The sequence below is a fragment of the Gekko japonicus genome, unplaced genomic scaffold (assembly GCF_001447785.1).
Source record: "Gekko japonicus isolate JY-2015 unplaced genomic scaffold, Gekko_japonicus_V1.1 scaffold1695, whole genome shotgun sequence".
NCBI lineage: Eukaryota > Metazoa > Chordata > Lepidosauria > Squamata > Gekkonidae > Gekko > Gekko japonicus.
In genome coordinates, this window is record NW_015160263.1 from 337,307 (window position 1) to 403,660 (window position 66,354).

Here is a 66,354-nt window from a genome sequence, read left to right on the forward strand (position 1 = left end):
TTGTCTGGAGTGTGGGCAGTATGGCATTGTATCTGTCTGAGGTCCCCCTCTTCCTCCTCCTCCTCAGATTCCACCCTCAGCAGGCTTCATCCCTAAAATATCCTGGAAGCTTCCAACCTGGAGTTGGCAACCCTATCTGCCTGTCTGTCTTAAGTTTTACAACCACACACCCCCCCCCACAGCCTCTGCCTAGGGAGCAGCTGACATCATTCTCCTCTCCCAACTGAAAATTCCAACTGCCTTGCGGGGGGGGGTGAGTTTGAGGTGTGGAATGTAGTCCAATCAGCTTCCATATGTAAATGACCTTGGAACGCTGGGCGGGACTGCACAAAGCAGCCAATGAACCCAGCCAGTGTCTTCCGAGTGGCAGTTTTTTCGGCCTAACACTAAAGGAGTGCATTTTAGAATTCTGGCACCCAAAACCCTTTTATAATATAGGAGAGATGCAACTGTCTTTTGTATCAATGTGATTCCTGGAGATTTGGGGTTGGAACCTAGGAAGGGCAGGGTTTGGCGAGGGAAGGGACCTCAGCAGAGTCCACCCTTCAAAGCAGCCATTTTCTCCAGAGGAACTGACCTCTATCATCTGAAGATCAGTTGCAATTACAGGAGATCTCCAGACACAACCTGGAGGGCACCAACTAGGCTGGAGATCTCCTGCTATTACAATTGATCTCCAGGTGACAGAGACCAGTTCACCTGGAGAAAATGGCCAGTTTGGAAGGTGGACTGTATGGCTTTATAACCCACTGAAGTCCCTCCCCTCCCCAAACCCAGCCCTCAAGTTCCACCTCCAAAATTTCCAGGTATTTCCCAGCGCTGAGCTGGCAACCTTAGCAGCAACCGTAGCTAAATCTCAGGACATGAACTATAGTTTCAGGATATTCTGAATCTTTTAGTAAAAATGTGAACCACATGTGATCCATTTTAAAGGTGAGAGACCTAATATGGCCAAAGATGCATCTGACTTGGTGAATCTGGCTCTGATTCCCCTGGCCAGCTATATTTTTTCTGCACTGGTTCTACTATCACAAACAATTGACAAAGTAGAACAAAGTTTGGGTCCAGTGGCACCTTTAAGTTTTATTCAAGGAATAAGCTTTTGTGTGCAAGCACACTTCTTCAGAGATGAGTAGTTTGATTATAAAAATTATTTTCAGGTCTGTCAATTCTAGATGTGATCACTAGATGTCACTAGAGGTTGAGGAACAATTTTTTTGTGTTGGTTTTAACTATTCAGAAACTATATGAGAAGCAAGCAGATGAAGGACATATGTATAGGACGAAGGGACCTGGGAAAGATCTGTTCACCTGTTTTTTATTATTTATTTGTATCCCGCCTTTCTCCCCAACAGGGACCCAAAGTGGCCTACAACATTCTCTCCTCCTCCATTTTATCCTCATGACAACCTTGTGCGGTAGGTTAGGCCGAGAGTGTGTGACTGGCCCAAGGTCATCCAGCAAGCTTCTGTGAAACAAGTGAGGATATGAATTGTGTCTCCCAAACCCTAGTCCAACACTTTAACCATGCTGGCTCTCACCTGTTGAATTCACACACAAATCCTCTTTCAGTTTAGACTTGAAAACCTCCAGTGTTCTGTTTCCTTCGCCTCCAGTGTGACCATATTGATGTCCATTGATGTGCTCTGAGGACGATATGGATGCCCCAACCAGTTCTTTGTTTTTATTTCTACCTATAAGTTGGGAGGGGGGGAAACCATAGTACAGGCTACATAAAAATTACTCAGAACTTTTGTTACAAACTAAATTTCACACACAAAAAAAGAGACAGACTTCTAGAGGAGGTTTGCCAGCCTCCAGGTGGTACCTGGAGATCTCCCACGGTTACAATTGATCTCAAGATGTTCAAGATCAGTTCCCCGGGAGAAAACTGCCACTTTGCAGGGCAGACTCTATGGCATTAGACCCTGATGAGATCCTTCCCTTCCCCAAACTCTGACCTCCCAGGGCTCCAGCCGCAAAATCTCCATGTATTTCTCGATCCAGAGCTGGCAACCCTATTCTAGAGGGACTTCCATAGGGCCTTGCTTCACATGCCCCTGTCACTGAGAGAAAGTGGGCACTTGCAAGGAACAGGGCCTCTTCTGTGTTGACACCATTCATGGATCTCTGTCCAACCAACTGTTCAACTGGTACTTTCCTCATCAAACTTTCGGCTCCACTTTAAGACGTTTTTAATTTAACCAGGCAGGCAGTGTGTCATTGAGGTCTGAATGGAATGGCCAGTGTTTTATTTTTCTCTGGTGATTTGGTCAGTTTCTTTTGCTTCAACATGTTACACTGTCTGTTTTTGTTTTTGTTCCAGCTGCAAAAATGTTGAAGTTTTTATACGCTGCGGCTATAAGTTTGTATTTATCTTATTTCTTATTTATATATTTAGAAAATATATACGCTGGCTGCTTGAGGCAGCTTACAACAACAACAACAACAACAACAACAACAATAACAAAGCCAATGAACAAGAAACCATTAAAAGCAAGCCAAGGCCTTTATCTGTTGCTAAGACATTCATATTGCATTTTTAAAATCTTATTGCAGATACGTTTATCGCTTAATTGTTAGAATTTTTATATTTTAATATGTGTTAAATATCCTGCTATGACATTATAAATAATGATAGTGATGATGATGATACATTTAAATAATAAATAATGTTATGGTGCATTTTTCTTGAAAACTGGAGTGAGGGCGGCTAATTTGGATCAGGACTGTGGGATATAATATGATAAAGTTTATTGTTTTGGGGCAAAGGCCATGACAATCTGACACATGTAACATAATTACAAATATCAAAGGATCTTGAAGCACGACTAAATAAAAACTTAATGTGGATTCAATATTTACAATTAAACAGCATGTTCATCCATGTAGCAAATAAGAGCTCTACTTTAAGGCAATTAACTGAGTTTGAAAAGTTAGTAAAAGAATATGGTAAAACACGAAAAGGGCTAATCTTGAAAATATATCAAATATTATTAAATTTAGATAATTCAAAAATGCTGATGTACAAAAATACATGGCAATTAGATTGCTCCACAGTCATTACTGATATGCAATGGGATGCTATATGGACTTCATCCTTTATGGTGTTAAAAGCTAACGCTCCCAGATTAACAACATTCAAACTAATCACCCATTGATATTTAACCCCCATACAATTACATCATATGAATCCCTCTAAAACTCCGAGTTGCTGGAAATTGTGTGGTGAGAAGGGGACATACTATCACTGTTGGTGCTCATGTTATTACATTGCTGAATTTTGGCAAAAGGTATTGAAATTGATCCTATTAATAACAGGGTATTCACTCCCTTTATGACCTGAGCTAATACTGCTTAATCTATGGGAAAATATTCCAATTCCACAAATATGAAATACTTTGATTGTCACATTATTAACTGCCGCAAAGACAGTGATAGCTTCAAAGTGGAAGAACAAATCGGTGCCTTCAGTTTCGTTATGGATGTCTAAGATATGGGACTGCTATATTTCAGAAAAAATTACGAATAGACTGTTACAATTAGTTGCTGTAGATTTTCCAGGATGTGTGGCCGTGGTCTTAGCAGACTGTTACAACTTGAACATAAAAACTATCAATCAACTTTTGTTGAAAAATGGTTTACGGTCATAAATTACATGGCACAGAATGAAATTATTCCTGATTATTTAGTTTCATCTGAAGTGTTTGTTCTATAAAACCCCATATTTAGAGTATGCTTTAATTTTGATCAATAAATATTAGCTAGTTGAACTCAAATTCTTACATGTATACAAGATGGTTGTTAACCCAACTGTATTATCAGAAAACATGTTAAGAGTTTTAATTAGTTAAGTTTTAGATAGATATAATGAATAGAATAGAATAGAAAGAATATTATTAATGTTAAATAGTTTGTATTGTTTGGGATTCTCTGTATCAATTGTTTTATATTTATTTAATAAAAATTCAAAAAACATCAGCATTAAAGCAGTCTAACCAAAAATGCTAATCAGGACTGTGAGAGTTAGGCACATCCCTTTCTCATGTGTGTCATCTTCTGCTTCCATAATACTTACTTTATCATGGCCAAGGATGGGTCCCATTATATCACTATACCATGTTGAGAGTCAGTGTCATTAATACATCATTTCCTCTTTTTAAAGAAAACTGTCAATAAAATACTAAGAATTCTGGTGGGCAATGTGGCAGGGCTGGGTCAATGGGTACATACAGGAACTGAGGCATGTGGATCCTTTTTTTTGTGCGAGTCTTGGGCAAATTGTCCCAGCTTCCCCCACCTTTGAGCAGCTTTGCCAACAGTATTTCCATCCTACCTGGACTATGCTTGAGTTTAGCAGCCCTCACACAGCCCACTACTGCCTCTAGGTAACAGCAGAGAACATCCATGCTTCACCTGACTGAGATGGAAAAGGGAAATAGTCTGTGTGTTGCTGAAACAGGACCCCTGAATCACTTCCCATAGTGGCTTCGTGGAGATGTTAAAAAGCACAGGAGATAAGATTGAACCACGCACGATTCCATAGCACAGATGTCGTGCTTATCCCTGCCCCCAGCACCACCTTCTGGTATCACTCTGGTATCAATCAGTCCCAAACAGCTGCAGAAGCACCACAGGGTAGTTCCCCCAATCCGAATCCCTGCCATGAGATCCAGAAGGACACCATGCATGGTGGTATCAAAGGCAGAATCAGGGGAGTATGCTCCTTCTGTCTCTTTCCCAAAGTAGGTCCTCCATTCGGCCAACTAAGGCTGTGATCACACACACTAAATAATCTACTTTAAAATTGGCTTTTGCCAGTTCACACAGTAAAATCCAGGCAGAAAGTGCATTGAAAGTGGACTTAAAGTCCGTTCCGCATCTGGCATTTACTCCACATATTCTCAGCGCTGAGGAAAAGGTGCCGCTCAAAGTCACATTCAGATACCCCGGGGCAATGTCGTACTGACTGCGAAGTCACCCTTGAATGGCCATAAATCTATGCAGAAGGTACCATAAAACCCGATGAATAAAGGAAGTTAAAGCAGCATGCAGTGTAGAGGGGAGATTTACAACCTGACATGGCTGTGGAAAAACTGCGGGAAATAGATGGGTGCAGAATCAGCCTCAGTTCCAAAAAACAGACCTGATGCTGGATCAAAATGGGTCTCAAGTGATCCCTTTGCTTGGAAAGTATCCAGTCACTGCTCACTCAAGCACCTGACCCCCCCCAAAGGAATTTTTTCAGCAAGGCTCTAATTATTTAGATATTATATGATTGTTCAGCTGCATCTCTGTATCTGGTGATGTCAAAGAAGCCTGCAGATTGACAGGGCATCCTTTCCTTTCAACTTTTCATTAACTGATACAGCACGAATTTTTAACAAATTTTACTTTCCAGTGCTGAACAGCGAGAGACGGCTATTCATGCATTACTATGCTGATGGATATGGCCCATCTATCTCATTCATTGGTGAGGCTCCAAAGTTAGCATCTTCCAGTGGTTTTTCTGCCACAATAACTCCTGTAGCATAGACTTTGGCCATAAAGACCTTCACAAATAGTGTATCAGCAATCAACCCACTGAACAAATTAAAACCTGTTGTAATTTGTAACCTTCAGCTTTGGGGCCTGGCAGCCTCACGTAAATTCTTTAAAATTAAAAGCTAAATGAAATTTGAGAGTGGAAATTTGCAAATGCTGCTGGGGCAGAAACTGTTAAATGTAAAATTAGTCCTGCAATTACTCTTCTAGTCTTAGATTTGGAGTTCTGTTCTTCATCACATGAGCTATTGTCAGTTATTAGACTGCTATCAAATGCACCAACAGCATTTGTCTGAGGAAAAACAGGAGTCGCACCTCTCAAACTGAAAGTACATACTGATAGATAATGAGTCAAAAGACAGAACAAAACAAAAATTATCTCCTTTGGCAATTCAAGATGGTTTCCTCAATTCAAATGCTTGCCCACAAAAAACGATACAAGAATATAATAAAATCTGTTTCCTGACCTGGATGGCCCACATTAACCTGATCTCGTCAAATCTCAGAAACTACGCAGGGTCAGCCCTAGATAGTACTTGGAGGGGAGACTATCAGAACAGAACATAAAACCTTTATTGGCATAACACAGATAACCAGAACAAAGGCAAAATTTAAGGGATAGTACTAAAACAACGTCAACACTGTCAAGAAAGCTTGGGTTGCTATGCAGAAGCATGCAATAGCAAAACACCTCAGTTCATTTCTTTCCTTGAAAACCCATGAAGGGTCACAAAAAGATGGCCGTGACTTGATGACATTTTCCACCATATGATCTGTAGCTATGTTGTTCCCCATTAGAATGTTTTTCTAATAAGGACCCAAATGTTTAATCCCTATTTTGTTAATTTATGTATTATCAGAAGTCATTTCCGGGGGGATCGCAGTTCCCCCGGGTGAGGTACGGGGGGCGGGGCACATGACGAAGCCCCGCCCCCTGCTTCCGGCCGCCCCGCTTCCGGCCCTCATTCAGCCAGGAGGAGGCAGGAGAAGAGGGAGGGTAAGTTGCTTCCTCCCTGCCTCTCCCCACCCCTGCCTGCCAGGGGCCAGGGAGGGCCTTCGCGGGGCTTCCTTGCACTCCCGCCGGCCTTGCAGGTCCACCGCCGGACCCCTCATGGGGCTCGGCAGTGGAGCTGCAAGGCCGGCAGCGGCAGGGACCGTTGGGGGCGGGGTGTATGGCCTTATGACACACTTCCGGTGATGTCAGGGGGTGTGGCCTTATGACACACTTCCGGTGATGTCAGGGGGGGCATATGCTAATGAGTTATGCTAATGAGTTCCCCTAGGTCTTTTTATATGAAACGACCCCTGTGTATTATACTGTTCTGACTGAATTGTTTTTAATTGTGTAATCTACCTTAACTCTTCGTGAGAAAGGTGGACCATAAATGAAGAAAGCAAGTAAATAAACAGGGACAGAGTTTATGACATTCTTATGCAAAATTTTTGTTTCTAACTTGCTATGATATGTTGAGCTTGAATTAGATCTAGAGGATCTAATTTCACTGCTAGGAAGGCTTTCATGTTGTTCAAGTAATTTGGTATTTTTTGACTGACCATGGAAAGTTATTCCTTTTGTTTGTTTTGCTTTTAAAAAATGCTCCATTATTTATTGAAATGCTCAGTTTCTGAGGAAATATCCTGTTATGTTCTCCATCAGTTTTCAGGAGGGACATTATCATTATCATTGGTCAGACTTTCAAATAACTGATTATCTACTGAAAAATCCAGATCGACAAATCAGCAGATCAGCAGCTGCTCGACAGTAGCTCCAACCAAATGGCACCAGTTGGATGCGTGCAATTGTTGATTATCTATTACAATCACCTCCATTTTATCGTCACAGCAAGCCAGTGAGATATTATGCTGCGGGTGTGTAACTGAACCAAGGTCACCCAGGAAGCTTCCTTGGCAAAGTAAACCAGGGTCTCCCAGATCCTCATCTGAAACTCTAACCACTACACACACCGACTTTTGTGTGGTGGTTTCTTTTGAACAGTAGTGGGCAACTGGCCTAGATACCATGGGATTTACATGGTATTAGGGTTGCCAGGCCTGGGTGGGAAAATACCTGGGGACTTTGGGGGTGGATCTGGGAGAGGGTGGGGTTTGGGGAAGGGAGGGGCCTCAGCATGGTACAGTGCCATAGAGTCCACCCTTCAAGGCAGTCACTTTCTCCAGGGGAGCTGATCCCTGTCAGCTGGAGAGCAGTTGCAAAAGCGGGAGATCTCCAGGCCCCACCTGGAGGCTGGGAACCCTACATGGTATCCATTCGACTGGCAGTTGCTTGTGGCCCTGGCCTAGATGAGTCCTCCCTCCAAGGCCAAAACAGGTCTGGAAATGGCCCTGTTTTCTCCTCGTGCCTTTTATTTGCAGAAACCAAGCCTTCAACTGGAAATGCTGTCGTGTTTGCCTAGCATTGGTCACTGAGGGCATCCATTTCTAAAAGCTACAGGTGCTCATTTTATCAAGTGGGAAAGTTTTAAATCCCCCAAAGTATGTTTTTTTAGATTTCAGATTTTTCTGCAAACCTGCTTTCCCCCCTCAGGTTCGTAGAGAGATCTGTTTTAACTGTCCGTGGCCCCAATTTCTGGAGTTAAATACCCACAGATTGGGCCACGTTGAGAATTAGATATGTGGATGAAAAATTAAGAAAGAGAAAGAAAGAAAGCTTTTAAAATGGACTGAACATGCTCCAGGTCAGGGCTCCCATCCAATGTCCCCCCTAAACTGTGGAGTCCTGTGAGCATTAATTCTACTTTGTGAGCTTCTGGCATTAAAGTTGTGAGTGAGCGATTTGGCTACTGCATAAATTAGTTTGCTCTGGAGCCACTCTTCCTGGGCTAAGGCAAAAATGTGTGAGCCGGAGGCTAAAAAACTGTGAGCTAGCTCACACTAACTCAGCTTAGGGCCTGGAAATCTCCTGGAATTATAGCTGATTACAGAGATTACAGAGAGCAGTTCCGAAGAAGAAGAAGAAGAAGAAGAAGAAGAAGAAGAAGAAGAAGAAGAAGAAGAAGAAGAAGAAGAAGAAGAAGAAGAAGAAGAAGAAGAAGAAGAAGAAGAACAAACCCGGTTCTCCCAGATTAGAGTCCACACTCCTAACCGCTACACCAAACTGGCTCTCTTTAGAGGATGGACTCTATAGCATTTATACCCTGCTGAGGTTCCTCCCCCACCCCCAAATCTCCAAGAGTTTCCCAACCTGGAGTTATCAGTCTGTCTGTTCCTGGATTTATATGATTTCATCTAGACAACAGTTAAGAGTCAAAGAAAATAAAGAAAAGCGGGGGGGGAGGAAGAGAAAACCCCTCATGCTTACACAATCCTGTCAGATGAGATTGTGAGGTGAGGGGTGGGTTTTCAACTTGCCCCCTCCCTCCTGCAATTGCCCTTCCCTCAGCTTGTGAAATTACTCACCCCAAACTCCCATTGCTATCACTGCAGCCACCAGTATGATGTTTCCAGCTAATCCGACCCACAGCACAATCCAATGCCAGCGTTTGCAAGGTCGGTGATCTACAAGAAATCATTGCGAAAATGGAGGTTGAAACACGGAGCTGCAGAGCAATTAGCCAAGAGGCACTGGGTTCCCCACCTCCCATTTGCTTCTTCAGGACAGGTAGCTCCCCTGCAAAACAAAGAGCCCATCCTGGCTGTCCCTCACTTCCTTGGAGCAGGAGATATTCTAGAAGAACCTGGCAGGCACCATCTTTGTGTCTGCAGGAAGCCCCCAATCGGAAATGGCTGCCCTCACCATGCAAGGATGCTCGGTATCTTTGTGTTCCCACAATGTGATACATGCATACAGCAGCATAACTGTGTGAAATGTAATGAGAGTGACTTTTCCAATCCTCTAAATATCTGGTACCCTATCTTAGATAAAATAGACATTGACACCTTTGATTGGGAAACTATATCTAAAGCCAAATACTGGTATTTGGTTAGTCTAGATTTCCCCAGCGAGACTTTTTAAAATATATATATACTTTTAATGCTAATATTCTTTGTGTAATCGTTGACAGAGAGTCGTCATTTTTTATTGTAGTTTTTTATATTACATTAATTTTTAAAAAATGAAAGAAAAAAAACTGTGTGAAATGTACACAGCGAAACAGTGAGCACGCACCTTGATTAAAATTTGGCAGGGCTTGAGCCACACCCTCAAAACATGGTGCTGATGTAAAATTCAGAGAAACGCTTGTTTAGGGGGACTGTGTGCACTCTAAAGTTTTTCGTTTGTTTTCAGGCCAGGGGGATACATTGTGCTAGAAAGTGATATAGTGGACTAGGCCTGTGGAGACCTAAATTCAAATCCATGGAGAGCCAGTTTGGTGTTGTGGTTAAGAGCAGTGGAAGGAGAAAGGGGTCTGATTCCCCAGTCCTCCACATAAAGCCAGCTGAGTGACCTTGGGTCAGTCACAGTTCTCTCAGCGCCCTCTCAGCGCCCCCTACCTCAGAGGGTGTCTGTTGTGGGGAGAGAAAGGGGAAGGAGATTGTAAACTGCTCCAAGACTCCTTTGGGTAGTGAAGGACGGGTATAAAACCAACTCTTATTCTTCCTCTTCCTCACCCTGATATTTGCTGGGTGACCTTGGGCTAACCATTCCCTCTCAGCCTGTCCTACCTCACAGGATTGTTGTGAGGACAGAAGGGAGAACCTTGTATGCTGCCGAGAGCTTCTAGGATGAAGTGTGTGTGTGTGTGTGTCAAATTAACTGAGTAAATCGGTGTGGAGTTGTACCCATCTTTTCCTCAATATGTATAAAGCATGGCTGGGATAGATGAAAGTTGCTGGGAAAGCAGAATTATTGAAAACTGAAAGATAGAAGAAAATAGATAATGTATAAGAATAACAATTGAAGGATAAGTTACCTGTGGATGTAAATAAGGAAAAAGGGAGGTATGAAGAAAATTTAAGAATTGGGCTGGAGGTTGGAGCACTGTGGGAAGCCGAGAAGGGGGGAGAAAGGGAGGAGGGAAGGATATATAACTGTATAAGATTTGATATATGTTTGGACTTTTTGTTTTTTATTATATCCTAATAAATTGGGTTTTTTAAAAAAAGAAAAGAAAGAAAGTTGCTGGGAAAGGTACTCTCTCTTTTATCCGTTGCTCCCCCGTTCACACATTTTTTAAAGAAACTCTGATATAAATGTAACTTACCTGAATGTTGCACTGAAGGCAAGTGTTTTGGCGGGGAGGCCTCCGCAGATACACTGATGTCTGCGTAGACTATTGCTTCGTCCATGGCAAATGCTACTTGAAGGAGTGTGACTCCGTGCAAGTGAGAATCTCCCTCTTACACCCACAGCTGACTCACGAAAATGTGGCTGGTCTGGTGATTTATCACCTCAACTTCATGCACACGGCTAAAGGCCATCCCTCCTGCCCTGCACACAGTTGTGGTTGCGTTTATCTGTTCAAAGAAAGAGAAAGCAGCAAGAAGCGGAGCCTTTGTGGGTGTAGTGAAGACTGCCGCGCAGCTGGGGCAGGGTGCTGGGTCTGAAGCCAGAAGAGAAGACAAAGGCATGGCCTAATATCGCCCTCATCTTCATCCCACTTTCTTGCACAGCACTCAGGATGGGACATATATGGTTATTTCATACCCTGGTTTGTCCTGTCAGCAACCCTGGTCAATTTGAATGAGGGTGACTGGTCCAAGGTGAACATCATGGCAGAGCAGAAATGTCACCCAGCATCTTCCCAGCAGGGCCTCTGAGGGGGGGGGGGGGCAGCAGGGCGCATCTTCCCAGCAGGGCCTTGGGGGGGGGGGGGGGCAGCAGGGGCATTTGGCCCAGGTCTCACATTCTCGCCCCCCCTCAAATTTACACTTTTGTCATTAAATCACATGTTAAATAAAAATGGGAACATTTATTACAAAGTCTTACAATATTCTTTTTTCTTATTGTATTAAATGTAAACAGTTAGAATATAATACTAATAATTTTATATCATTGTTTTCGCACTTTTTCATTTTTTAATTTATGGTTGGGGGCCCCCTCAAAAATGGAAGTGGCCTGGGCCTCTCTTGACCTCTGTGAGGGCCTGCTTCCCAGTCCCGGGTGGCTCTCTTCTTTTACTTTATATACTTGTGGGTCATGGCCAGTAAGGTCGATAGAATTATGTGACTCAATATTTGTGGGGGGTTTTGGGGGGGGTTGGAGTCAGCAGGCGGTCAAAGAGAACATTGCTTTTGAGGGTCACGACCAAAATGAAATATCCTTTTCTAGACTACAAACCTCAACCCAGAGGCCTTAATAGCAGACTCTAGATGTACAGTGAAGCTTCTGAAATTGAGGGGCTTTCCTGGGGGGGGAGAAGCTTTGTCATCTCTTTATTGATCACATTATGTTATACATTTTCTGAACCAACCCACACGAAACAGTAGCCCTGTATTCCCCCTGGTAAGCCCCTTCCGAAGTTCAGCAACGTTTCGAAAAGTTTCCATTTTCAAGGCAGCACAGACAGTTGCTGTGGTGGGCCGGGAGAAGGGGGCGCAAATGTCAAGCATGATGCAGGCTTCAGGGAGTGAGGAGTAAACATCAAGTATGACGTAGTCTTCAAGTTGAATTTCTTTAGCAGTATTTTATGATTTCTCTCCCAGTATTTCAATACTCTTGTTGATTGGTTTTGTACACCTGACTTTATTTGTGAGCCACTCGGTCTTAAGTATTCAGTCTTTGTGCTTGTTTATTTTTGTTTTACCTGCCAAACCTCCACTAAAATTATTATTTAGAAATTATTAGAAGCTAGGGTTGCCAGCTCTGGGTTGGAAAATACCTGGAGACATTGGGGGTGGATCTAGGAGAAGGCGGGGTTTGGGGGGAGGGGCCTCAGCAGGGTACAGTGCCATAGAGTCCACCCTTCAAAGCGGCCATTTTCTCCAGGGGAGCTGATCCCTGTCAGCTGGGAATCAGTTGTAAAAGCGGGAGATCTCCAGGCCCCACCTGGAGGCTGGTAACCCTATTAGAAGCTGTTGTAGTGTTACCTGCTGTCTTGCAAGAACTAAGGTTTTGTTATTCAGAAAGATTTTTTTTAAAGGCTTTCTCCCACATCAAGTTTCCAAGAATCACTGGCTGGCTCTTTCAAAACTCCTTTCTGGCCGTTGATTGCTCTGACAACATCCTCAGTCACCAGGGTTGTGTGTTTTGCAGCCTAGAGTGCAGGCCATCGTGTCAGAGGGCACATTGAGAAGTAGATAATTGTGTATGGTTTCTTTTAGAAAGTTGCGGTGGTTCAGGAAAAGGGAAGTCAAGAGAAGGAAGTGACACACTCATTCATTCTCATGATGAACTCCAAGAAAAGCAGATGTGCACAACACACCAGGTTTATTCCTGCTGTAATTTCTGTACTACATGTCATGAGAATAATGCTAGTGTAGCTGTGAGAAAGGAACTCATTAAATTATTCAAGGCTCCAGTGAGCCCACTTACAGAGGAAGTTGCCAGCTGTGTCTCTGCAGAGCCAGTTTGGCGTAGTGGTTAGGAGTGTGGACTCTGATCTGAGAGAACCGGGTTTGTTTCTCCTCTCCTCCACATGCAGCCAGCTGGGTGACCTTGGGTCAGTCACAAGTTCTTTCAGAGCTGTTCTCACAAGAGCAGTTCTTGAGAGAGCTCTCTCACCCCCACCTACCTCACAGGGTGTCTGTTGTGGGGAGGGCAAGGGAAGGAGATTGTAAACCGCTCTGAGACTCCAAGTGAAGGGCAGGGTATAAATCCAATCTCCTCCTCCTCCTCCTCCTCCTCCTCCTCCTCCTCCTGCTGTTCTGAACATACCGCTTTCTAAAGAGACTCCACTTGGGAATGCTGTGTTTCTCTGCATAGGCCGTGACTGAGAGCATTTATAGTACAATCCTAAGGAGAGTTACATTCTTCTATTGCAGAAGGATGCCTTTTCACAGCCAAAAATGAAACAGGAAGTATTTATTCATGTAATTATGTCTTTATTCTTTAATTCTTTTAAACATTTTTCACCTGTCCTAATAAATCCAAGTCATGTCATTACCGTAATTAACAGAGCTGCCTTTGAAAAAGAACTGCATTGGAGGCTTTTCTGAAGCCCAGGAAGGAAGGTGCCCTGCTCACTTTCTTGGGTGTACCACTGGCAAAATAACTGAAACAGCCCATCATCAGCTGGCAGCAGAGTGAAGAAATCGGTGAAAGGGGACAAGATCATGAAGGAAACACCAGTACCCTTAACTGAGCCCAGAAACAAATAGGCTTTCCAGATGTAGGGTTGCCAAGTCCTACCTCGTGAATAGTGGGGGGACTCCTGGCATGCACGCTTTGGGCGCGCGCTGCAATCACGTCACCCAGAAGTGACGTAATCACGTTGGGCATGTTGGGGGCGGGGCCACAATCATCCGAGGGAAAACCATAGAGTTTTCCCTCGGATGATAGAGCATCCCCCCACAACGTGCCCGACGCGGTTATGTCACCTCCAGGTGACGTGTTCACGCCAGGCACGTCACACACTTTGGGGGTGGGTTCCCCCCGGCGGCCCAATCCCTGCTGGCGGGGAACGGGCCTCTCGGGCGGGGGTTTCCCCACCTCCTGGGGGGACTTGGCAACCCTATCCAGATGCCTCCTACCCTACCTACACTTACCAGCCTTAAACTGGGGCTTGGAATTCTCCCAGAATTACAACTGACCTCCAGTCCAGACTACAGAGATCAGTCCCCGTGGAAAAAATGGCAGCTTCTTGGGGCAGACCCTATGCTATATCACAGAGTCTAGGAGAAGCAGAAATCCTAGAGTCACATCACATCCCCACGGAGCTCCCTCCCTCACCAAACTCCACCCTCCCTAGTCATCACTCCTTAAAATCTCCAAGAATTTCCAAAGCCAGAGTTGCAATTCTTCACAGTCAGCAAAGACAGGACCTTCTTGGGTGATATGTTCACATGTGCCAACTATGGTCTTCAGGCTGCCACCTGTTGGCTGTTCCCCCACTTAGGGTGACCCACTCGACATCAACCAGAGCCCAGACATTTTTCCATCATGGCTCTCACACTGTAGAATGGGCTTCCTGATGAAGGGAAAGGGGCCCCCTTTGGAGAGGCACTGCAAGGCTTGCTTGTTCGCCAGGACTTTTGATGGGGTCCTGTCTTGATGGCCCAGGCTAGCCAGATCTCATTAGATCTCGGAAGTGAAGCAAGGTCATCCCTGGTTAGGGTTGCCAGGTCTGGGTTGGAAAATACCTGGAGACTTTGGGAATGAATCCAGGAGAGGGCGGGGTTTGGGGAGGGTCCTCAGCATGGCACAATACCGTAGAGTCCACCCTTCAAAGCAGCCATTTTCTCCAGGGGAGCTGATCTCTGTCAGCTGGAGACCAGTTGTAAAAGCGGGAGGTCCCCAGGCCCCACCTGGAGGCTGGCAACCCTAGCCCTGGTTGGTATTGGGATGTGAGACTGCTGTGGAAACCTAGGGTCACTACGCAGAGGTAGGAAGTGACAAGCTACCTCTGAATGTCTCTTGCCTTTAAAACCCTATGGGATCACCACAAGTCAGCTGCAACTTGATGACATTTTCCATCACCATGAACAGCAGGCATCTTTGGGGGGGGGGAGGTATGTGGGTTTGTTTATTTTATTTGGTTGTATTTGGTAATGTAAATCATTACTTGTAAGCCACCCTGGCCTAGGGTTGCAAGCCCCAGCCTGGCAACTAGTGGAAGAATGGAGGGCTGGAACATGGGGTGGGGTGGCCATCAGCGATAGTGTGACATCATTTCCAGGAAGAAATGATCCCTGAAGTCAGTGGATTATGGTTAACCATAGAACGTACAGCAATTCGTAGAAAGGCATGATGTCACTTATGGATTTCCCCCGGACTCACCAGCGGGGGAGCATCTCCGTGGTCCGTGAGCTGCTTCCGGATGCCACCAGAACGTCACAGGAAGTGACGCACAACGTAGAGCACATTGGGGGCGTGGCCCCAATCATTGGAGGGAAAACCATAGAGGTTTCCCTCCGACGATTGGGGCCACGCCCCCAACCTGATCTACGTGGTTGCGTCCCTTCCTGTGACACAGCCACACTGCGCTTCGGGGGCAGGGTTCCCCCTGGGGCCCGATTCCGCGGCAGCGGAAATCGGGCCTCCAAAGCGGGGTTTTCCCCGCCCCCCGCCCCCACTTGGCAGCCCTATTCCATAGGCCTGCCTGCCATTTTAAAATTATTTTTCTCCCACCTCTGCTGGGGTGGGGGATTCCCTGCCCCCACCAGAGGACTGACAACTCTACTTTGAGCTTAGAGGAAAGGCAGGGTATAATTATTTAAACTAATAAATGAATAAAATACATTCAGCATAGTGTACCACTAGTTTTGCAACCCTGTACCAGCATAAACAAACAAAGCCTTGTGAAGGACGGTCGCAATCTTGGCAGCTACTTCAGGCATGACTATGGAACAGTCTTCCTGGGGAGGTATAACTGGTACCCTCATTCTCCGTCTTTAAGAGCATACTGCCTCATGAAAATGAACGTCTGTGTGCTTACGAGAGTAGGCAGCCAGGAAGTGGCTCTCTATGATACTGAAAACAGTTTGTCTTGCCACATCATGTCAGACAGCTAGCTTTTTGTGTCTAAAGGGCACTTATGCTTAGTGTTCAGGCTGAGTGCTCTTGCCATAAACTGGGGGAAAGGTTGACAATGAAAGTGAAGAAAATTGATACGCAATGACTTTGGTCTGTGGGCCCAAAGGCTCCTCTGAGATTTTGGACAGAGGAAGGCAGGAAAGAGAACTTTGTAGGAGATAAAACTTCATGTTTTGTATGCCTGTTTAGCAACCCAAATTGTCTGCTGAAGCTCATCTACCCCAGCTGTGAAACAAAGTGATTCTTCAGAGTGAGAGAGAAAAATGTGTTTACTGCAGTATTTGTTCCCTAACTTTCCTGGGAGCTTGATGCTATGTTTAATAAGTATACTGAGGTTGGAGAGAGACTGGAAATGATCCAGCAGTTAAGCAGATTCACATTGGTTTGCTAACTACCTAGAGAGAGAGAAATTGTCCTGGTTCTCCCTCATTAGAGTCTGTGCTCCTAACCACTACACCAAACTGCACTAGCTAGGGTTGCTGTTTCCAGGTTGGGAAATTCCTGTAGATGTATAGTTGAAGCTTGAAGGAGAGCAGTGTTTGGGGAAGGGAGGTCCCTCAGCAGGGTATAATTCCATAGCACTAAAGTGACCATTTTCTCCAGGGGAACGGATCTCTGTAGGCTAGAGATCAATTGGAATTCCAGGGGATCTCCAGGCCCCACCTGGAGGTTGAAAGGAAACAAACAACAGTAATGTATTGTGCCAAAAAAAGTCTTCACAGACTTGCAAATTCTTTTCCCCAGTATTCAGTTTACTTGAAGCAATTCCGTCAACACCAATGAACCATGCATATTATATCTCATTTCGTGTATAACTTTATCAGAGTGGGTAGCGTTGAGATACCTATGTAATATTAATCCATTTGGCAAACACTCTAGTCATATCTCCTAATAACACTCATCAAATCATCAAGGCCTCGTTCATGCAATGCTTATCTCTCCTTATATATAATTGAATAGTGGGCGCCAAAGTTCTAATTCTAAAATGCACTCCCTTAGTGTATGGCTGATGGCACTGCTCCTCAGCATATATCGCCACCAATCAGAAGGCAAAGCCCGGGTCCCGCCCACACCACAACTGCTGCGACAACCTGGTCTTTTGCATATGGAAGCTGATTGGACTTCAGTCCATTCCACACCTCAAACTCCCCCCCCCCCGCAAGGCAGTTGGAATGTCAGTTGCATATGGAATCTGCTGTATTCTGGTGGTGTGCAGGTCCCAGATTCATGTTTTAAAAGCAGACTGACACTGTTTGCCCAAAGCCAGAGCACTCTCCCAGAGCCTCTTTCTAGATCCCGTTGTATTTATTTCCACAACGGGCCTTATTTCTAGTTCTCCATAAAGTAGTGAGAAGGTCACAAAAATCAAGCTCATAAGCAAGGCTAAGGTGCCAGACAGTGACAAGAGTACTTGGTCATCTGATGAAAAGAGTCTAGAGTTCAGTCCAGGAGGCTGAAACCTCACTAGTTCACGCACTAATGTGACTATGTTACAGGACCATGTGATGATATGTGAGGCCCTTCTGTGTGGAAACATTTTGATGCAACCGCGCTTCTTGGCAACTGAAACAGGAACCAGGATTTGAAACTGTGACCTTTGTAAGTGCCAGACATCATGCCATTGCAGTTTTGAAATGTCATAGTGTGTGTTCAAGTTGTGTGTTCAAGTCATGCAAGGGTTCTTGGGCTTGTCTGGGGACATTAGGCTGCTCCGTCATCTGCTCCTTCCTCTTCTGTCACTAGATTTCAGATTTGCTGTCCTGGAAATTTCACTTCCTTTATCCAGGGGCCATGCAAATCCTAAACCCTCCCTAATATAAAACAGCACAGGAATCATCTGCCAAAGCAAACGATTTCCCCCCAACCCCCAATAAACTCAGGACAAGTGGATGTCATTTGGTGGTATGGTTTCTTTGTTGATATTTACAAGACAGTTCTCCCTTAAATTCCATAGTTTGGATCCAGTGGAGATTTCCATCTGGAGCACAACTTCTCCACCCTCTGACTGTACCCCCAAGTAACCACCAAGATGCCTCTGGAGGAAAAGGGGGGAAGTGGGGTGTGTGTGTGTGTGTGTGTGTGTCAGAGGTCTGCGGTGGGAGGGGCAGTCAGCAAAAAACCTCTTTCCATCCATGAAAATTCTCCATGGAATCCAAGTTCCGCTATCTAGTATATTTTTATGGCATAGCAGGGATTTGAACCTGTGTCTCGCGGACCCCAGTCAGATATCCTAACTCATATAATGACAGCATGTGTAAGATGAGATTCAAAGGTGGGATGATGTCCTTTAAGAACCAAAAAGTAATCTATAGCTTCTGCTGCTGTGAAACAGGGGTGGGGAGAGGGGTGGGGAGAGGCAGGGAGGAAGCAACTTACCTTCCCTCTTCTCCTGCCTCCTCCTGGCTGAATGAGGGCCGGAAGCGGGGCGGCCGGAAGCAGGGGGCGGGGCTTTGTCATGTGCCCCGCCCCCCATACCTCACTCGGGGGAACTGCAATCCCCCGCAATCCCCCCCGAAATGACCTCTGCCTATACTATTTGTGTCCTTTTTTCACATAAAACTTTTTCATCTGCACCTCTGTGAGAGTGTAACGGACGCTGACTTTTAATGGCGTAGATGACTGAACAAAGCAGGCCTGAGAATGCTTGCAACCATATATTTGTTTCTTGCTGCGTTAGCATGGCTCACCGTCCCATCCCTGAGAAAGAAAGTTTATAAATAAATGGCCTCATGCCCAGATTAAATCTTAGAAAGAGCGGAAGGAGCAGAACACAGTTTTGAAACCAGTACTCCTTGGGAATGAGTCAGTCAGTGCTTGGTGGTATGTGAATCATTCCTTCAGAGAAAACAAATCAGATGATTTAATAGAGTCATGTAAAGTTTATGTAATTGGCTATGTACAATATAGCTGCTTCCTGAAAACCTGTCTCTCTCTCAGATCTGAGTGGTATTAGACGATCATATTTTTTTTCCTGAAAATGCTTTGGTGAGAATCTTAAAAATTGTATCATCTTTTAATTTTAAGATAGGATAAGAGATGACATGTATCTGTACATCTGTAATGAGGTCTGCGGATATCTAAACCCACAGATCAGGGCCATACACTGACGTTAAGCAGGTTTTTCTGCAAACTTGGGGGGGGGTCTGCAGAATATTCTGAACAATTCTTCCCAGTACCATGGGTCTGCGGCAGCCACTGGGAACTAAAGTGAGCCTGGCAATGACAGCAAAACCCAGAAGCCACAGCAAGCCCAGCAACAGCTATGGCGGAGCCCAGGAGCCTGGCGGTGGCTGCTTCAGAGTTTGGAAGCCTGGCCACAGTGGCAGCAGGCACTGGGAGCCACTCCAGTCTCAGAGTGGTTCCCAGACATGGCTGCCACTGCAGCAGGGCTCCAAGGTGAGTGGTAGGGCCTGGAATTGTGCTAAGCTTGGTGATGAGGGTGGGGGGAGATGGGATCCCCACCACCATGAGTTTCACAGGTTCCCATTTGTGGTTTTTATTTTGGTTGACATATGTTAGCGTTTTCCTTGCATCGTTGAGATGCTTTTATATTTGATCATTTCAAGAGTGATTAGACTGATTTCAAATAAAAATCTGAAAAGATAAGAGTGAGTGACCTTTGGCCGGTTTTCACTTGACACATGGAATAAATAAACTTCTGACTTATCTTCAGTCAGAGAGCTGTTTACTTGTAAGAGAGTGGCTGTTGGAGAGAATATTAATCTCAGTACAGCTCTGGGGTTTAGTGGTTAAGGCGTTGTTTTTGAACAGACGAACAGTCTCTTTGTTTCCATGTGTTTTGAAAGTAATGCTTCCCCCATAGGGTTGCCAAGTGTGACTGACCTTGCCGGCGGGGAACTCCTGGGTGGATCCTGGCATGTGCGTGCGCGCGCCGCATGCATGTCACAGGGAAGTGACTTCATGATGCCGGGCACGCTGGGGGCGGGCCCACGACCATACAAGAAAAAACCATAGAGTTTTCCCTTGTATGGCCGTGGCGCCGCCCCCAGTGTGCCCGGCATCATAATGTCACTTCCCTGTGACGCGCACGCCAGGGCGGGGTTCCCCCCGGGGCCCGATTCCCTGGCGTTGGGGAATGGGCCTCTGGGGCGGGGTTTTTTCCGCCCCCCGGGGGGACTTGGCAGCCCTATTCCCCCATGGGTGGGATAATACTCGACATCAAGAGTGAGTATACAGATTATTACAGATACTGTAATACAGATACTGTACTTTGTTTTCCCTTGGAGAAGGAGGGGGATGTACTAGAAGGAAGCCTCATTGTGCCAGAGGAAGATTTCACATTTTGTATTTATTTTTTCTTAATGGGCATTAATTTAAAATTAATCAAGTTTTCAGAGTTTCTTTGCAGGAAATGAACGTTTCTTTATTTGGGGTCCTTTTTTCTTTTTAGTGAGAACTAAAATTACTGGCAGATTTATAGCATTGACAACTGAACAATAAATTACAATACCTTTAACTGTGAATATATTTATGCAATACTTTGACAGTTCCAAAAAAATAAGAAGCATTACAATTTCAATTCATTTTATCATCATTTTATCATCATGACAGAATCATGTAAACCATGTCCCAAAATCTTGTATGTCATCATTTCTATGCTGTCTTTCCAGAAATCTGTTTAAGGCAGCTAAAGAGCCAAAGTAAAAACAGTACAATAACAGTATAAAAATAACACAATCATTGTAACAGACAGTCTAGGTTCAGCCTGTTCCTAAGAGTAGCCAGTGAGAGTGAACAGAATCTTCAGAAGAGACTTGGAAAAACAGCAGCTGAAAAAACATCAGTTAGAAGACAAGTAGACGGCTTAAGTGCTGAGGTGAAAAGAGGGTTTTCTGACTGAGGGGAACTGTATAGAAGAGCTGCTTGGAACAAGCTGAAAATAGTAAATTTGTAACTAAAGGATCCCAGTTGTAGGTATAGGCTCAAAAGTTCAATGGAAGTGAAACGTTTCTTAGACTTTACTTTTCTCAGTGTTTTGTTCTTATACATAAAAGTTTCCTGTTCTGATTAACCCTGTGGGCTGCATGTCTAAGAGAAAGAAGTACACACACACACAATTTAATATCTCGGTCTATACACGTATGGGATATGAATGAATGGTGGCAGCGAGTGATTGGAACAGTGTCTGAGCTCCAACCCTAATAGCACTGTCTGAATGAGGGTTGATTATTAAAGGGGGCTGGGCTACCCTGTCTGTGGGATTGAGAGAGAGTCCCTGAGGTGTGAGGTGGTCATAACTCTCTGTAGATTTTAAAAGAGACAAGAACGGTGACGACTGTGACGTCCTGACCAGTGTTCCCTCTAAGCTGAGTTAGTGTGCACTAGCTCACAGTTTTTTAGCCTCCGGCTCACACAGTTTTGTCTTAGCTCAGGAAGGATGGCTCCAGAGCAAACTAATTTATGCAGTAGCCAAATCGCTCACTCACAGCTTTAATGCCAGTAACTCATAAAGTAGAATTTTTGCTCACAAGACTCCAGAACTTAGAGGGAGCATTGGTCCTGACCTATTTATAACCCATAGCATGGGTAAGAGAGGTTGTAGAGGGTGGTAAGCACTCTGTGTGAGTGGACAAGGGGCATCATAATCATCATATTAAAGCATGTCAGTAAAAGCAATCCATTAAAAGCAGCACAAAACTACACTGAGCAGCGTAAAATGAGATCTGTAAAACAGTCGTCAAGCCAGAAGCAGACAATAAAAACAGCTCTGAAAGATAGACACTCTCATTTTAAAAGCCCACATACAAAGAATTGTCTTGACCTCGTACCTGAAGGATAGTAAGATAGACATGGGCCTTCCTGAGCTCATCTGCAAGATCAAAATCCACATCACCAGCCTTTGCATTCCACCGGCTCTTATCTCTCTCTCCTCCCAGAATTGCAAAGATGCTTCTCAGTGGCCAAAGCAGTGAGTGCCAAATATCAGAGAAGTTCTTCTTGCTTCTAGCTTGGTCTGGAATAAAGTCCCACCTGGTTCCCATGATCTGTTTGCTGTCTCTTTGTTATTTGTCTGGGAGAAAAGCAAAGAAATAAATCTCTTAAGAATGTAGGGAAAGCACAAGATGGGTTTAATGAGAAGGAGTGGGGACTCAATGGTGCTGTCCCATGCTACGTCACCCGTGGTACTTTGCAAGCTGTGTTTTTCATTGGAAGGTTTGCAGCAAAACATACGACCTAGATGGAGACCATGGATGGAAGATGCTGTCACATAAAAGCCGTGGGGAACTGCTTCTTCTTCTTCTTTGGAGAACCCAAACAAGCTTGGAACTGTGCCATGGAGTGAGAAAGGGCTCCTGCCTCCCCTCCCCCAAGCAGTTTTCCCACATGAAAACCATGCTGGAGGAAGGTTGTTTCACCAATTTTGCCCCTCGGTGTGGAATATCTGTGCACGTAGAGCAGCAAAATCAGCAAAATAACTCCCCCACATGCAGTTTTCACATAAGGAATTTGCTGGGGGATGGGGCAGGAGCCCTTTCTGCCCCCCCCCCATAGTGCTGTTCTATGCATCTTGAACATCCTACAGTATTGTGTTAAGATGATAGATTCTGCTGAGTTTTTTTAAGTGTTGACAGCACCTTAAAAATTGACAGTACCTTATGTTTCTTTGTATTGAATTCAGCTTGGATGTTGTAACCTAGGCACTGTCTGTCTGCTTAGCCAGCTAGTAAAGCAGCCTGCACTGTTTAAGAACATAAGAACATAAGAGACGCCAATGTTGGATCAGGCCAAAGGCCCATCTAGTCCAACACTCTGTCACACAGTGGCCAAAAATACCAGGTGCCATCAGGAGGTCCACCAGTGGGGCCAGGACATTAGAAGCCCTCCCACTGTTGCCCCCCCCCAAGCACCAAGAAGACAGAGCATCACTTGCCCCAGAGCCCCTATCTATACCTTGTGGCTAATAGCCACTGATGGACCTCTGCTCCATATGCTTATCTAATTCCCTTTTGAAGCCGTCCAAGATCTCAGATCTGAACTATCCACTTAAGTTTAGCCAGAATACTCTTGACAGGGGCTAGGTTTCTGCAGGGAACGTTGACGTTTTTATTTGTTGAATTTTGTTGAATGTAGCTTCTCTGACTTGTTTTGCTTAATTTGGCAAAGGTGCTCTACTGGAAAGAGAGATTATGAAACCACATTTCATAAACAAACTATTTAGATTCAAAAAGTTCTAGGTGCTGGTATGGAAAATCAGTGTTATTTGTCCCCTCTTACCTTCTGTCACTCTCAGTTCCACAAAGCTACATGCTTCTTTCATGTTGTTCGATTTGACTGTCACTTGGTATCTCCCGGCATCTTTTGCCTCTGTGTTCCAGATGATTAGCCAAGCGTTCATCATGACTGACATCTTCCATTGGTGGGCGGGTGTCACCTCTAAAAAGAGCTGGCATTCACGCTTCCACCACAACTGTGGGTTGCTATTTGGACTGCATGACCTCCAGTCATATTTCAGAATGAAGTCATCGTCTTGAATTCCTTCGGTATGGTGCCAAAGGACCTCAATGAAATCCCAGTCAGGCTTTGGGACATGAATTTCAACTGGAATGATGGCTGTTTGATTTATCACAGCATTTAGGGGGCTCTTTGGAATCTTTATGCAGATTTCAGAAGGAACAGCTGTGTGAGAGGGAAGAAAGAAAGAATAAAGCAAAAATTAAAATGTCCGAAATTCAGAATACAGAAGATTCTCAGCATGTAAGTTGTTTTGATCTGTGGAGAAAGGTGGGGTATAAATGAAATAATAATATAGCTGGAGCAGATAATAGACAGGTTGGTGAATGGCTGAGAAAGAGAGAATGAGGCAGGGAAAGGGGAGAGGATATGGGGGTTGCCAGGAGGGAAAGGGGAAATAATGTGGGGAGAGAGATAAAGGGGGAAGTGATTTGTCCCCCACAAGTCCTTGAGGGTTCCCTACCACACAAGTGGACCTGGCCCAGTGGATGGCACTACAGAACTGTGCCATATTTTTCAAGGCAGATGCTGTCGGGGGTGGGGAGCTGAAGACAGAGGGACAGATAAATAGGTTGGCTATTTGGTGGGAAAGAAGAAGGAAAAGGGGAGAGGCTATGGGGGCTTTTAGGGAAGGGGGGGGAAAGAGGAAATAGTGGGAGAGGGGGAAATGAGATGCCCCCCGCAAGTCCTTGCGAGTTTCCACTTGTTTATATATATTGTTGCTGCAGAGAAATCTATAAAATAGTAGGGAACCAACATTTCTTTATATGCAGTGTGGAAATCTCAACATGATTTTAACTTTCCACATAGTACCTCAATATATTTTCACCATTTATTTTATTAACTCAGTTGATTTGTCTGTTATTATTTGTTGTCCAAGAAAAGTCCTGATCAAAGGTCCATCTAAGGAGCACTCTTGTGTTCTACAGTGACTGGACAGATGCCTTTGAGAATGTTTCAAGCAGGGCCTAAAGGCAACAGCCCCTACTTATTATTTGTTCCCTATATTGGGTATTCTGAGGTTCTCTGCCTCTAAACATGGAGGTTCCATAGAATTTGTCCAATCGTTTGGGTTTTTTTTTTAAATCTAGGCCATCATTACATCTTTTGGCAATGAATTCCACTGTGGAAGATATGCAAAATTGTGTTAATGTTGAAATGGACATGTCTGCTTGATACACACACAGACAGAGCTGAACTTACGTGCACACGAAGCCCCATTCGAGATGCATGAGTTGTACTTCGGGAGTGTATAGAGATTTTCTAGGATGTGGTTTTCAGAGCTGCATAAGTGTGCAGGGAAAAGCACAGGATGTGAGACCATCTGGGTCGTTGAAGGGGAACCTTGCATCATTTGAGGGAAACCCTGGAAAACTGAAGACATTAGGGGTTAGAAAACTGGCAGTAAAGCAGGATGTCAGGAATAGCAACAGTTATGGAACCAGGCTAATCTGAAAAATTGCAGAAAATTCCATAAAATAATATGGTGGTTGAGTACTGGGAAATGCAGTTTTAGGGAAAGATATATTGTGATGATAATGATGCACTGTGTTAATAGGAGAAGAAAAGGAAAGGAAAGTCTCAGCAATTCCCCCAGGAAAGACTATTGAAATACATTGGAAATTCATATTATATATTTTTGAATACAAGCAGTATTTTTAATATTAAAATTGTTCTTTGTTCCATCTTCTTGTGTGATATCAGGAGTGGTCTCTGTTGTAAGATTTTTTTGGATGTGTGGGTGTGTGTTTAACCCTGTCACCCACACATCCCCCCCCTCAGTTCGTGTGTCTCCTGTGTGTCGCCCCTTACCAAGGCAGATGTGCAAGCTTGGAATTCACTAGTCTCTACTTAAAATAAAACTTATCTTTATTATAGCAAAACATTCAGAGTCCTAATTCCTAAACATTTGATAAAAATACACAGAAATTAAACATGCAAAGCAAAGTTTTCCCCACCCCATGCATGCGCGTCGAGAGGCACTCTCTGACTGAATCCTTTCGGATTCAGCTAAAGTCTGTGGGCTCTGACCAGTATTTAAACCCAACATCAAAGGAGGAGTTCTTTTTGATGATCATATCAGGTGTTAATTAGCATGGAAGTGGAAATTGCCTATCTGAAAATTGCTTCCTAGAAGATGAGATTGTATTACAGGAAATTTTGTTTCCTTGGTCTCACACAATAAAAGTTCACATTCCAAAAGGATCAATACAGTGTCATTGTTTACTCCTGGTGTTTCCCAACATGAGAAATAAACTGTGCTTTGAAGTTTAGAGAGATGAAAACAGGGTATGTGTGTGAACTCTCTGTCTCTCAGGAAGCTAGTCTTATCTTGCCAGGTGTCCAAATGGCCACACATCTTTATTGGGGTTCTGTCACTTCCCAAGCCAGCTGCTTATTGTAAAGTCTCACACGCCCCTGGGCCTGGGAATGTAATGTTGAGTACATCTTCAGTGAAAGAAAGGTCAAGCCTGTTTTTTTCTTTTTCTAGCCAGGGCAGAGCCAGATATTGTATATGGATTTCATAAACTTATTTGGTTCATTTTAAACCCAAACACTTCCATCTTTCAATATTTCTTACCACAGTCTCATTTTCCCTTTGCAAATTATCGTGCTAAGGAATAGCTGATAGAATCTGAGATGATTCTCTGCTTAACCAGGAATTATGTATTGACTAAAAATTATCTGTAAGATCCAGGAAAACTTAGGGCTGATGCAATCAAATGGCAAAAATTTATCTCAGCTCCGTGTTTGGGCCTAGCTCACTCCTGGATCCTAGAGATTATTTGGTTTCCTGTTCAACAAATGAATAAAGCAGAGATTGAGAGGCACCTTAAAGACCAGCAATGTTTATCACAGCATGAGAAGAAAGTTTGAGTCCAGTGGTATCTTTAAGACTAACAAACTTTACCCATACGGGGGGCTTAAAAAAAAAGACTAACAAACTTTTAATCTGGGTATAAGTTTTTGTGTGAATGCACACTTCTTCAGATGAAATTTTTGTGAGTCAGAACTCACTTCTTCAGATGCATTTTAGAGAAAGATCATTTTGCACACATTTATAAGGAAAATCACTGGACAGGGAGGAGTGGTGCTGGATAGATAAAGTTTCGCCCTCCAGGAGAACTCAGCCAACCACTTTCAAAGGGTTGATTAGAATGCTGTAAAGGAAAAAAAAGGAGCTTCCCAATTTAATTTAATTTAGATCACCACAGACTGTGACAGCAGCCATGAAATTAAAAGACGCCTGCTCGTTGGGAGGAAAGCGATGGCGAACCTAAACAGCGTGATAAAAAGTAGAGACATCACCCTGCCAACAAAAGTTCGCATGGTCAAAGCAATGGTATTCCCAGTCGTCATGTATGGCTGCGAGAGTTGTACTATAAGGAAGGCCGAACGCCGAAGAATAGATTCTTTTGAACTATGGTACTGGAGAAGACTCTTGAGAGTCCCTTAGACTGCAAGAAGATCAAATCAGTCAATCCTAAATGAAATCAACCCTGACTGTTCCCTGGAAGGCCAGATAATGAAACTGAAGCTCAAATACTTTGGCCACCAAATGAGAAGGGAGCACTCACTGGAGAAGACCCTGATGCTGGGAAAGATTGAAGGTCAAAGAAGACGGGGACGGCAAAGGATGAGATGGTTAGACAGTGTCATCGATGCAACGAACATGAAGTTGAGCCAACTTCAGAGGACGGTGGAAGACAGGAGGGCCTGGCGGGAGCTGGTCCATGGGGTCGCGAAGAGTCGGACTCGACTGTGCGACTGAACAACAACAAAAAGTTTAATTGCTGGCCTATTGACAGAGCTGAGGGTTGTTGGCTTTTGATGGGAAAAAGGTTAGGATGTCTGCTGGTTAGGCAGGAAGTCCATTAGAGACTTTAGATATTTTGAAGATGGGTAGGGTTTGGGTGCTGTTCCTGTCAAAAACAATCAAAACGTTTTCTGTTCCATGTTAGAAGTCTGAATCAGTCAGACAAGGAACCTGCTGTATAACTCTCCACTGATGTTCTCACGTAGGCACGGACATGTTTGTCCAATGTAGAATAGCAACTGAGTATCTGTTGTGTGAACCCTAGCTCTTATACATACAGGCCCTTAAAATCAGAAGGAAAAAAGCAGACGTTTACCTTCAAGTATGAACAGTATCAGAACCACGGTAAGAACAATAATTGCCGCCAGTGAAATTCCAAAGCCAATTTTCCAACAGTGAAGATTTGAAGAAGAATCTGTGGGATTGAAGTTCATGGTAAAATTCTAGTACACAGGCTATTGAGGCAGAGGCAGATCTAATAACACCAAGGTTCTGTAGAAAATATATGGCCCAGTTAGGGTTTCCAACTCCAGGTTCAGAAATCCCTGGAGACTTGAGGATGGAGCCTGGGAGAGTGGGGTTTTGGGATGAGAGGGACTTCAGTAGGGTGTAATGCCCATGCAGTCCACCTTCTCAAGTATTCCTTTTCTCCAGGAACAGTGGAATAGATTTTTAATAAATAAGTGCATTTATGTAGTCTGGAGATCAGTTGTGAGGGTCACAGTGTTAGGAAGACATACAAAAATATACATCACAGTGTACAATAAATATATGTTTATAGTCAAACAATTTTATGTTTTACACTTTTTCTTTTTATACTATAAATTACTATGCTCCCGTAGGACTAGTGATAGTGTTACTGACAAGGTGCTATCTGAATGTAAACCTACACTCGATGTACTGTTTGGGTGAAATCGATTTTTGATAATATTTGATACCAATATTTAAACTACAATATTGAAAAAATATAAAAAGAAAAAGAATAAAGCATAACATTGTTTTACTATAAACATATATTTATTGTACACAGTGATATATATATTTCGTATGCCCACCTAGAGACTGGCAATCCTACCCAATCTGGCAAGTGAAGTCCCTGCAGAGAAACAGACTTCCATGTGTTCAGTTGGCCCATGCCAGGAGCTAGGCTGCAACATTTGCAAGAACGCTTCTCCTCTGTCCACACAAGTTCACCCCCTCTGTTTGGGAATGAGGATGCCCCACTGAGAAATCCCCAAGAAAAGCAGGGCATGAACAAATAAAACAAATAAGGGCAGGTGGAATGGAAACCGAATTTAAAAAATTAAGGGCATATCTACATTATGGACTGGTTTCATTTCTCAGTAATTCATTTTTCCCAGGGAACCTGGTGAGGATGAGGGCTACTACTAGTCATCTCAAGCAGATGATTCTCAGCAACTTCGCCAAATTACAGTTCATAGAATCATAGGATCACAGAGTTGGAAGGGGCCATACAGGCCATCTAGTCCAACCCCCTGCTTCATGCACATCCACTGAGCCACAGCCCCAAGGTGGCAACTATTAAAAAATTGTGACAAGTCTCCCTCCCCTGGGCACATAATTAAAAGGGCATCTGCCTCAAGCTAGATAAAAAGTCGTTATGACTAAATCTCGCTGTGACCAATGGAAAAAGTTAAGGGTGACTCATTTCAGTTCCATTGTCAAACAGATGCACATGTCAAACAGATGCACATCCACTGAGCCACAGCCCCAAGGTGGCAACTATTAAAAAATTGTGACAAGTCTCCCTCCCCTGGGCACATAATTAAAAGGGCATCTGCCTCAAGCTAGATAAAAAGTTGTTTTGACTAAATCTCGCTGTGACCAACGGAAAAAGTTAATGGTGACTCATTTCAGTTCCATTGTCATCAGCAGAATGTAGCTGTTTGGGTTTAGCTAGATTGGGGCCATGGCCTAGATCGAGATAAGGCAAGCACATCTTAGAAAGATGCTACATACATTACATACATACATACACACTCATGGCTATTTATGATTTATGTTTCGATTTTCATTTGAGACAAAATAAATCCAATGGGCGAGTTTCATTAAGAAGTCAAACTCCTTCTAAATCACATGTATTCGTTTAAGGAAACAACCCTCCTTCTCCTCAGTGGCTTCATCTGTTCTGTTACTAAAAAGGGCACATTGGGAGAATTTAAGTCCATACCTTTTTTTTCCTCGCGCGATGCATACGCATCTTCATAGACCCTTCTCGTTAGATCTAAAGCCATATAGCCATCCTCATTTTCCATCTTCTTATAGAGCTCCTTTACAGTAATAGTTTCTGCCTGAAGTAGCCTATAGCTTATCTGGCAAAGGGAGCTCTGCTCTTGAAAGCTTATGCCCTGAAAATCTCATTGGTCTCTACTGGACTTCAATATCACTGTTGTACAGGAGACCAACACAGCTGCCTTCTGAAACTAGGCTTTAACTAGGACAGCCTTCAGAAGAGGAACTGACGGTTCCTTGAAATTCTTAATCAGCAGCCTGATGCAATCATGTACATGGGATTACAGAACCAGCCTCCCCATTGATACAATTCCTCCACTGTTGGGACCACTGGACAAGTTTACTCATGAGTTCAGACTGGGGTTGCACTTGCCAGTGATGTCATGCCATTGGCTTTCCGGCTGGTTGCCAAGCCAGGCAGTCCGAGGACTCCGGGAATGTTTTCCCCCAGTTCTCCCCTCTCAGGACCGCTGTCCAAATACGCACCACAGCAGGTGGGAGATGGCATATCATAGGACTAAGAAAACAATGGGTGGGAGAGGCCATGGCTGCCACCTTACCTGCATACCTCAGTAATCACGACCAGACACAGTGATCCCCTTGCTGCGTTTCAGTGATGCTAACTATGCAGTGTGAACTGATGTGTTGGTGGCTGAATGGAAGTTTTACAGCATCCTGTAAGACAGCCAGTTTGGTGTAGTGGTTAGGAGTGCGGACTCTAATCTGGAGAACCGGGTTTGACTCCTCCACATGCAGCTGCTGGTGTGACCTTGGGACAGTCACAGTTCTCTCAGAGCTGTTCTCTCAAGAGCAGTTCTCAGTCAGAGCTCTCTCAGCCTCACATACCTCACAGGGTGGCACATACCTGTTGTGGGGAGAGAGATTGTAAGCTGCTCTGAGACTCTTCCTCCTCTTCTTCTTCTCCTCCTCCTAGCTATTAGAGGTACCTCACAATACCCCCGTTTATCCTGACTCAAAAATCATACCTATAGATTTCCAAGTTCCAAGCAGTGTTCCCTCTAAGCCGAGTTTGTGTGAGCTAGCTCAGATTTTTAGCCTCCAGCTCACACGTTTTTGTCTTTGCTCAGGAAGGATGGCTCCAGAGCAAACTCATTGATGCAGTAGCCAAATCGTTGACTCGCAACTTTAAGGCCAGTAGCTCACAAAGTAGAATTTTTGCTCAGAAGACTCCAGAGTTTGCGGGAGCACTGGTCCCGACTCCCAGGTATTCTGCCCACACGGCCTCATCATCAGTGCTCCAGGGCTGCTTCTGGAAATCACTATCGGAAATCCTAAGCGTAAACAGAAAGCTCAGCAAGCTTCTGCGTAATGTATTAGGCTGTAGCTGGATGACAGGCTGTTCTACTGTACAGTCATATAGCCATGCTTGAATACCTGACAGTTTGGCTCAGATTTTGCTTGCAGGGAGCCAAGCTTTTGGGGAAGTAGCTCATGTCTAATTGAACAAAGTTTGAGTCCAGTGGGACCTTTAAGACCAACAAAGTTTAATTGAAGGTATAAGCTTTCGTGTGCAAGCACACTTCTTCGGACACTTGCAAACGAAAGCTCACACCTTGGACAAAACTTTGTTGGTCTTAAAGGTGCCACTGGACTCAAACTTTGTTCCACTGCTTCAGACCAACAGGGCCGCCCACCTGAAACTGTCAAGCTATTGTTTGCGTATGCAGACTATGCAGTACAGTGCAACTGACAGTATTTCAAAGATGTGTGAGATCCGGTGAGAACACAGACCAATAAGAGTTTTTGCCTCCCCCACAGTCCATTCATTGCTGCAAGCAATTCAGCAGCCTCTTGTCTCTATCAGGGCCCCCCTACATGGTTCCTGTGGGTACCATGGCACTCACTGATATTGTTCCTGGCATTGTTTTTAGAAAGTGGGCAGAGCCAGGTGGGGTTTTTGCCCAACAAGGCTTCTGACTGGAGATTGGGCATCTGATTGGCGGTGCAGATTTTTTTAAAACACTGAATCATCGTCAGCTGCCACTCTAGCCAAAGGATCTTCACTGTGTGACTGAAGGTAAGCTGCGGCAGCCATTTTGTGGCTGTGCCCACTGCCTGTATCAGAATTCCAAAGGTGCCTGAAGGCTTGAAACTGTTAGGGACCCTTGGACTATATCGATCCTTTGAGCAATTCAACCAGTCAGTTTGTAATTATAGCATTTTTGTTTTTATTTTTACCAGGTCTTATCATTTACTGTTTGTGTAAGTCCATGTTATCAAGATTGTTTCATGCATGTGTCTTACCACATAGCCTTACAGGAGGTACTGTACTTTCTACCCCACATGTCGTAGTTACTTGACCTGACCGTCCATGATCCTTGCAGGAGAATTGATTTCATCGGCTGCCTGGATGCAAAAGTGCCCAGGAAACAAAGCTCCATCACCACGGCTACTGCACAACCAGAGAACTGTACAGCAGCTGTTTGATTTAGGGTTGCCAACTTTGGATTGGGAAATTCCAGGAGATTCGTGAGTGGAGCTTGGGAAGGATGGGGCTTGGGGAAGGGGTGTGTGTCTTCTGAGGATATAATGCCACAGAGTCCGTCCTGCAAAGCATCCATTTTCCTCAGGGAAACTAGTTTCTGTAGTCTGGAGATCAACTACAGTTCTGGGCAGCCCTGTAGCTAGGGAATTCTTTGGGAGGGGGCCTCGGGGGGGCCGCCAGCTAATTTAAATGGAAGTACAGTGCAGGTGGTAAGTTGGAGCATGTTGGGGGCAGCCCTGGAGGGAGGGGGCCCAGAAGAAACACTAGGGGGCTGGGCCCCGTGGGCCCCATGTTAGCTACGGGCCAGGTTCTGGGAGATCTCCAGTCCCCCACCTGGAGGCTGGTAGCCCTTGTTTGACCCCAACAGAGGGGAGGTGAGGACACCTGAGTCTCAGCTCAGAAGCAATCATAGGTGTCAGACTACTGTTTGCCTGCCGAAACGTGTTTGCCATGAAATTCACAGCACGCCTACAGCCGGCTAAGTGCAGGACAGTAGCAAGCCGGTGCTAGGAAGTAGGTCCTGAGAGGTGTTCGTTTACAAGCTAGTTGACAGATTCGTCTTTAAGTGATGGGGGAAGCTAAAACGCCATCATTTGTGAGACGCTTCCTTTCAATCCTGTTGAGTCTTGTCAAGCTGAGGCCTCTAGATCTATGAAGCACGTGAATTATGTTTAATTTCCTTTTTTTTTTTTTTTTTTTTTGCTTTTCACTATTTACGTACCACTATCACCACTGTAATCTAGGTTACTGGTAGAAGCATTTCCTGTACAGAAATTTTACCTGCTGCCATCAATGATCTCTCAAAACCTACCTACAAGTTAATCACAGCAGGGAGAGTGTAAATCCACAGCAGTTTCTTGAATTGAATGTGGTGTGATTTCTCCTGGGAGGGGCAGACAGAGGGGGAAACTTGCTTTTAGCCAGAACAGTAAATTTATGGGAAGCTGCAAATTAAGCCAAAGCCATTTTTACATATCAAAGGCTCCACTCTTCAAAATTCTATGATGGATGGAGATTTACGTTACATTATTTGTCTTGTCGTGCCTTGTCGTGGCGAGGGGGCTTGCGCAGTTCAATGAAGCTGTGGGCTATGCCGTGAAGGGCCACCCAAGACGGACAGGCCACAGCAGAGAACTCAGACCAAGCGTGATCCACCTGGAGAAGGAAATGGCAACCCACTCCAGTATTTTTGCCAAGAAAACCCCATGGTCAGTATCAAAAGGCTAAAAGATATGACGCCGGAAGATGAGCCCCTCAGGTCGGAAGGTGTCCAATATGCTACTGAGGAAGAGCAGAGGGCAAGTACAAGTAACCCCAGAAAGAGTGAAGCGGCTGGGCCAAAGCCGAAAGGACCCTCAGTTGTGGATGTGTCTGATGGTGGAAGGAAAGTCCGATGCTGCAAAGAACAATACTACATAGGAACCTGGAATGTAAGATCTATGAATCAAGGTAAGCTTGACGTGGTCAAAAATGAGATGGCAAGACTGAACATCGATATCCTAGGAATCAGTGAACTAAAGTGGACAGGAATGGGCGAATTTAACTCAGAAGACCATTATATCTACTACTGTGGCCAGGAATCTCGTAGAAAAAATGGTGTGGCCTTTATAGTCAACAAGAGAGTGCAAAAGGCAGTACTGGGATACAATCTCAAAAATGACAGAATGATTTCTGTCCGATTCCAAGGCAAACCATTCAACATCACAGTAATCCAAGTCTATGCCCCAACCACTGATGCAGAAGAGGCTGAAGTGGACCGGTTCTATGAAGACCTACAACACCTCCTAGAACTAACACCAAAAAATGATGTCCTCATCATCATAGGGGACTGGAATGCTAAAGTAGGAAGTCAAAAGGTAACTGGAATAACAGACAAGTTTGGCCTTGGAAAGCAAAATGAAGCAGGGCAAAGGTTAACAGAGTTTTGTCAAGAGAACACACTGGTCATAGCGAACACCCTTTTCCAACAACCTAAGAGGCGACTCTACACATGGACATCACCAGATGGGCAACACCGAAATCAGATTGACTATATAATTTGCAGTCAAAGATGGAGAAGCTCTATCCAGTCAGTAAAAACAAGACCTGGAGCTGACTGTGGTTCAGATCATGAGCTACTCATTGCAAAATTCAGACTTAAACTGAAGAAAATTGGGAAAACCACGAGGCCATTCAGGTTTGACCTAGATCGCATCCCTGATGAATATACAGTAGAGGTGAAGAATAGATTCAAGGGTCTGGATTTGATAGATAGAGTGCCTGAAGAACTATGGACAGAGGTTCGTGACATCGTACAGGAGGCAGCAATCACCACCATACCAAAGAAAAAGAAATGCAAGAAAGCAAAATGGCTTTCTGATGAGGCTTTACAAATAGCAGAGGAAAGAAGGAAAGCGAAAGGCAAAGGCGAAAAGGAAAGATTTACCCAACTGAACGCAGATTTCCAGAGAACAGCAAGGAGAGATAAGGAGGCCTTCCTGAATGAACAGTGCAAAGTAATAGAAGAAAACAATAGAATGGGAAGGACTAGAGATCTCTTCAAGAAAATTGGAGAAATCAAGGGAGCGTTCCATGCAAAGCTGGCCATGATAAAGGACAAAAACGGTAGGGACCTAACAGAAGCAGAAGAGATTAGGAAAAGATGGCAAGAATACACAGAAGAACTATACAAGAAAGACCTCAATGTCCTTGACAAACACGACGGTATAATCACTGACCTTGAGCCAGACATCCTGGAATGTGAAGTTAAATGGGCCTTAGAAAGCATTACTAACAACAAAGCTAGTGGAGGTGATGGTATTCCAGCTGAGCTATTCAAAGTCTTAGAAGATGATGCTGTTAAAGTTCTGCACTCCATTTGCCAGCAAATTTGGAAAACGCAACAGTGGCCACAGGATTGGAAAAGATCAGTATACATTCCAATCCCAAAGAAGGGCAATGCCAAGGAATGTTCAAACTATCGCACAATTGCACTCATATCACACGCTAGCAAGGTCATGCTCAAGATCCTACAAGCTAGGCTTCAACAGTACGTGGATAGAGAACTACCAGAAGTACAAGCTGGGTTTCGAAGAGGTAGAGGAACGAGAGATCATATTGCCAACATTCGCTGGATTATGGAGAAAGCAAGAGAGTACCAGAAAAATATCTACTTCTGCTTCATTGACTATGCTAAAGCCTTTGACTGTGTGGATCACAACAAACTATGGCAGGTCCTTAAAGAGATGGGAGTACCAGACCACCTCACATGTCTCTTGAGAAACCTGTATAAGGGCCAAGAAGCGACAGTTAGAACCGGATACGGAACAACTGATTGGTTCAGCATAGGAAAAGGAGTACGACAAGGATGTATACTGTCACCTTGCTTATTTAATATATATGCAGAGTACATCATGCGAAATGCTGGCCTGGATGAATCACAAGCGGGAATTAAGATTGCTGGGGAAAAGATCAACAACCTCAGATATGCAGATGATACCACTCTAATGGCTGAAAGTGAAAAGGATCTAAAGAGCCTCTTGCTCAGAGTAAAAGAGGAGAGCGCAAAAGTGGGCTTGAAGCTCAACATCAAAAAAACTAAGATCATGGCATCCGGCCCCATCACTCCTTGGCAAATAGAAGGGGAAGTCGTGGAAGTAGTGACAGACTTCACGTTCCTGGGATCCCAGATCACCACAGACTGTGACTGCAGCCATGAAATTAAAAGACGCCTGCTCCTTGGGAGGAAAGCGATGGCGAACCTAAACAGCATGATAAAAAGTAGAGACATCACCCTGCCAACAAAAGTCCGCATGGTCAAAGCAATGGTATTCCCAGTAGTCATGTATGGCTGTGAGAGTTGGACTATAAGGAAGGCCGAGCGCCGAAGAATAGATTCTTTTGAACTATGGTGCTGGAGAAGACTCTTGAGAGTCCCTTGGACTGCAAGAAGAACAAATCAGTCAATCCTCAAAGAAATCAACCCTGACTGTTCCCTGGAAGGCCAGATAATGAAACTGAAGCTCAAATACTTTGGCCACCAAATGAGAAGGGAGCACTCACTGGAAAAGACCCTGATGCTGGGAAAGATTGAAGGTCAAAGAAGACGGGGACGGCAAAGGATGAGATGGTTAGACAGTGTCAGCGATGCAACGAACATGAAATTGAGCCAACTTCGGAGGACGGCGGAAGACAGGAGAGCCTGGCGGGAGATTGTCCATGGGGTCGCGAAGAGTCGGACTCGACTGTGCGACTGAACAACAACAACAATTTGTAGTTCACCTTTCTTCCATTTCAGAACTTGAAGAGGCATATGTAAGATCTGCAGGAGATCTCTCATCCAGGCCCTGACCAGAGGAGCCAGCCCTGCGTAACTTCTGTAAGATGGCTGCATTTAGGTGTCTGGCAATCATACCTTGGCTGGTTAATCTGCGTTCTGCGTTCTGCTTGTCTGTAATCATTTATTTATTTCCCCCCTCCCCGCAAAGCAGGCTCAGGGCAGCTCACATCTCCAAGAAACAGTCATGAACCTTGATCTCTGAACAGAGCATTGAGTTAGGCTTAACTACATGATAAAGCTTTCCTGGATATGTCCTTAGGTCTGGGTGTAGGCTTGCTGATCCGCCGGCGGATCAGGCCCCAGGGGGAACCCCACCCCCAAAGTACGTGACATGCAAGTCATCCGGAAGTGACGCGACCACGCCGGGCATGCTGGGGGCGGGGCCACGGGCATCCGAGGGAAAACTCTATGGTTTTCTATGGAGTTGTTTCTATGGAGTTGTTGCATATTCAGTCCTCTTGTCTCCAGAGAGAGGGAGAGGAGAAGCACAGAAATGTGATTGTGATTGGTACTGGTGACAGAGAGACTAGAGCCACTGGCCTAGGCAGGCTGGGCAGTGACTTGCAGTCCATAATCTGGCTGGGTGGGAGAATAGTGCAACAGTGAAACAGCAGGTAGCAACTCACAACTAGTCTTTATTTTACCCCACAACTCTGTTACAAAGTAGCACCACCCAGGGAGTTGCCTCATGCCCTGGGGCAAAAAAACAGGCCAAAGAAGTTGGCCTCCCTCACACTCACTCCCCTATACTCTGACACTCCAGCCCTAACCCCCTTTTAAGTCTCTCTCGGGCACACCATGGCCGGGCCTGCTTATCCCTTGGGCCTAGCATGCCCAAAGTGTGTTCTCTTCCTGTAACCCTGGAGTAAGGTTGCCAAATCCCCAGTTGGGGGCAGGGGATCCCCTGGTTAGGAGGTCCTCCCCCCACTTCAGAGTTATCAGAAAGCGGAGGGGGGGAAGCAATGTCTGCTGGGCACTCCATTATACCCTGTGGAGACCGGTCCCCATAGAGTACAATGGAGAATTGAACTGTGGCTATCTGGGGCTCTGGGGGGGGGTGTTTTTTGATGTAGAGGCATCAAATTTCCAGTTGAGCATCTGGTGTCTCTCCTCAAAAATCCCCCAAGTTTCAAAAAGATTGGACCCAGGGGGTCCAATTCTATGAGCCCCAAAAGAAGAAGCCCCATCCTCTGTTATTTACAATGGAGGGAAGGCATTTAAATGGAACACAGTCCCTTTAAATGTGATGTCCGGAACTCCCTTTGGAGTTCAATCATGATGTCCCATCCTTGCTCCTGGCTTCACCCCCAAAGTCTCCTGGCTCCACCCCAAAGTCCTCAGATATTTCCTGAGTCGAGCCTGGCGACCCTAACCCTGGAGGCATGCCTTAAGAAAACCACCCTTGGCCTAGGTGCTCTGTACGCAGCCAGACCTGAGCAAAAAATTTTTCCTCTTTGCTGTCCTTCTGTGTCTAGCCTCTGGACCTGAACTATGAAAGAGTCAATCTGTCCTCAGTGGCCTTTTATGGCAGGTGTCTCTCCAGACCCTGGGGCAGTAGCACAAGATAGACAGAGAGATAAAGGAGCATCAAATTAAACTACAATGTTCAAAGGTTTCTTTGTAGAAGACAAACATTTTTCAGTGGTTTGAAGGTTCCCCCCCTTTTTTTATTAAGAACAATAACAATATTACAGATTTGTATAAACATGACGATTCAATAATAAATTATAACGCTTAGCAATGAATATAGGTGTACATCATCCAGTCATTCCAAAACCTTTCTAAAAGCCTATTTTTCTTGACCAGTTTGTCTGTTTTTATCTCTTCCTTCCCACATACAGGCAACGTTAGACAACTGGAGCATCCAAACTTAATCCTAAGGAACCAGAAGAGTTGGGTTCTTCCACTTCTGGGTGGCTGTTCATTCAACTACCCAGTTTCAAAATCACGGTGTCCAATTTGAGCCACTCTTCAATCGAAATACTATATACAGTGTCTGTCGTGTTTTGCCCCGATGATCTGATGATTTACTCCAATGCAAAACTAGGTTTCCCCCCTTTTTGTGTGCCATCAAAAATAAGAGGGGTCTGACTTACATTCACATACGAAAAAGCAAGAGCAGTAACACCTTAAAGGATATAATGCCACAGAGTCCGTCCTGCAAAGCATCCATTTTCCTCAGGGAAACTAGTTTCTGTAGTCTGGAGATCAACTACAGTTCTGGGCAGCCCTGTAGCTAGGGAATTCTTTGGGAGGGGGCCTCTGGGGGCCCGCCAGCTAATTTAAATGGAAGTACAGTGCAGGTGGTAAGTTGGAGCATGTTGGGGGCAGCCCAGGAGAGAGGGGGCCCAGAAGAAACATAAGGGGGCTGGGCCCATGTGAGCTATGGGCCAGGTTCTGGGAGATCTCCAGTCCCCCACCTGGAGGCTGGTAGCCCTTGTTTGACCCCAACAGAGGGGAGGTGAGGACACCTGAGCCTCAGGTGTCAGACTACTGTTTGCCTGCTGAAACACCTTAAAGACTAACAACATTTGTGGCAGGGTATGAGCTTTCGTGAGTCACTGCTCACTTCTTCAGTTTCTAGCTGGAAGTGAGCAGTGACTCACGAAAGCTACCACAAATTCTGTTAGTCTTCAAGGTGCTACTGGACTCTTGCTCTTTTCTACTGCTACAGACAGACTAACACGGCTACCAATCTTGATCTATTCACATACAAGTGACAGTTATGTCCTGGGTCTTCTTAAAATTCAGAGTAATCTTTTTGAGTAAATGTGGTATATTTTAATCACTTCTATTTTTACAAGAAATGAGCTGAGGCTAAGAGATGGCAGGATCATAAGGATTGTTTCTTTGTTTATGGAACTTGACGCCTTTTTAGAGAGCTGCTTGAGGGGGCCTCACAAGTAAAAATAGTTACACAAATGATCAATATTTAAAACAAACCACGTGGAAAAAAAGATGGGTCTTCTTGATCTCAGCTGCAAGGTCAATGTCCATCCCAGTATCACCAGCCACTGTAACATGCCAGCTCTTCTCTCTTCCCAGCATTGCAAAAATGCTCATCTTCAGCCAGATTTCGTGAATGGATACCAAAGAAGAGATACTGAAGAAAGGGAAATCATTGCTGCTTCTGGGTTCGGTTCTGTCCATCCATTCTTATGTCTTTGCTATCTGGCAGGGAGGAAAGCACAAATATAACTCTACCAAGAATAAAGGAAAACCACAATATTTTAAAGTGCAGTTTTAGCCTGTATACAGTAACCTAGGCATCTCCTGTTTACCTGACAAAGGAACTAATCTCTGAGCCTGAGATCTAATCTCTGAGCTATCAGCTCAAATTTAGGAAACTTGACCTGAATTGCAATGAGAGACCTGTTTTTGCAACGACCTCTGTTTGGATCTTTGCAGCTCCAACTTTGCTAGATTTATTTTAACAGAAGCTCTGTTGCAAAGCTTGTTCGGATCTATCCAGCTCAACTTTGGGAAGGCTTTCTTAACTGAAAATATTGTTGACAAACATTAAATGAAGCAGATACTAATCAGGGAAGAAAGAAAGAAAGAAAGAAAGAAAGAAAGAAAGAAAGAAAGAAAGAAAGAAAGAAAGAAAGAAAGAAAGAAAGAAAGAAAGAAAGAAAGAGGGGGGGATTCAAGATGTGAGAGCATGAATCAGTCTTGAAAACTGGAATTCTGCCTTGAAACAGGAAACATTATGGGTCTGGTTTCCTCAGCCTTACCTTTTCTAGGGGAAAAGGAATCTGAATCAATTTCCCTATAACTCCTCAAAGACCAAACTCAGAGCTTTTCGGTATGTGTTTTTTCTATCAGTTCTGGCCGCATACTGCTTCAGTTTATCCCCCCACATTTTGTGCCTTTCATTTTTGCTCTTCTTTTGGTTATTCCTCAGGATATTTATGCCCCCCCCCCCAGTTTGTTATTTCCCAGGTTTTGAGGCCACTTTTACCCTGATCTTTTTCTAGATGCTGATTTTGAGTCAGCTTTTTTCTCAGGCATAATGTTTCTGTTGGTTCTTTTGGTCCCAACCACCTCCAGCCCACTTTTCAAGGGCTGGATTATTACCACCACTCCCCCTGTCCTCTCTTCTAGCCTGAAGATGAGCGGTTTCAGTTTTTATTTTATTTAAATGGTCCTAAAATATTGATATAGTGTTGTAATAGTTTAACCAGGTTCTCTAAATTCCCAACTTTCATTTTTTTAAAAATTGTAAGCCTCTAGTCTCCTCCTTCATGTAGATATAAGGAAAAAGGCATATCTCTGTGAGAACAAGGGATAGAGACTTACTTTTGTTTTGTAATGAAAGCTGGGAATTCAGAAAACCTACTTAGGCTGCGGTCACACAGAGCATTAGCCACGCTACTGAGACAAATGATAGGCAGATTTTCCGGGCGCGATCACACTGCAACATCTGGGAAGCGTTGAGCTCCCATGGCAAACCCGAGGCTTTCCGCGGAAGATGCGGAGTTAAAAACTAGTACCTCCGAGGTACTAGTTTCTGGAAAGTGCGAAGCAAGGGCTGGCGTCTGATCGCGTTTCTGGTGGTAGTTTGTGGCATCCGGCGCCCGCCCATGTCCCATCGCAAACAGGTTTCCCCCCCCCCCACAGTCCCCCACGGAGGACCAACACACCCAACAGCACATGCGCATGAAGAGGAAAGCGAAAGTTCCATTGCTCCGCAGAATCGCGCATGCTGTTGGTGAGATCGCGCCGCGCTGCTTCTTTGCCACGCTGCAGGATCATCATGTGATCGCCACCTCGCCCCTACCCACGGGACCTTGACGGAATGTGTGATCGGGCGGCCGCGCGTTATTTTGCTCCAGGCCAAACTGCCACGCTCCCCCCGCGCGCATTTTACGGCCCATGTGACCGAGACCTTAACTATCATTACAACACTATATTGATAGTTTAGGGCCATTAAAAAAACAACAAGGTGCTGTGACACCACTGATGATACCATCAATGATGACAGAACCTTCCGTTGAAACTTCTCATTATTTAAGGCACGCACAAAAGAAAATAAACTGACTCCACAACTGTGAAAATGCACAGGGTGGAATAACCATGCCCAACCTATTTCCAGTGCTTGTTAATCAACTGCAAGAAAATCAAGGGTAGATCAAGCATGTGGAAAAGGTCTCACAAGATGAATCTTATTCTTACCTACATCTCCCAAAGCTTCCCTTAAGATGAAGAATGTCCATGTGTTCTCACATTGCTTACTTGCAGAAATAAGCTGCACTTCTTGGCATTACAACTAGTCGTACACCCATACAGATTGCATGGTAGATTCACTATGCTGCTTCAGCTAGAAGGACAGGTCTAAGTAGGGCCAAAGTATTACATTCTATACCACTTGCTTTTATTCTCATGTACTTCTGGTTCTGGTCCACGGGAGGTTTCTTGGCCTCCACACCTCCTACCTCTAAGATTATGTTCAGGACTGTACCACTTCAGGTTGTAGAAAAGCTACTGCAGTGGATCTTTTCCTTATCCTACCACTACACTGAGCAAAGTTTAGGGTTGCCAAACCCCCCCCCCCCCCGGTTTGCCAGGGGCCCCCCATTTTGGGGGGTTCTACCCGCCGCTGGCTATCTGGCCGGTGGGTGAAGCCCCACCCCCAACACCCACAGCCACCCATCTCTCTCCCTTTAAGTGTTTGCAACCTGTGTTTCATCCCAAGCGCGAACTCTGCAAGCTTGCAGGGAAATGCCACCTTCATTCTTAAAAGGGAAACGCAACTGCTCTTAAAGGGGAAATGCCGGCTGCCGGCTACTTTAAGTGCAGGGAACTGCTGTTTCTGGAGATCCGGCGCACGGGCGGGTCGGTGGTGGTGGCAGACCTCCCCAACATGACGTCATCACGTTGGGGATGCCCCACCCCCTCCAGGAACACCCCCAAAGTCCCCCGCTGGAGGTGGAAGATGGACTTGGCAACCCTAGCAAAGTTTATTTATTAAAGTATGTATACCCCACCTTTTTATGGCTCAAGGCTGAAGCCTTCCTCCAATCTATGGAGGCTTTATCCCAATTAAGGGTTCTTCCATAAGAAGAAGAGCCACTTAAGTTGAAGGAGAGATCCTCCAGCTGGAAGGAAGTAACTTGGAGGATGGTTGGATCCACTCCAGCATTTTGCTGAATATTTCCTCACATAAACGTTTTACACAGAGAAAATCAGAACATCATGGGGAAAGTTTCAACTAGGTATCTCCCTGGCATGCTTATATCCCAAGTACGCAAGAAGTCCCCCCACCCCCAATAGTGAAGAATTCAAACATACAACCTCTACCAGACAGCCTGACATGGTAAAGTCTAGAAGCAGTTTTACCATTGGACTCCACTGAACATGTTCCTGTTTGGGACTATACAACCCCTGCAAACTGCTCCCTCATTGCCTTCTCTTACCTTCTGTTACTTTCAGGTCCACAAAACTACATGCCTCTTTCATGTTGTTAGATTTGACTGTCACTTGGTATCTTCCAGCATGTTTCACCTCCACATTCCAGATGATGAGCCAAGCGTTCATCATGGCCGACATTCTCCACCGGTGGGCTGGCATAACCTCTAAAAGGAGGTGGCATTCACGCTTCCACCACAGCTGTGGTTTGCTCTTGGGACTGCATGACCTCAGGCCATATTTCAGAATGAAGTCCTGTGGAGTTCCTCGGGTATGGTGCCAGAGGACCTCGATGAAATCCCAGTCAGGCTTTGGGACTTGAATTTTGACTGGAATGATAGCTGTTTGATTGACCACAGCATTTATGGGGCTCTTTGGGATCTCTACGCAGATTTCAGAAGGAACAGCTGTGCAAGACCGAAGGAATAAAGCAAAAAAATTATGCTGCACAATTAAAAACACACTCACACACAAAGTGGTGCAATATCACAGATTTGTTCCTGAGATTCAAAGTTATGATTTTAAAGTTTAGGCTGGAGAAGAAGTTTTAAAAAGTGAACTACTGAATCGTTATAAAATGTGCAGGGAATAATCTGAAATACCAACATGTCCCCATCAATAGTGTTGCATCATCCCCATTTCCCGGAGCAGTGAAAAATTCCAGAGGCAGCACTAGCTGGATTCAGTTTCCTTTTCACAAATATTCTCACTATATTAAATTGTAACTTCCCCTTACCACACAGATAATAAAAACTGTACAATGGGGCCAGGCATGAAAGGAAGGGAGGTAAACATGTACTAGGGGCAGCGGCACTAGGAATGCAGAAAAATATTAATTTCCCACAAGACCCCTGGCCCTTTCCCATCTTAGGGGTAAATCCTAATAATACTTTTTAAAAAAATGAACATTTACACAGCCAGCACAGCCACAGAAACCAGGCAGAGAGACATGAAGCACCCCTGCTGAGAACCTGTCCAAAATGTTGTGGCCCAGGCCCTGTAGCTGCAACACCCAGGAAGCATTGGGTAGTCCTTGTTCTTCCTTCTCCACTGACCCCGGATATAAAGCCTGCAATGGAGTCAAGGCCATAGCCAGCAGTGGGGCATACGGAGCTCCGCCCCCTTTCAAATCTACAGCAGCCCCACCCTAGCAGCCCCCCCCCCTTAGGTCACTTTAAGTCAAATGAAGAGGAAAAAAACCAAACTGTAAACATCGAGAAGTCAGTAGTGACTCACAAAAGCTTGTATCCTGCCGCATATTTTATTAGTCTTTAAGGTGCTACTGGACTCTTGCTCTTTTCTGCTGCCACAGACACACTAACATGGCTACCCATCTTGATCTGTAAATGTTGACTGAACATTTGCAAGGAGGCAGATCGATCTACTCAGCACTCATGTCTTTCTATCTAGCTCAAAAGGGAGAATGAGGCAGTTCACTGTGGGAAGCTATGTTGTTTCTGCCATTCTGAATATTCGGCTATAGATTAGTTGAGGAGACCGTTCCTGGGCTTGCGCTAGTCTCTTTCAAACAAACAGCTCTACTGGTCTAAAGTAAAGGTAAAGGTAAAGGTTTCCCTTGCTCAAAAGTCAGTCGAATCGACTCTAGGGGACGGTGCTCATCTCTGTTTCCTAGCCAAAGAGCCAGCACCATCCCAAGACTTCTCCCGTGGTCATGAGGCCGGCATGACTAGATGCCGAGGCGCATGGAACACTGTTACCTTCCCACTGAAGCGATACCGATTTATCTACTTGCAATTTCTTTGCTTTCGAACTGCTAGGTTGGCAGGAGCTGGGGCCAGAGACGGGAGCTCTCTCCGTCATGCTCTCGAACTGCTGAGCTACTGACCCTTTCGGTCTGCAACTCAGCATCTTAACCCCTGAGCTACTGCGGCCCCATTCTACTGGTCTAGGCTAGCCTTTTAACACGAACTGAGGACTCCCCATCCCAGTTGTGTGGAATTCGCCTCTTGCGATGTGGCGGTGGCTGATAGGAGGGGGGCGTGAGCCGCAAGGATTGGCCGAGGTAAAAAGCTCAACAATAGGTGTTTTGTGCAGTGTTGGCGTGTGGGGCAGCTTTCTAATGTGGGGCTCTCCAGCACTGCCTGCTGCAATGGTCAAGGCTTCCCCGACCCTGCTGCCTTTGCCTTGAACTTCCCCAGTGCGAGTCTCCTTTAACAGTGCCTGCCAGCTGGCCAGGCCTGCTCCATGCCCCTCTGTTGCTCTTAAAGGCACAATCCTGGCCTGGGCACTTCTTACACAACCAGGAGGACTTCAGAGTCAAATTGCACCCCTTTCCCCGCATGAAGCCATTTAAATTAAATCTAAGTTAATTAGTGCAGACCTGGTACCCCGGCACCCCCTCCTGAAAAAAAAGCCTGGCTACATGGTTAAATGGAGTAGGAAAAACTGCCCCCATGAGGCTATCAGGAAGCACGAGACCAAAAAACTATCTAGTCCAGCATTCTGAAACAGTGAGCAGACAGAGATGTCTCAGAGATTTGGCTGCCAACCTCCAGGTGGCACCTGGAGATCTCCCATTATTACAGTTGATCTCCAGACAACCAAGATCAGTTCCCCTGGATAAAATGGCTGCTTTGCAAGGTGGACTCTGTGGCATTATACCCTGCTGTGAGGTCCCTCCCCTACCCAAACCCCACCCTCCCTGAGCTTTACCCCCCCCGAATCTCCAGGTATTTTCCAACCCAGAGATGGCAACCCTACCTCAGAAAAATTCCCAAGAAGGGCAAGACGAAAATAGCCCTTAAAGTTCTGAGGAATACTACCTCTGAAGAGAGGTTTCGGCCACGGTCACATGGGAGGTTTAGGCCCGGAAGAGGGACGGATCGGGGGCGCAACAAATGGGTGCGATCAAACCGCAACATCTGTGAAGCGGCGCGCACCCGTCCCCGATCCGTCCCTTCAGCCCAGTAACACAGAGCAAAAAAGAACCTAGTAAAGAGAAGGACTTACCTGAAACGCCACAGCAAGCGCGGCCGTCGGATCGCAGGAACGCCCGTCTTCAGGAGCATTCGAGGATCCCAGCCAAACTGCGCATGCGCACACATGTGCAGCTGGCTGCCTCGCGCTCCCTTCCATGTCTTTTCCCCTGGCATCTGATCGTGCCGGGGAGCAACCGCGCAGTGGCTCATGGGATCAGTCTGATCCCGCCGCCGCGTGTCTCTTTTGGCCACATCAATTTCCACCTGTGTGGCAGGGGTCTATAAATACCTATTAAAACCATCTGAGGTAATAGCTGCCACCACATTTGGAGCACTGAATTTGACCAGGTTTTCATGACAAAATGGACTTGTGCTCTTAATGCACACTCAGAGTTGAACTCACCAGCGCATGAGGCCTCACTCGATGTGCATGAATTGTATTTCGGGAGCTGATAAAGACTCTGCAGGACACTGCTATCCTTTGAGCCACATAAGCGTGCAGGGAAGAGCATTGGATATACGTCCGTCTGCGAGGAATCCTGGAAAGCTAGAAAGACATGATGGGTTACAAAATGAACAGCCACCAAGGGCGCTATAATATGCATAGCAGTGGGAATGGTACCAGCATAGTGCAATGAATCACACTTTCCCAGCGATTAAATATTATTTTTACCAGGGTCAGCATTAACACACTCTGAGGTGGGGTAGCTACCAAAGGCCCGGTCTTCAGGTGGGGCCACTGCTGCCACCCCCCTCCTCTTGTTATGAGCCCTCCCACCACCAACACTCCCAGCTGTACACACTGCCCAGTACAGTCAGGGAAGGGTGGGCGAGCACCAGAGGGATGAGAAAATGAATGAGTGGGTGGAAGAGGATGGATGGTTAAGTAGTGAGGACGAAGACCGCAGGCAGATGAGCAAGGAGGTGGAAATGGAGGGCACAATGGCGAGCAGAGGAAGGGTGGGGCCCTGATCACTCACTGGCTAGGGCCAATCGAAACCTGGAACCAGCCTTGGTTTTTAATAGAAAAATGCATATCCTGCCACATACCCACTAGAGCAGAGGACATGTAGTCTGCTATCTGCTGCTCCCCCTACTATTCTGTGCTTAGCCAGAAAATATTTGTTTACAAGAATTCTCTGGAAGATCCAGGGCAAAACTTAAAATGCTGTAATCTCTTAGCTTTGTCACTGGGCTAAACTCACTCCCGAGTCCCTGAGACAAATTGTGGTAGGGTTGCCAGGTCCCCTCTGGCCACCGGCAGGGGATGGGGGGTATTGCCAGATCCAGATGGGGAAATTCCAGGAGATTTGAGTGGAGCCTTCGGGGGACAGGGACCTTAGTGAGATATAATGCTATACCCTTGGTTTTCTTCTGGAGAACTGATCCCTGTAGTCTGGAGGTGAGCTATAGTTCCAGGGGAATCCCCAAGCCCCACCTGGAAGCTGATATCCCTAATTTGTGGTCAACAAATGAATAGAGTGGAAAGCCCTCATTATATGGAAAGGTCCTTCCAAAACAGAAGGAAAAGAGCAGAAAATGCTTACCTGAAAGACTGACCACGATCAGAACCACAGTCAGAGCAGCAATTCCTGCCAGAGAAACACCGAGACCAATTTTCCACCAGCAAAGGTTTGAGGAAATATCTGTGGGATTGAAGTTGAGGGTGAAATTCTGGAAAAGCTTCACCTTTGGGTCTTTCAGTACAAAGTTCAAAGATAGCCAATAACTACAATGTTCTACAGAAAGCATAAGACAAAAATCTGGCAAGGGAGTTCCACACAGGGAAACAGATTGCCATGTCTTCAGATGAGGTTTTTTAAATGAAATTGTGCCCAGCTTTTGGTAGCTAAAGATGTTCCAACATATTCATAAACTGCAGCATGAACAGTACTGGCTAGTACTAAGTATCATCTAGATCCAATTCGAGCTACTGGTTTTGACCCATAAAGACCTTACCAAAGCTGGGCCTGCTGGAACACTTTTGAAGGAACGCTTCTCTCCACAGAGATTCTCCCAACTGTCTGGAAACGGGGTTGCCTTGCTGAGAGAGCCCTGATTTTAAACACTGGTCAGTGAGTATGTTTGTGCATATGTGTGAAGCAGGGCCTTGTGAATGGAGGCTGCTTAGGGTTTCCAACCTCCAGATGGGCCTTATATGACTTAACATCAAATAAAGCTGCAAAGTATTCCAGCTCTTAGAATCTGCTTATTATTCAATATACTAATGGTTATACAGTACATAAAACACAATCGATACTCAGATAGGTTAAGGGTTTAAAGAAAACTTTACAATCCCAGAAAAGACTTCACAATTCCAAAATGGACCATAAAGTTGGAATACTTTAGAACTTTATTTGACATTGTCATATATGGTCTATACCAGTGGTTCTCAACCTTCCTAATGCCGCGACCCTTTAATACAGTTCCTCATGTTGTGGTGACCCCAAACCATAAAATTATTTTCGTTGCTATCATAAGACCATCGAAAATTTGTGTTTTTCGATGGTCTTAGGCGACCCCTGTGAAAGGGTCATTTGACCCCCAAAGGGGTCGCAACCCACAGTTTGAGAACCACTGGTCTATACTGATTCATCAATTTCCTTAAATTGTTGTAAACCTCCAGATGGGGCCTGGATATCTCCCAGAATTACAGCAGATCTCCAGACTGCAAAGATCAATTCCCCTAGAGAAAAAGGATGCTTCGGAGGGTGGACATTATATAATGGCATTATATCTGCTAAGGTCCCTCCGCTTCCCAAACCATGCCCTCTCAGGGCTCCAACCCCCAAGTCTCCAGTGCCCTTGACTTCCATTTTGGATATAAAAATCAACAGTGGGATGGTAACAAATTGGGACCATGTGTCTAGGGAATGGTGAAACACAATTCTTTACCCAAAGCTGAATCCCCATACATACTTAGCTGCTCAGCCATAGTAAGGGGGAAGTCAGGCACAGAAAAGGCATCTTGCCTTTCAGATTATCCAGTGTGCAGTTCTATCTCAGAAAAAAATTAATGGGCAGGGGGGTCGTGACAATGCACCTTAAGTAGAGCTATACCCTTCTAAATCCATTTAAGTCAATGGGCTTGGAATGACATAACTCAGTGTAGGATAAAGTTTCCAAGTCTAGGTTAAGAAATCCCTGGACATTTGGGGGTGGAGTAGGGTTGCTAGTGGCCAGGTAGAAGAGGAGGAATCCCCCAATTTTGTGGGCTCCTGCCCACTGGCAGCCAGCTGGCCAGTGGGGGAAGTCCTGCCCCCAAAAGCTATGACCCTGATGACATCACGTGGAAGTGAAGCCATCACACCATGGATGTTGCATGGCAATGCTCTGGTTTTGGGGCAAAACTCTATGGTTTGAGCCCAACTTTACCATAAGAGTTTGCCCAAAGAACCAGAACGTCTCTGTGTGATACCCCCGGCGTGATGGCATTACTTCCACATGTTGTCATCAGAGAAGGCTCCTTCCCACCCCCCACCAGCTCAAGGTAAGGTCCTGGCAACCCTAGGGTGGAGCCTGGGGAAATGGGGTTTGGGGAAAAGAGGGACCTCAGCCAGGTATAATGCCACTATATAATGTCCACCTTCCAAAGCAGCCACATTCTCCAAAGAAACTGGAATATGCAGAGAGCTTGGAAGTGTTAGCCAAATTGCTCTCAAAGAGAAACAATTGGAACAGTTTATCGGGATTCACCGTCTATGGTTTACGGAGGATGCTGCTGTTTCTGAGGTTCCCAATAAGAGACTGAGGCAGACTTCCTTAAAATAATTATAGTTTACTGGCTCACTTCTCACAATAACACACAACAATCACAACACACAAGAACTAAGAAATAAAGAGAGAATAATTCAGCACAGTTGCAATTTGCAGGTAACTTTGGTTGATGCTTTGGGGTATAATTACCTAGCTGCTCCTGCGTGGCTCCAAACTTCAAGCGAAGGGGTAAGGATTGGGAGAAAATGGAAAAGAATAGCGAATGGACTCAGACCAGCTAAGACCACGTGCTAAGAAGTTCTAGCTGTGCACTGCTAGAACAAAGAGAGGGATGGGAAGGATTTGGGATAGAAAGATGGATTGAAGGGTAAAGCAGGTTAAATAGAGGGCGTAGTTTGAGAGCGCTGGGGGGGTTCAGGTAGAATGCTCAAGAGACCGAACTGGAGGTGTGTTTCTGATTATATCAGAGAGGGTCAGAGGAGGGACTGGGGCCAGGAGATCTCCCCTTGTGATGCTGTGTTCGGTCATAGCCAAAAGGTCAGGGATTGGCTACTGTATTTCTCTGGGAGGGCCTGGGGTATGGCGGGCAATTTGAGAGCTAGTGGCTAACTCAATCAAGACACCTGGGCTAGGGGTATTCGTATGTAGATGGATGACTCATGTCCATGCAGCCAGGTTGAATAGGGTCTTTGTGAGTACGTGCTGTTGGTGCGAGGGGGAGGGGGGCCCCAGGAGGTTGTTCTGAAATGGCGTTTGCTGCTTTCTGTGACCATGTGCTTGGAACGAAATGGAGTCTGCTGGACATGGGAACACCTCAGGAGAAACCACCATTACAGGAACACAGTCTTTGGTAAGTATCCCTATTGGGTGCTCACAGCATGTCAGTTTCTGGCACAGTCTGTCGTTGGCACACTTCATCAGGTACAGCGATGGCACACTTCATCAGGTACAGTAACCTAGTTCATAAAAACACCATAGCAGGCATGTGGGCTTACAGAAGGGAACCCCCTTCTTCAGTGCTTCAGTCCAGTTCAAATCCCATCTCCTGGGACTGCTTTGTAATATAGTATGTAGCTTGGCCCTCTGTTGCAACCTGAAGTTTTAAAGAAATCTGTGCCAGGCCTTGGTTTCAAAGAAGGTTTTTGAGGATTTATGTACAGGTGACAGACACGCTTTGGCTGTGTCACTATTGATTCCATTAGCTGGAACTGTTTGCATACACAATATGCAACCACGTCTTCTAGTCACATTATGGATTATTTCAGCCCGCTCAGCCTAGAAGAAGTTGACAAATTGCTCTTAACTGTATACCTGTGTCATGATCTGGGCTATGCCACCAGAGGCCTACTAGACCCAGGGAGTCTGGCTAGTAGTAGGGGAGGCTGGGCCTACAAACCCCAGAAGGCCTTGGGAAGTTTTGGCGCGGATTTTGAACAAACAGGGAAGAAGAGGGCTGGGGAATAAAAGAACTGGTACAAGAGGAAAAGCTGTTCTTTTCCCAGGAAACAGGGCCAGAAGAAAGAGGCTGCTGTGGGGAAGAAACCCTCATCCTGAGGGAAGGGTGAGTAGTCTAAGGCCACTTAAGATAGTGAGCTAGGGACAGTATATATTTAGATTGTTAGGGCATTTGATTTATTTTATTTTCACCCACTTACTGTTGTATTTCTGCACCTTGTTTGTTTGACCTCTTATACAATAAACTATTTTCATTGTTCACTCTACCTGGTCCTCATGCCTATTATTCGGCCAAAAGGGAGGTCAGAAGGTCTTGGGAGGGTGCTCTGGGCCTTCTCAAGGGAGTCTGAAACCAGAGTGGTGGCAGAGTCAGGTGACACCCCACCTGAGCCGTGACAGCCTGTCAGGATCGGACCCCTTTCCCTGATCAATGCTTGTGACTTTATTGCCTTGTATTTCTAACGCTTACTTTCGCTTTCGTAAACCCTGTCCACTTTGCTCATCTGCCCACTTGCTTGTTACCTTATCAGTCCTCCCTGACATTCCTGAGGGGAGGAGTGTGAGAATTAGTGCCTGGTGTTGTGTGGAGGCGCCGCTCATAATTTTCCCGAAGCTACCCCCATACGGTTCACAGGTTCCAGCTAGACCAGTAACCTTGGGAGTGATAAGACTTGAGACATGGCTAGTTAGGTCGTATATTCTTTCATGACCAGTAGTAAGCCTGTGCGTGTGTGATGTATGGCTGAGGGGTGGAACCCATTCCCCAATTACCAACCCTGTGCTATTGCTTGTTAGTTCTGACAAAGGTGTTAACCTTACCAGAAGTCCAAATCTTCCCAATAAACATTATTAAGGAATATTGCATGAAGAGTGGTTCCTCTGGGGTCTGACAATGCCCTACCACATGCTTCCTTGATCCGTGTCTTTCGTGGCTAATTAAAGCTGGCCATGAAGGTTATGGGGTGCCTTTTGGGAGATTATCAACAAGTTCCTCTCTGAGGGGCACTTCCCAAAGGCACTTAAGGAAGCAGTGGTGCTCCCCCTCCTGAAAAAACCATCTCTGGATCCAGCCGAATTGTCCAACTATCGACCAGTTTCCAACTTGCCCTATTTGGGCAAGATAATAGAGAGGGCAGTAGCAATGCAGTTACAGGGCTTTTTGGATGACGCTTCCATTTTAGACCCCTTCCAGTCTGGTTTTCCCCCTGGCCACGGGACAGAGATGGCACCGGTCGCCCTCACAGATGACCTCCGGAGGCATCTGGATTGGGGCGGATCGGCAGTGCTGTTGTTGTTAGACCTGTCAGCCACGTTCGATATGGTCGACCATCAGCTACTGATCCACCGCCTCACTGACACTGGAGTCCAGGGACTAGCCTTGCAGTGCCTTGCTTCCTTTCTCCAAGATCAGGGACAAAGAGTGGCGCTGGGGGATCAGCTGTCCCGAAGGCACCCATTGGAATGTGGAGTGCCTGAAGGGGCGGTGCTGTCTCTGATGCTTTTTAACATCTACATGCACCCTCTTGCCCAGATTGCCCAGAGGCATGGACTGGGTTGTTACCAGTATGCGGATGACACCCAGCTCTATCTGCTGTTGGACGGCCAGTCCGACTCCAAACCGGAAGACCTAGACCGGGCGTTACAACTGTGGCTGGTTAGCTTAGGCTGAGTTGGCTGAAACTGAATCTGATGAAGACGGAGGTCCTGTGCCTGAGTCGAAGCGGCCCAATGGTAGAGATCCCACTCCCGACCTTATATGGGGCACCACTCATGCCAGCACCGAAGGTCTGGGAGTGCTCCTGGATGCCTCCTTAACAATGGAGGCCCAGGTAGCAGCCACTGCCAAGTCAGCCTTTTACCATCTTTGGCTGATCAGGCAGTTGGTTCCCTTCCTTGAATGCAATGACCTGTTAACAGTGATCCATGCGATGGTCACCTCGAGATTGTATTACTGTAATGCCCTCTACATGGGGCTGCCCTTGTCGCAAAACTAAAAATGCTAAAGATGTTGCACTGGCTGCCTATAGCATACTGGGTTCACTTCAACATGCTGGTTCTCACCTTTAAGGCCCTTTATGTCCAGGGGCCTGCATACCTGAGGGACCACCTTTCCCCATATGTACCCACAGAGGACGCTGCGATCTGGGACCCAGAATCGGCTGGCTCTCCCGAGCTTCAAGGAGGCAGACTGGTGGCAACTAGGGCCAGGGCAGCTCGGTGGCAGCTCCACTCTGGTGGAATGAGTGCCCAGAAGAGAACAGGGCCCTGCGGGACCTTTCACAGTTCTTCAGGGCCTGTAAAACGGAGCTCTTCTGCCAGGCTTTTGGAGCCGCCACCACTACTACCTCCACGAACAATTGACACCTACGTTGGAGGAACCCTGTCCCGCTGCCTGAGCCAATCACCTGAGACAGCTGAAGGTGTCCAAGGAGCTGACCGTAAAATGAGGAAATGTTTGCTAGCACTTTATTCCGTCTTGGTTTTAACATTGTATTTATATTAACTGATGTGATTTTATGCTATAAGATTGTCAGAATTTTATTCTGTCTGTAAGCTGCCCTGAGCCGGCCTAGGCCGGGGGGACGGGATAAAAATCTAACAAATAAATAAATAAATAAATACCAAGGGTGGTTTTTAAAAAATAAATTATGGAGATTGTTATTGTGGCGGAACGGGCCCGCGTCAGCTGGCAGACCCCACTCTGCCCACCCCTCCTTTGCCTGACCTGGCACCTGAAAGGGCAGTTTTTCACCACTGCCTCCGGGTATTGCTGCCACCACTGTCTCTGGTTAGGCAGGACAGCCCCCTAACCTCCCTCTGATGTCGCTAGGAACCCACCTCAGGGCTTCCTGGCAATCTTTGGGACTCCCCTGGAGAGTTAGCAACTGGCCATTTTGCTCTTGTTCTCCTCAGGGAGTCCCTAACCACCCCTAGCATGTCCAAGCGGCAGGGGGAACTATGCGGTACAGAGGGACTTCTCAATATCAACAGTAAAAGGATTTATTTTGAAACCACTCAACTATATACAGGCATATTAACAGTGAACTGAAGAATCAAAATAAAGGTGAATAATAAATCGCTCCATCCCTCCCTTCACTACACACACCCTGTCTAGATGGTCTGCAGGGCAGGCACATGACTTGCTTTCACTGGAGAAGGTTAGATTAGTGTGGTAAGAAATTTTAGAAATATAGAAGGTTTGGGTTTAAAGTGAACCAAATAGTTTATAAAATCCATGTACCTGTCTCTGTCATTGCTAGCAAAACAGCAGACAGCCTTGGCCTGTTTCATTGAACCAAACCCCATGATTCTTTGCAAACCCTGTTCCAAGCAAATCTCTTTCTTGGTCAACATTCCATTCCCAGGAAATCTCCACAGGTGTGAGACCTACAATTTCCTGGACAATAAAATGTGTGTTAACAAGAAAGGCCATTTGGGCAGTTTGGCAGACTTTAATCCAAAAGACAAACTAACTTCCTGAGATACAGAGAGTTCACACACACCCCATCTGAGATAACATCAAAGGACAGTTTATTTCCCATGATTGGGAAACACCAGGAGAAAACAATGACACTGTATTGATCCTGTGGAATGTGAATTTTTCTTGTGTAAGACGCAGGAAGGCAATTTCCTGTAAAACTCCAAAATGTTAATTTACAACTGTAATTTAATTATTGAGGGACCTCTTTGGTCATTTGGTATAAATACTGGTCAGATCCAACAGACTTTTGCTGGCTCTTAGTAGGAGTCAGCCCGAGAGGCCTTTTGTTCGTTGCATGCTTTGGGGTGGGACAGGACTTTGCTTGCATGTTTTTTTTCCTGTGTATTTACTATCAATATTTAGGAAATAGGAGTGTACTGTGTTGGCAGGTGGCAGAGCGTCTTGCCAGCCACCTTGCCAGGCAAACCTTTGAATGTTTTTCTTTTAATAAAGATAAGTTTTGTTTTAAGAAGAGACCTTTGAGTGCCTCTGCCAGCGCTTAGGGGTTTCCAACTTGCACCATTCGCCTTTGGTAAGGAGGTAACACTCAGGGGACACATGAACCAAAAGGGGGAGTGTGGGTGGCACGGGTAGACACATTCACAGACATGTGCTGCAGCACAACTCCCAACAATTAGCACAACTCCCAACATGGCCTCTGCCTTCTGCAGACTCCAGCGGACAGCCTGACTGGCTCCAGACTTCAGACAGACCGACCTCAATTCTCATAGACTGCTTCCCGCCCAAAAGCTCCACTATATCAAACAGCCCTTCCCGCCCAGGAAGTGGCTCTCCCTCCTGCATCATTCTGGGGCAGATCTCCTCACAGCCTTGATGGACTTCCTGTCCTCTCTAGGGAGCTGCCCTCTGACTGCTGGTTGGAGATGGGGGGGGGATGAGGAGGAGACTAGGCCAAGGCCTGCCTCAGGTTTGATGGTCCCCTCCTATCTGGCCCACACCAACTTAAACATATGCATAAAATGGCGTTTCTCCACAGTTATATTTATCATTCTGACATTGTATATGTGGTTTTGAGCTTCTTAAGGAAGCACTGTGGCATACAACTAATTGGAAGTAAGCAAGCCTTGATCTAGTAAGGTGATTGGGAGGGGGGAAGCAGCCCAGACAGAAGCACCCCGTACTTCAGATTTCTGGAATCACAGTGTTGAAGTGGCACATGTGATGCCTCTCCCCAACACAAACAAACACATGAAACTGCCTTATGCTGAGTCAGACCACTGGTCTGCCCTGACCCAGATAGCCCAGGCTAGCCTGATCTCATCAGATCTCAGAAGCTAAGAAGGGTTGGCCGTGGCTAGTATTTGGAAGGGTGACCTCCAAGGAATACCAGGGGCATGATGCAGAGGCAGGCAATGGCAAACCAACTCTGAAACGTCTTTTGCCTTAAAAACAAAGTCTAGCTTGCCACCTAGAGGTGCATAACGCTAAAAGAGCTAGAACTGCTGGCTGCCAGACAATCTCCTGGCTACTCCACACACACTGCCATATACTAACAACAACAAGAAGAACATTGGCCTTGCAAGGTCAGTCTTGCTACTCTGACTGGCAGCAAATCTCATCTTCAAGATCTTTCACATCACCTCCTACCTGGCCCTTTTAACTAAAAATGCAAAGAACTGAACCTAGGCGCTTCTGCATGCCGACAGGTGCTCTACCATTGAGCCCTGGAACCTTGCCAAATCTAAAAGGAATATGTAATAGGAGATTAAAACATACACAATGTGCAAAGAAATGATGAGGTGTTCATTTGAATATGAAGCTGCTTTCTATTACTGGTCCATCAAGCTCGGTATAGTCTTCTGCTACTGACAGCAGCTTTCCAGAGATCCAGGAAGAGTGACTGGCCCACATGAGAGTTTTTCACTGGCCTAGAACTGAACCTCTGGGACCTTCTGTATGCAAACCATGTGCTCTCCACTAAATGTCCCCAGCTGTGGATTCGTGGCAAACAGATTGCAACAAATTGTACTAGGCCACCCCAGTCTCCTGCTTTGACTGGAGACTCATGTCCCACCAACAGCTCAGTGCCCCAACCATTACTTGCTAGCGTGGTGGAGGGATACTGGCACACACACCCCAGTGTCATGACATCACATTCAGTGCAAACTGGAAGTGTCATCAGAGTGTCAGGGTGACCCTTTAGCATGCGCCCGAAACTCAAGTTTTGGGCCCATGCTAGGGAGTCACCTGAGGCACTGATGTCCCTTCCAGTTCATGCCAGAAATGATGTCATGACCCTGGAGGATGGTGGACAGGTAGGTCCCCCCTCCAAATTCTTCTGCCGGTTGCCAGCCAGGCTGGCACCCCAAGACTGTACTCATGGCCCCTTGTTCTATCTTAACAGAATTTTATCAGTAGGTGTAGGGGAAGAGTATAAAAAAAAGTAGCCTGTAATAGTGGGGGGAGGGGAACGATTGGGTATTTTTACATGATCTTTTGGAAAATTAAAAAAACCAACTATAATAAACAGTTCATTTGGGTCAAAGAGCTGTGCTGAAGAGCGTGGGCTACTGTGACAACTCAACCTGTCTTGGCCACATCTTTTACTGAAAAATGCATCAACCCTAATCCATATAAAGTGGGTACTGAGGGATCCCATTCAAAACGATGAACCAAGTTTGTTGTGGCTGATTTCAGCCCCATACTGCATTCAGTGGTACTTGATGAAGACTAAAAACAGCAGTGCCACTATCTGTGGATGAGGATAGGGCAACCACCTCAGAGAGAGACGCTGATTGTATGCACACAATATCCATTTGGAACACATTTCTGTCCACATTTTAAGGAAAAAATCCTGTGTTCCAGTTTCATTATCAAATCAAACTCCTTCAAAATCACATCTACAGTTCTTTAATCTTCCCAGTATGCCCTACTTATGAAAAGAACACAAATTTAAGAGAGTACCTTTAGTCTCCCGTGGAGATGACATGTACACGTCCCTTCTTGCCGGGTCTATACTCATATATCCGTCTTCATCCTCCATCTTCTTCTACAGCTTCTTTACAATGATCGTCTCAGCTTGACAAGCAGCCTTTGGAAGAGGAAGTTCTTCACTTGCAAGTCTGATGAAATCATGTAAATGGAATTACAAAACCAGTCTCGCAGTTAGCATGAGTGAATTTAATTCCACTGGATTTACTGGGCAATTATCTTCGCTAGTTAAAGATAGTGGTGAGCCATTGATAAGGCTTGTAGGCCATCTCTGGCCTACGGAGGACCACCACTTAACCCACATCTACCTTCCATTAAAAAAAAAAAAAGACTCATTCACTCAGCACAAAATTGGAGCCCGGTAGCACCTTAAAGACCAACACAGCTTTCGAGGGTATAAGCTTTGGTGAGTCAAAGCTCATTTTGTCCGATACCAGATGAAGTGGGCTTTGACTCATGGAAGAACCCTGGAAAATTGTGTTGGCCTTTAAGGTGCTACCGGAGTCAGATTTTGTTCTGTAACGACAGACTAACACGTGTCTGCCCACCTGCTTCACCCGGACTCAGCCTTCCCGCCGCTGTCCACGTCTTTATGTCAACTCCATTCGCATTCACCACTGATCCCTCCTCTGCCTGCTCTAGCAAGTTAGGACTGCAGATGGGACAGCAGGTGGGAGAAAAGATGCTTGCCAAGATGGAGAAAGACGTGGGAGGAAGAAGCTGCAGCCGCTCCCCAAAAGCTTACGCTGGAATAAATTTTGTGAGTCTTTAGGAGGCGACCGGACTCTTGCTTATTTGCTTAGCTGGTAATTGTAAAGGGACAAATGGAATCCCAGCCCTAGGATGTGGTTGGGCAACTCAAATTTAATACCTTACAAGGACTGCAGGAACACAGGAGGCTGCCTTAGCATGAATTAGACCGTCACTCTATCAAGATCGTGTGACTGAAGAACAAAAAACTATCAAGATCAGTATTGTCTGCTCTGACCGGCAGCAGCTCTCCAGGGTCTCGTTTTCCCCATCACCTGCCGCCTGATCCTTTTAACTGGAGAAGCTGGGAATCGAACCGGGAATCTGCCGAATGCAAAGCAGGCCTTCTTCCACCGAACCACAGCCCCTCCACCACAGTATATTCTGACCAAGTACCGGTAATGTTCTGATGCATATGAGAGCCAGTTTGGTGTAGTGGTTAAGTGTGGGGACTCTAATCTGGGAGAACCGGGTTTGATTCCCCACTCCTCCACTCACACCTGCTGGATGACCTTGGGCAAGCCATAGGTCCGGCACAGCTGTCCTTGAAAAAGAGCAGTTTCTGTCAGAGCTCTCTCAGCCCCACCTACCTCACAGGGTGTCTGTTGTGGGGAGGGGAAGGGAAAGGAGTTTGTAAGCTGCTCTGAGACTCCTTTGGGTAGTGAAGGGCGGGGTATAAATCCAATCTCTTCTTCTCTCTTCTTCTTCTTCTTCTTCTTACCATCTTGCAGTGTGTTCCTTCTTTTCGTACTTTCAGGTGGCAATCCCACTTCCCTCTTCATACTGACTCAACCATACGTGCAGGCTTCTAAATTCTTCTTCCATCTCCCTAAAGGGCCTCCTGTTGTGTCAGGAACCCTCTTGGAATTCAGTATTAAAGATACAGTGAAGGCTCAGCAGGTTTCCATGTAATGAATAAAGTCACATCTCAACCAGCCAGACAGGTATGAGGGTGTAGCTGCCTGGCAGTTTTCCAGAAGCAGGTGCAGGGCAGGTAGAGACCAAAATTAGGATTCTAGATTTCAAGGCATGGTTGGTAGGCAGATAATGTTACTGAAGCTAAACCAGTTGGGGGGTCTGTCCAGTGAAAATGAAGAAACTGGATTTATTCCCCACCCTTCACTACCCAAAGAAGTCTCAGAGCAGTTTACAAATTCCTTTCCCTTCCCCTCCCTACAACAGACATCCTGTGAGGTAGGTGGGGCTGAGAGAGCTCTTTTGAGAACTGCTCCTGAGAGAACAGCTCTAAGAGAACTCGTGACTGACCCAAGGTCCCCCAGCTGGCTGCATGTGGAGGAGTGGGGAATCAAACTCAGTACTCCCAGATTAGAGTCCATGCTCCTAACCACTACACCAAACTGGCTCTCTCAGTGACAGTGCAGGAGACCCTCTCTGAGTTCTATGAAAGAAGAAAAAAGGTAAAGGTAAAGGTTCCCTTGCTCGAAAGCCAGTCGAATCCGACTCTAGGGTTGCGGTGCTCATCTCCGTTTCAAAGCCGAAGAGCCAGCGCTGTCTGAAGACGTTTCCGTGGTCATGTGGCCGGCATGACTAAACACCAAGGTGCCCGGAAAGTGAGATGTAAATATAGTAATAAATCCAACCTGGGAATAGATCCTACCAGGTACTGAGTTTACAGGCTGGCTGACCAACCAGTCCTTAAATTCAAGTCATGCAGAAAGTATTAGCTGCTAATTCATTGCCCAAGGTTGCTGCCATAGAAGCAAGGCCACCTTATCTGCTTCCTGCTCCTTCCCTTTTGGTATATGATACACTTTATCACCAATCCCTTAGCAGTGCCTGCCACCTCAGGTGGTTTTTTAGGGGAGAAGTTTAGATAACTTAATGGAAGGTAGATCCAAGTATGCCTGGGAGCATGGAGAGCAAAATCTGGGTCATGTCAAGGATGTCTCTGGAGAGGCGGTATCCCCGTTCCCTAAAGGAATAATGTTCACTGATCCTTTCTCTTGCATGCCTTTGGGCAGTGCCTGCAGGAGGCTCCTCCTGTCTGCGGAGCTGTTCCTCCCACCGGCTTCAGGGTTCTCTGTGCTCCATCCAAACACCCCTATGGAACCCTCCAAGGGGGAAACGGGGGATTTGATCTGTACTGAAAGGTGTGAGAGAAGCCCCAGGTCTTGTGAGTCCTTCTATTCTCTCTGTGACCCTTCAGATTTTTCAGCCATGAGTTTAGGTCACTGACTATTAATGGAGGACATACCTCCTTGGGGGGGACAATCTTGGGGGGACATTAAGAACTTTTGAGAGCATATTGAGGGATTGGGGATTTTAGGCAGCCCCTTTTCTTGGGCTGCCAACTGTTGGTTGGAGAATTCTTGGAGATTTGGGGGTACGACCTGGGGAAGGTGAGGTTTGGGGGAACGGATGGACCTCAGTAGGGTATAATGCCGTAGAGTTAGGGATAGCCACAAAAAAACACCCACCAAGGGAAGACCATCTACAATTCACAACTATGCTCAAAACTGTATATTACATTCATTGAAATACAAAGAAGGGTTAGTGTTCAAAACCAGTGTTCCCTCTAAGCTGAGTTAGTGTGAGCTAGTTCAGTCTTTTAGCTTCCAGCTCACACATTTTTGTCTTAGCTCAGGAAGGATGGCTCCAAAGCAAACTAATTTATGCATAGCCAAATCGCTCCCTAGGGTTGCCAAGTCCATCTCCGCCCCCAGAAGGGGACTTTGGGGGGCGTTCCCGGAGGGGGCGGGGCATCCCTGATGTGATGATTGGCCATGAAGCATGCTTTTGCTGGGTGACCTTGGGCCAGTCACTTGCTCTCTTTGCCCAGCCTACCTCACAGGGCTTCTGTGGTGACAAAATGAAAGAAGGGGAAACCACACATTTGTGGCCCTGAGCTCCTCAAAAGGAGAGTGGAATATCAATGTGGCTACAGAGGGCTACAGAGGGAAGGCCTGGAGAGTGACTCCCCCCCAGTGACTCCAAAGCGGGTTAGGGTTGTGAGCGAGGATAGGGTTGCCAAACCTCTCCCTGGTTTGGCAGGGGTCCCCCGCTTTTGGGGGGGTTCTACTTTAAGGGGGGGACCCCTTTAAGTGCAGGGAGCTGGCATTTCCCCGCACGCCCATTGGGCGGGTGGGAGGAGGCGGACGTCCCCAACGTGACGTCATCACATCGGGGATGCTCTGCCCCCTCCAGGAACACCCCCCAAAGTCCCCCGCTGGGGGCTAAAATGGACTTGGCAACCCTATCATGGGAGGAAGTGACCTCACAGTAACAGGGGGAGTTGACCTTTGGCTTGGATGTCCAGGAATTTCCCAAGCCAGAGTTGACGAGCTCTCACTGAGGAAAAATATTTCCTTCCAAGGGAAATAGCAGGGCTACCATCGAGGCCTGTTCGAAATTCTTTAACGTTTATAGTTCATCGTGATATGGGGTTGCCAGCTCTGGGTTGGGAAATACCTGGAGATTTTGGGAGTGCAGCCTGGGGAGGGTGAGGTTTGGGGAGCGGAGAGCCCTCAGCAGGGTACAATGCCATAGAGTCCACCCTCCAAAGCAGCCATTTTATCTGGAGATCAACTGTAATAGTGGGAGATTTCCCAGTGCCACCTTTGTAGCTAGCTGAATATGACCTGTTCAATTTCAGGCAATACTTTGTACAAACTTGGAAAGTGAGGAATAGTAGTGCTTAATAGTATTTCTTGGGGTCAAGGGAACTGGATTTGAACTAGAAAGCCAGTTTGGTGTAGCCATTAAGAGTGTCGGACTAGTATCTGGAAGACCCAGAGGAATTTCACATTACCATTTTTAACCCATTTTGAAGCCATTTTTGATCTGTCATGGAGTAAACCGGTATAGGGCTGCCATTTCACACATGGCTTTCCCCTTCCGGTAAAGAGCTGGATCTGAGGCGGTTTGCCATTTCAGACTGCACCACTTTTCCCCGCTTTTCCCCCGCTGTTTTTCGCCCGCATGGGCGATCTCTGGCTTTTTTTTTTAACATTCTCTTTATAGCGCTATAGCACTATAACAAAACACTCCAGGCATCCCAGTGGTGCTGATATACTGCCATTATAGCACTATAACGCTATAAAGCGCCCCCCTCCTTCCCTCCCTCCCCCCTCCCCAAAGAGCCCCAGTGCCTCTTCCCGCGGCACAGCACCAGGGACAGCCTCTGAAATCACTGCCCTTGTCCTCCCTTGCCAACAGGCAATCAAGGAGAGTTGGGGTAGGGGCACTGAGGCTCAGGAAGGGGGCCCATAAAAACTGCTAGGGGACCCCGTGTTAGCTACGGGCCTGTGGCCCACAAACTAAACCTCGATATTTTGGTGCCTCCCTGGGCTGTAAAACCGTAAGGGCTGCTAAGCATTGGGTGGATTGCTTGTGGCCTAGTAGGTGTGTGAGCGGCACAGGCGAATTTGAATACTGTCCATTAATCTGAGCTCAAACATGGCAGATCAAAGGTCTGACTTAATATAAGGGTGCTTCTTATGTCCCTGAGAATAATCAGCCTTAGAAACGTAACTGCTTTAAAATGAGGTTGGGGAAGAAGAGGTATGCATTATGGTAAAACATTTGGGAAGGGTATGTAATTCATAGTAAACAACAACCCAGTATAGCCTTATGGAAGTCTATGGCACATGGTGTTTGGACCATTTTGAACACTTCTGGCCACTGTTGTAAGACAGATGGACTACGACGGGAGAGAACCAGGGGGAAATCCCCTATTGGCCATGAAGCATGCTTTTGCTGGGTGACCTTGGGCCAGTCACTTGCTCTCTTTGCCCAGCCTACCTCACAGGGCTTCTGTGGTGACAAAATGAAAGAAGGGGGAACCACACATTTGTGGCCCTGAGCTCCTCAAACGGAGAGTGGAATATAAATGTGATCAATGTCACCTCCTCCCACTCAAATGCTATAAGAGAAATACCAAAAACCTGCTATTAAAATGTTCAATCAGACCATCAGTGGACTAAACGACACATTATGTGCATATTTATTTATACCTTGCTTTTTTCTCCCCAACAGAGACCCAAAACAGCTTCATGTAGTAGTTAAGGACACTAATCTGGAGAAGTGGGTTTGATTCCGCACTCCTCCACATGCAGCCAGCTGGGTGACTTTGGGTCAGTCACAGTTCTCTCAGAGCTGTTCTCTCAAGAGCAGTTCTCTCAGAGCTCTCTCAGCCCCACCTACCTCACAAGGTGCCTGATGTGGAGAGAGGAAGGGAAGAAGATTGTAAGCCACTCTGAAACTCTGAATGAAGGGCAGGATATAAATCCAACTCCTACTCCTACTCCTCTTCTTCTTCCATTGCTTTCTCCATTTTATCCTCACTCCTACTCCTCTTCTTCTTCCATTGCTTTCTCCATTTTATCCTCACAACAGCCCTATGAGGTAGGTGAGGCTAAGAATGACTGGCTCAAGGCCACCTAGGAAGCTTCATGGCAGAAGGGGGATTTAAACCTGGGTCTTCCAGATCCCGATCTGACACTGTAACCACTATAAGGAATACAATATGTGTTGTTCTTCACCAGAGGTCACCAGAGGACCTCAGGAACCAAGAAACAGTCGGGAAGGGGCTCCTTTTTTAAGGTTTTTATTGAAAATTTAACATCAGATACAAAGACAAATCAGTACCAGTAAATTATCGTATGCCAAATACAGACTACCACATTATAAATCACATACCAGCAGTTCTCTTGATTCAACCCTGACCAATGTTTGGAGGTTCCTGAAGTAATGAAATCCCACTGCCTTTATTTTAGTCTCAGTAAGTAAAAACCTATCTGAACTTTGAATTTGTATATGTAACACAGCTTTGGCTGGTGAGAAAACACATATACATTTATATAATGTTCATACAGTTACGGTATGTACTCTGAACTGACCTAAGAGCCAGTTTGGTGTAGTGGTTAAGTGTGCGGACTCTAACCTGGGAGAACCGGGTTTGATTCCCCACTCCTCCACTCGCACCTGGCTGGATGACTTTGGGCAAGCCGTAGTTCTGATAAGAGCTGTTCTTGAAAAAGAGCAGTTTCTGTCAGAGCTCTCTCAGCCCCACCTACCTCACAGGGTGTGTGTTGTGGGGAGGGGAAGGGAAAGGTGTTTGTTAGCCGCTCTGAGACTCCTTTGGGTAGTGAAGGGCAGGGTATAAAACCAATCTCTTTTTCTCTCTTCTTCTTCTAACAATTGCCATATAGGGTCATTTTTTTAAAAAAAGGTCCATCTTAACCAATGCTCCCTCTAAGCCATGGAGTCCTGTGAGCAGTGTGTTCCCTCTAAGATGAGTTAGTGTGAGCTAGCTCACAGTTTTTTATCCTCTGGCTCACACATTTTTGTCTTAGCTCAGGAAGTATGCTCCAGAGCAAACTAATTTATGCAGCAGCCAAATCACCTGCTCACAACTTTAATGCTGGCAGCTCACAAAGTAGAATTTTTGCTCTCAGGACTCTACAGCTTAGGGGGAGCACTGATTGGTAACTACCTAAATCCTCTCTTTTTCCCCCTGCCAGGGCTCCAGTGCCTTTAACAACTGCATTAGAGACCAAGAATTCAGCAGGATTACCTGTGCTCTCCATTACCCATGCTCACACCCAACCACAATTTTTGTTGGTCATTAAGGTGCTACTGGACTCTTGCTCTGTTCTACTGCTACAGACAGACAAAAACAGCCACCCATCTTGATCTGTGCTCTCCAAAGAAATGGGTAAATCTGAACCCACTGAATTCTTCCCTACCTAGGGTTGCCAGCCTCCAGGTGGGGCCTGGAGATCTCCCGCTTTTACAACTGGTCTCCAGCTGACAGAGAAAATGTCTACCTTGAAGGGTGGACTCTAGGGCATTGTACCCTGCTGAGGCCCCTCCCATCCCCAAACCCCGTCCTCTCCCAGATCCACCCCCAGAGTCTCCAGGTATTTTCCAACACAGACCTGGCAACCCTATCCCTACCCGACCCAGATGGCTCTGGCTAGTCTGACCTTTTCACATGTTGGAAATTAAGCAGGGTTTGAACCTGGTTAATATTGGGATGGTAGACCACGAAGGAAGGAGGAACTCCTTTAAGGAGGCTGAAAGGGCAAAGCTACTGAGCTGCCTCTGAGCTCAGTCTGCGCAGATTTCCTCTTCACCTCAAATGCGGACTTTCCTGGTTACGTTCCTGTCATAGTCAGGAAAGTCCGAATTTGCAGTGAAGAGGAAATCTGCGTAGACTGAGCTCAGAGGCAGCTCAGTAGCTTTGCCCTTTCAGCCTCCTTACAGGGGAGTTGCTCCCCTGACCAAACTTGCTCCCGCACTCCCTTGTTTATGCTCTGCCTCCTAGCGGCTGGAGAGGGAATGATCCGCTCTCCGTTGGTTCCCTTTCGTTTGTCCCACGCGTACTCAGCGCTGCAAGTTCTCAGCCAAGGGTGACACTTCCCGCAAAGGCACCACAGCCTCACGACCCACGGCGGGAAGCCGAGGAGGGAGCAGGGAAAAGGCAAGGCAGAAACCAGCGTGGCGGCCCTAAACCCTAAGAAGGGAAAGCACCGACGAGAGGGCGAGGTGGTTCCCCTAGCGCAGTGGTAGGCAAACTCATTAGTCAAGAGAGCCAAATATCAACAGTACGACGATTGAAATTTATTTTGAGAGCCAAATTTTTTAAACTTAAACTATATAGGTAGGTACATTGTTATTAACTTAATTAGGGTACTACTAAACTGGCCTTTGCTAAAAATGTCCTCAGTCTGATTGAGGTACGTTCGCTGAGGTTGACCCCTTCCAACTCTCCCATCCACACTTGTCTTGTATACTTGTTTCGTCTCCTTTCGTTCATCCTCTCTATATGTCCAAAGTATCCATAAAATTAAATCATGACAATGACTGACAAACAATAATGTGAACAATGGCCTTGCATCTCCTTGGAAAGTTTGGGTAAGTCAGGTTTGTATGTTGTTGTTTTTAATTTTAGGCACACACTAGAGAGCATCAATTATGGACCAGATTCAAGGTTCTTAGCCAGCAGATAGCATTCTGTTCCCAACTGCAGCCTTCCAGAGGCCTCTGGAAGCTCAAAGAGCTGTTTGCCCTCCCCCATTCTCTCAACAGCATTTCATATTAAGAAGTTCAGTGTCCCTGAACCCAAGCTTGATTAAGTTCACAATATATTTCATCTCTACGGGTCCCCTCCCCCGAACTTCCCACCC

The 66,354-nt window shown here is 45.8% G+C and overlaps 1 protein-coding gene across 1 annotated transcript; it reads right to left on the minus strand.

Annotated features, from left to right (window-relative positions):
* Window positions 1–39,147: 39,147 nt before the first annotated feature.
* LOC107113595 lies at window positions 39,148–57,488 on the minus strand. The gene is made up of 5 exons (XM_015414946.1): window positions 57,428–57,488; window positions 47,397–47,495; window positions 46,253–46,396; window positions 42,919–43,317; window positions 39,148–39,673 (listed from the first exon to the last, which is right to left on the minus strand). Exons 1-5 carry the CDS (start codon window positions 57,483–57,485, stop codon window positions 39,621–39,623), a joined length of 753 nt encoding a protein of 250 aa, XP_015270432.1. The 5' UTR covers window positions 57,486–57,488; the 3' UTR covers window positions 39,148–39,620.
* Between the last annotated feature and the right edge of the window lie 8,866 nt (window positions 57,489–66,354).

Bases quoted from the DNA above. Each gene is read 5' to 3' on its own strand.
- LOC107113595 (XM_015414946.1), bottom strand. From the start codon at position 57,485: ATGAGTATAGACCCGGCAAGAAGGGACGTGTACATGTCATCTCCACGG. The intron at 43,318-46,252 runs GTGAGTTCAACT...GGTCTTGCACAG, and splicing joins GAGTGAGGCCTCATGCGCTG to CTGTTCCTTCTGAAATCTGC. The intron at 39,674-42,918 runs GTAAGAGAAGGC...CCTCCCTGCCAG, and splicing joins GGACCTGAAAGTAACAGAAG to ATAGCAAAGACATAAGAATG.